This window comes from Electrona antarctica (genome assembly GCF_951216825.1).
Source record: "Electrona antarctica genome assembly, chromosome: 1".
In the NCBI taxonomy this organism is placed as follows: Eukaryota; Metazoa; Chordata; class Actinopteri; order Myctophiformes; family Myctophidae; genus Electrona; species Electrona antarctica.
Genome location: NC_136806.1, coordinates 51,724,868 through 51,796,956, shown reverse-complemented (window position 1 = coordinate 51,796,956; position 72,089 = coordinate 51,724,868). Strand labels below are relative to the sequence as shown.

Genomic DNA, 72,089 nt, shown 5'->3' with positions numbered 1-72,089 from the left:
TTCAACATTTCTTGTTCGAATGTGATGTGGTCTAGAGAAGTATGGGTCAACATGGAAGGAATTGGCCTTAATATAATATTGAAATAATTAATAAGTCATGCCAGGTATGGTATATTCAGAGAAAAAACTTGAGGAGAAACATGATTTGCTTTGGTGTGTGTTGTTTTGGCCAAACTCTGATGAACAAGATGCAAAATGTCATTATGTCAAGTTCTAACAATTCCCAGTAATGTACTATTTAACCAGACACGTCTTGAAAGGGCTCGCACTCTGGATAAGGTTTAGAAGAAAAGAAACACCCTGGCATCTTATACATTTGTAACATATTAGCATAGCATAGCATACCATAGCTTTGTATGGTATTTTTGTTAGGTTTGTTGTTATTTTCTTCTCCCCCTTGTGAAGTAGCCGAGCAATGTATGAGAGTGTTAAAATATGCTAGGAAGCTTTGCATTGTCTGCCTGAAAATAATTTGTAATAAAGAAATATACAATACATAAAAAATACTCCATACTGTACTACTCTGTAGTGTACTGTATTGTACTCCTCCCTCGCCTGTGTGTGTGTCTGCTCAACAGTGCCATCCAGTGGTATTAGCGAGGTGTTTCAGCTGTCCGTGCTCAGACACAGGGACAGACAGACACATACGTACATACATACGGACACACATAGCTGCGTATAGGAGTGGCTATAGCACCACTCAAAAAACAGTGCAGCGCATTCAGATGCCCTTTACACAAATGAGGAACCACTCCCCTTCCTAGTACTGTGTAAAAAAAAGGCTTGATGCATTTGTAGTATTATATTATAGGATATACAAGTATGATCGTACCCTACAAACCCTCCCGCGCACTCAGATCAGCCAACGAAGGGAAGCGCCACACGCTCCACACGTCCTAAACTCTTCTCCCTTCTGGCTCCAAAACTATGGAATGCACTTCCCATCACAATCAGAACTGCAGCCTCACTCCCAGTCCCAATCTTCTGCCGTAGTCTGAAAACCCACCTCTTCAGTCTCCCCCATGGCCCATAGCACTAGCCCCTTAGATAGCACTTTATGTAGACTTAGATAGTATTTTAAACAGACTTATAGCATGTTAGGTAGACAGCACTAGAATTGCATTTTATGTAGTCATAGCACTTTATAGTACACATGTATAATATAGTATGTATAGTTTACATAGATACTCCACTGTTACGTTCTTAGCTTACGCATGTTTCATACTTTATATATGTGATGTATGCCATGCTTTTTGTTATTGCTTAATGTAAGTCGTTCTGGATTTAGAGCGTCTGCTAAATGCCTAAATTGTAAATTGTAGGATATAGTGGTATATGGAAGAGACCTACATTATGACCTACATGGTAGAGAGGGGAGCAACGGGAAGACTTAAACACCTCACTGTCTCCGGTGCCTCGGTGGGAGTGTCAGGCCCTCCTTCTCCAACACACTTAAAACAAACCCATTTAACAGGGACTTTGGTGTGTGTGTGTGTGTGCGTGCGCGTGCGTGCAACGGTGCAAGACAGCGTTAATCCCATCTCCCCTGCCACCATCCTGCCTGCCGAAAGTCACACTGGGCCCATCCAGAGAGCACGCTCATTAACATCATCCAACATTGAGAAGCTGTGTTTCGGGACAAGAGCAGAGCAGGGTTTAATGGGCGATTGCCTGTGCCATTTAAAGCCTCCTGCAGCCGATACAGTGCCTTCAATTTAGCCTTTTTTTTTTGTGGAAATGCACTGAAATGAATGGCTTTCTTTGCCTGGCTAATAATGGTGGCCTGTGTTGAGCTTTAACTGGGCTGAGAAACGGGGCTATACACTGAGCCGGTCTAAATTGGGCCGGGCTGTTCCGGGGCCTGTCTGTTGACTGTCCTCTCCGCTCAGCTCTGCCAGCCTGCGCCCACAGGGCTCTGTTATTTTGGGAGCTCATGCAGCTGAGTGAAGATGACAACATCGCCATCTTCTTAAGTTGCTTACATTTCCTCGAGCGATGTGCCCATGCTTGACGGCCATGACTAACGCTCTGCATACTGTATGTGCGTATTTTGGCGTTTAGACACGCATGTGCATAAAGAGACGACAGTCCTTAAATATTTGGAATCACCGGTAGAGCCGCCGCCATCACTCCAAGATGGTGGCAACGCTTTGTCTGTGTAATACCTCAAACGCGCACGTAAACATGCACGGTCGCGCGCGCACGGTCGCGCGCGCACTTGCGTACATGCATGCGCATACATGCATGCACCCGGTTTGACTGACTGACCTTCTGAATGAATACGTTACTAATTTCTACTTTGATCCATTCATAAATATGATACATAAATGAGTACATCAATATATGAGTAGAGTAGAATGGGATTAAAACAAGTTTTTGTTTTGTACAGCGTGACTTTTTAAATTATGTTTTTTAAAGTAACGGGAAGTTACGTCATCACTCCAATATGGCGGAGGCACTATGGGCGCTGGTTGTTACTACGGGACTTAACCCATTTTGGGCGGGAGGGAACCCCTTTTGGTGTTTTAAGCATTATGTTTTACTTTAGCTATTGAAAAATAACAGATCTACAAGCTCATAGCGCGGCACTGAGTGCCACACTACGAGCTTGTAAGTCTGCTATTTTTGAAAAATCGTGAAAATGTGGCGCAAATCTTTAAATATATATTCTTTCAGAGCGAAGGTTTTTAACTCAAATCTTTGCTTCTGTGAGGTCCCTGGAACATCATATTTTCAGATGGGGGTCGGGGGACATTTACATATATTTTTGGGGGTCCTTGACATACACAAACAGTGTCTTCAAATGCAGTAATCAACTTTTATTTAGGGAAACAGCAACGTTTTGGCCTATGCGGCCTTCATCAGGCTATCTTTATGAACACAAATGAGAAAGCATCCTTTTTGTAGGCTGTCTGACCCAATGGTAAGCCTATCGGGACAAACCAAGAAATGACATCACTCACTTAAGGTGACAGGTACTCTCATGTGGTTAAATGAGAACAAACATACAGTCATAACAAACAGTCATATAAAAGCACAATACACCAGTGCAAAGCAAAAAGAAAAAACATAATAATCCATATTAATAATCATGACAGTATATAATTGGTAATATTATTAAATAGGGTATACAAAATTCATGATCATGATGATAAATCAAACATTTTGCAGGTTGAAGCTTCATGAAAAACTTTCCCTGTGAAAATGTTTGAGAACCACTGATATAGAAACATTTCTCAGAAAACCGTCAGGATTTAGAAGGCATTTGTAGAATCGATCTCAGGTCTAAAATGGCTTAATGGGAGTGTCGTCTCTGTATATAGAATCTCTCTGGTTAGAGTGCCCGAGGTCAGGCAGGGTGCGTCGCACGGGGGAGGCGATGAGAGCAGCATGGAGGAGGGAGAGGGGGGGCAGGATGAGGTCTATAGGGGAATGGATGACAGGTAATAGACGCTCGGGTCTCGCATGAATGAGGGCCCACTTGATCTGGCCTCTGGAAAGGCAACTATACCGAGTCGTGCACACACACACACACACACACAGAAATGGTCAATGAAATCATTTTGGTCCATTGTTCTCGTGCTGCGTGTCTAGGCTATTTGAAAGAGAATTGGGCGGCAGAAATAATTATTGTAGAACCAGTGGCAGGAGTGTTATCGGTTTGCAGCATGCACCGCTTCGTCATGGCATCTGATAGTTGGACAGCGGCCTTAAAGGAGCATTCAGTGATTTGGGTGATTTGGAAAACCACCCAGTCCGCCCCGGTAACAAAATGTGCACATGCACACGCTCTACAGTGGGGGGAAGTGCAACAGCATGTGCACCAAGGCCCGCCCCCACACATGATTGGAGGAAGGCCCCTCTCATCCTGATTGGATGAGGGCTTTGCCACCCGCCACCAAAACTGAAACTAGGGTTTTTTGACCCCAGGGGCTCACTGGGGACAGGGAGGAACTCCTTATAGCACACAAAAAGCACACTCTATAGTAGGGAGGATTATCCAAATAAAAAGAAAATATAAGTGATATTTGAATGAAGCGAAATCACTGAATATACCTTTAATGCCTGCTTTAGCCCATTTAGGTCTGACATTAAAAAAATGTCTTCTAAATCCTGAGTTTTCTGAATTACCCATGTTTCTATATCAGTGGTGATGTAATTCGCCGCCGACCTCCATCTGAAAATATGTTATTCCAGGAACCCCTCTGAAGCAAAGATTTTAGTTAAAAACGCCCACTCTGAATGTGTATCTATATATACAAGTGAGAAGTTGTACCCAACCCAGGCAAAGGGACCCAAAGTCACACACTGCATACATCACTGACACGTCACTGACACACTGCAACACACTACACTCACACAGCAGTCACGTCACACACTTACCCTCCGCGTCGTTCGGCCGCTATCTCCTCATATCGCGCCGAACGCCGCCCCTCAACACCAACCGAGGAACATCACTCATTGCACTGACACCAACGTTGCCTCCCTTCCACACCCACGCCGGCATTGTATCTCTTCACAACAAACAATATCTCCCCAAGCACCCACACCCCCGCACGCACACACTCACATGTTGCCAGGTCTATGAAAACAAGCCCAGAAAAAATGCCATTCAACACGCTACTTACAACTCGCTTACAATTCGCGGACCTGGCAACACTGCATCCCGTCATTCCCCTCTTTTCATTGGCTGCACCGCCAACATTGCTGCCACGTCTATGTAAACAAGACCGCAAACCCTGACTTCTTACAGCCTACAGCCTATACTTACACACACTACCACTCGCTTACAATACGTGGACCTGGCAACACTACATCACCCCTTCCCAATGGCTCACAACCCCACCACGTGACCCAGTGGCGGCCGGTCCATAGGGGGCGCTGGTGCGCCGCACCACCATGCACAACCCCTGAATCAAACGTGAATAAGAATGACGGAGAAACGACATCTGCAGCCTGTAATTTATTTCAAATTAGCAATCCAGAAACGTCAATATTATATAATATAAGGAACCACTAACCAAAGGCAGTGATTAAAAGTTGTATTATGCTGCCACGTTGTATTATGCTGCCATGAAATGTCACATGTTGTTTACGTTGTGTGACGTTTCTGATTGGTTACTGAGTGTCACATGTTGCTGCGCGTTCATCCACATGTCTTCAATACAAACGATAGCAAGCCACTGGGTCGACAAATGTGTGCGATCAATGTTATTCACACCACAAACCACTTGGGGGCAGCATAAACATCACAACACAGTTTGACATATAGTTTAACACACAGTCAACACAGACGCTAGAAAAACATGAATGATGAGCCACATGGAGCCAGGTAAAGATAATAATTCATTTTCATAATGGAACAACAAGACAATGAAAAAAAAAAACCTGTAGCCTCAATCTACATGGAAAATGCAGTGAAATTAGCCATGTTTGGCAATGCCATGTTTAATTTGTATTTTTAAAAGCCTTCCATTGAATGTGATGATACCTATAGTGCATGTTTTCTTGATATTTTCATAGCGCCCTCTCTAGGACAAAAGTCACCAGCCGCCACTGACGTGACCCACGTGTTTTTCGTGATACCTTTCACACTTCCGGAAACACTACCGGAAGTTACACAGTACACACACACGCGTGCACACACACACACAGTGTACAGCCTGCCGGAAACCAAACGTAGAAGAAGAACAACAACAACACAGGTTCTACACTGATTCTAACTTGACGGAGAGCACCGCGATTACATACACAGTTACAATAATGCAAACACGACCGTGTCGACACCTGACGTCGTACAATCAGGACGAACCGAGGCGCATATATGGATAAGAACAACAACACTACACGCGCGCGCACGCGCTGCAGCACAAAACAGCTACATACAACGCGTGTCACTGTGGACTTCTGTATCTGTGGACTTCTGTATCGCAACGCGGGGCAACGCAACTCTGGGATGAGCGGGCCGAAGGCCCGCGAAATTCTAGTATATATATATATATATATATATATATAAATAAAGAATTGCACCACATTTTCAAGATTATTATCACCGTTATGCGATGCTCAGCCAATCAGAATGTGTCTGAGGACGCATTCTGTCCAGGCATTCTGAGGACGCAATCTCTAGAATTAGCAGTTAGATTGAATTTTACTTAATTGAGTGAATGCGTCGCACACTGAAAATAGACCTACAATGTGACAATCTATCTTCGAAGCTTGTAGATCTGCCATCTGTGGTGCGCACCACCCGCGTGCAAACAAGTATAACTCAAGACTTTATGGCTCACCCACCACTCCAACCATGCACATAAGTACACAGCCACAGGCCATCGTACAACCTCTGGCCCGGGATACTACTCCCTAACACATACATTGGCTGGAGGAGAATCATAAAATGTGAGAAGCTGGGGTACCTCCTAGGTGCATGCTCGTTAGCCTGAATCCAAAGTGTGAGTGTGGAGTGGATTCAAAGGGAGACTGAAGCCTCGGGTTATAACTATAGTTACATGCCCGTGTCGTGCACCTACAATAGCTGATCTACAAGCTTGTAGATCTGTTATTTTGGGTTGAGGGGAGAGAGGGGGCCGGGTGGTCTAAAACAGAACCGCTGAGGAGAAGTGGTTTGAGGGAAGAGAGCGAGGAATAAGAGCTTAACGGTGAGAGGAAGTGGGCAGGGCCTATAGGTAAGAGCAGTAAGCTGGCGACTGACTGCAAGGTGAAATCCAGAGTGTCCATTTAGGGGAGGTTAGGGCTGGGTAATTAACCAAAAATCACACCTGTGTGAAGTGAGGGGAGCTAATATATTAAAGTCTAACTCATGTTGATCAACATAATGTCAGAACCTGACATATGTTGATGCTTCCCCATCCATCCTTCCTCTTCGATGTCTCCCTTTTGACTTATACCTGACCATTAAAATTTCAAACTCTAGACGTGCCTGCTGCCCCAAAGTTATTAGTGCAGCCGCGCCCGGCAGCCGGTGAAAACTACAGTTCTCAACAGGCACGAAAATTAAGGCCCGGCCCTACCTGGGCCCTCATCAAACCCTGTACACTCGAGGGAATGTCCCCGCTAACACCCTTAGATCTCCATATACCGTATGGAGCTGACCTGTTCCGACATTCCATATGTTGATCTGACCTCATCAAACCCTCCCCCATCAAACTTACTGGTATACCAATTGGTATTCGAATAAGATTTTTTTTTTATCGATTAGTCTGATTGGCCAATTTCACTGTAAGAAAATGATCGTTCATTAATCTTGATTCATCATTGATTGTAACAAAGAATTGTGATTGATTTGAAGTCATATAGCCCAGCCCTATAGGCCTGAGGGTAGAGTAACACTTGAAGTCATATAGCCCAGCCCTATAGGCCAGAGGGTAGAGTAACACTTGAAGTCATATATCCCAGCCCTATAGGCCAGAGGGTAGAGTAACACTTGAAGTCATATAGCCCAGCCCTATAGGCCAGAGGGTAGAGTAACACTTGAAGTCATATAGCCCAGCCCTATAGGCCTGAGGGTAGAACACTTGAAGTCATATAGGCCAGCCCTATAGGCCTGAGGGTAGAGTAACACTTGAAGTCATATAGCCCAGCCCTATAGGCCTGAGGGTAGAGTAACACTTGAAGTCATATAGCCCAGCCCTATAGGCCTGAGGGTAGAGTAACACTTGCGGAGTGAAATCCAGAATGTTGGAATCTACAGTGTGGAAGGTTGCTGTGGAAATCTGGGGGGGGGGGGGGGGGGGGGGGGGTACAGTAAGTTAAAACTCTACTCCCCCGCCTGGGCTGTGGCTCAGCGGTCCAGGCACCTTGGCTGGTAATCCAGTCTGGCAGTGTGCCGCGGGTTCAACTCCCGATCTCGACGGCCTTTACTGCATGTCTCCCCATTTCCTGTCAGCCTACTGTCTGTCCCTCCATAAAAAAAATATATAAAATAAAAGGCGAAAGCCAAAAAAAATAACTACTCTCCCTCAATTAAGAATTAGCAAAGCAGTGCGTGCAGCTGTGGGGCTGCTCAGTCGTGGGTAATTATAATTACTAATTAATTAACCCCATTATTATCATCACCCCCTCAACTATACTGCTACTATACTGTATCGCGACGCATTGCAATTCAGCTCCCCGAGTGAAATAAGGGTTAAGGTTTTAGGGAGTGAGAGTCAGCGAGCGACAGCAGTCTCAGGTTATCTGTGCAGACAGCCATCAGCGTCCAGACTGCTACTGGCTCAGACAGGCATCCCATCCGCAGCACGCTCCACAGAGCGACAAGACAGAGAGGAGAGGAGAGAGAGAGCACAGACAAACCTTGGAGCCAGAAGAGTCACATGAAATAACCTTGTCAGATGAATCGCACGTATGGGCCTGTCCCATGCAAGCGGCACGCACGCACGCACGTACACACGACAGCACCCCCCCCCCCCCCCCCCCCCCCCCCACACACACACACACACACACACTTAATTAGCTTCACACACGGCATGGTAATCTTAGCATGCACGGTGGCTGGGCACTACTCATGGGTGAAATAGTTGATAATAGATCTGGTGAGGGGAAAACATGGTTTGCCCTTAAGTACCTTTTTCTCCTTCATGACCCCCCTTGTCATTTACGTATGAAATGCAGTGCTGCGTTCACTTTGCATTTCAATTTGCTTTCGTCGACTAATACTATGAAGAAAAATGTCCGTCGTCCACCTGTTTTCACTGAGGAATACGACATGGAAATGAAATGAAAACTAAGCTATGATGACTAAGACTAAATATATTGACAATGTCATCAACAAATTAGACTAAAAATGTTAGGAAGGGACTAGGAAGAGATCCAGTATAAGTAAAAGACACAAGTCATTTTACCCTTGGTTGCATGCTGAAAATAGCAATAACAGTCTTTCTGCGACGCGTTGTGAGCTTGTAGATCGGCTATTTTCAGCAAGTGTAAAATTAGTCATTACGACGGCATCAAGGCCCGCCAAAATACATTTTAGTCGACTACATCAACTGTAGAGTTAGTAGACTAAAATCTTATGATATTTAGTCGACTAAAACTAGACTAACAAACATTCCAGGTGAGTAGAACTAAATGAAAACTATACATTAAATATAGTAGATCGAATATAATTAAATATTCTTAAAAAAAAATAATCACAGAAACAAATGTTTTGTGGTCATGATTCACTGGGATCCTGGATGGCTTGATTCTAGGCTTAAAATAATTGATATCAATATTTTTTGGAAATCTCCATGTGAAAAATGAATGGGGTCTGGATCGATCGAACCAGAAAATGGCCTCCACTGCTATTCCCTATAGTATCTAGTACAGAGCTATATCGGTTATGAGCCAGAAGCCACGGCTTGGCGCCTCACATATGTATAAATTAGGCTGAATTGGTCCAAAAACGTGTTGATTGGAGCATTCTAGCCCAATCCTGCAGCCTCGTGTTGATTGGAGCATTCAACAGATCCCAACCCTGCAGCCTTGTGTTGATTGGAGCATTCAACAGATCCCAACCATGCAGCCTTATGTTGATTGGAGTGTGAGTTGATTGGAGTGTGAGTTGATTGGAGCCTTATGTTGATGCCTCTGTCCAGTATTGATTTCGTCGACTAAAACGAAGACGAAAAATGTTCGTCGACTACCTTTTTCCACTGACGAAAACTAAATAAAAACTAAGCTATGATGAGTCTAAAACTAAGAATAAATATACTGACAATTTCGTCAACAAATAAAAACTAGACTAAAATGTTAGGAAGGGACTAGTGGGGGAGAGATCCAGTATAAGTCATTTTACAATTAGTTGCATGCTGAAAATATCCGAACTACAAGCTCACAACGCGTCTTGTTGTGACTTGTGGTGGGCTTGTAGATAAGTGAAAAAAAACAGTCAGCATCAACAGCATCAAGGCCCGACAAAATACATTTTGTTCGACTAAATCAACTGTAGATTTAGTCCACTAAAATCTTATGATATTTAGTCGACTAAAACTAGACTAACACTAGGTGACAAAAATGTGACTAAAACTAAATGAAAACTATTCACGAGACTATGACTAAAACTAAAATGTGCTGCCAAAAACAACACTGCCTCTGTCCCAGAACACTGGAGTTCCACACAGTCCAATGTGCACATTGTGCACATTGAGCTTAGGCCTCACTCAGACCTTTACTGCATTGCTGTATGCTTGTTGGATGAATGTTGTGTAGTGTCATGGCCGCCCCAATGCATTTCCAATGGAGGTCACATGGTTTGACACAACATTTGTGTTGTGTGAGGGGGAGGGGGCAGTCGAAACACAGCTGAAAGCCATACAACATGTGACCTCCATTGGAAATGCATTGGGGCGGCCATGACACTCACAACATTCATACAACGCTGTAAAGGTCTGAGTGAGGCCTTACTGTGTGCGACACCACTGTGCTGTGACTTTGGGTACCCATGCATGCACATGGACACGCATGGCTACACACTCTCACGCACGCATCCACCCACCTCCTCCACATCATTGTGATCATTGACTCACACACACTTTACTGCACCGACAGAAATAGGCTCAACATGAATGACTCAGTCATAACTGCCAGATGCAGCAAGCTCTCGTTTGTGAATATGAACTATAATATATAATCAGTTTGTGTGTTGCAGCCTCTGCCTCAGCTCACGTTGTGGCGTTCAGAGTATGGGTTTTATGCCGTTCAGACTATGGGTTTTATGGGCAAGTCTCCCATTGGCTTAGAGGCAGCCAATACAGGCGTTTTTAAAGCACCTGTCCAAAATAATACCGTCTGGTGTCCCCGCTCTGCCCAACCCATGATGTGGATTCCGATTCACATATCTTGGTAGATCGATTAAAAGGAGAATTTCATACTAGAAGGCTTTCTTACCTTTATTTGTTACTTCCCCACCAATAATGCGCTTTGCAAAAGCGCATTATTGTTTATTTCCCCTACCATAAGCCCTCAATGAATTGAATGGGGCATTGGGGTGTTGTGCTAATTCGCTTATTTCCATCGCTCAAAAATCTTCTTTTTTTATACTGTATATCCTCTCTTCATAATGTAAATACTATCCCAAGCGGCACACTTTACTACTTATTTCGATGGAAATAAGTGAATTAGCACAAAAACCCAACCCCCATGGAGTGGAAATAGCCAATAATGCACTTTTGCACAAAATGACACCTGGACCTCTTTGGTGGGGACGTAACAACTACAAATAAAAGGTAAAGAAAGCCTTCTAGTATGAAATTCTCCTTTAATAATAGTTGAATTTGAACTCCAACACAGAGATGCTGTGCAAAAGTGGCCAATGGCGAGACTGACTTTGTAAAATCCCATTTATACAAATGTTACTGTATTAACACTCTGTAATCTGCGGGTATATGGTCTCGGAGTCAAGGCTAGAATGTCTTTCTAAATGTGAAAGTCTAGGCATCCAGCAGCATAGTACTAGTAAACCACACTGATGTGTATACTGTATACTGTATACCAGACAGTTAGTGTGGAATGGAAGGCTAAATCCATCCCGTCAGTCAGCCCCCACCCAACCATCAGTCAGCCCCCACCCAACCATCAGTCAGCCCCCACCCACCCACCCACCCATCAGTCAGCCCCCACCCACCCACCCACTTCACTGAGTTTGGGATCCTGCCTTCTTCTGGCTGCCGCATCGGTTCACATTTCCCTCCGTAAGGAGCAATAGATACAAGCACTCAGTCCCAATCACCGTGCCCTGCTCTGGGCTCAGGCCAGAGGGAGGTGGATAGTAGTGATGATTTGTAGCCTATATGGATGTGTAAATGTTTCACGACGCTGCCAACCTTGGGCAACATTTTGTTTTGTTTACGATGACATTGTCGTCTGTGTTTGCTTATAGCAGTGGTGGAAAAAAGTACTCAATTGTTTTACGTAAAAGTACCAATACTGAGAACTACTTCGTTACAAGTAAAAGTACGGAATTGAGAATGTAAGCTCACAATGCGTCGCGTTGCGAGCTTGTAGATCTTCTATTTTCAAATGGCCGAAATGTATAGGGTTGAAGTGGTTAATGTATGTTTTCTAATCATCAAAATTCAAAATCGCCAAAGTAACTAAAGTTTTCAAATAATTATACTGAAGTAAAAGTACAAATTTTGCCTCTGAGATGTAGTGGAGTAGAAGTAAAAGTACTGGAAATTGGAAATACTCAAGTAAAGTACAAATACCTCAAAATTGTACTTAAGTACAGTACTTAAGTAAAAGTACTTTTCCACCACTGGCTTATAGCAGTGGTTCTCAACCTGTGGGTCAGGACCCCCGGGGGGGGGGGGGTCCTCACATGATTTTTGTGAGGATCCCCCCCCCCCCCCCCCGGTTGACGGTGAAGTGACAATTTCAGAACTTATGGCCTGTTAAACGAGAGGCGGTCTTCTTCTACAACAAAATAGAATGGTTGTGAACGGTGGCGGGAGCTGAACTATCGCTATTGGTTGAGTTAATACCATAAAAAAAACATTCTAAATTGTCAAATAATAATAATAATAATAATAATAATAAAGAAATAGGCAAAACTTCCGCCGATCCACAAGTTCACAGCTATTTTCACATGCATCTGTGGAACCGAGTTTGCAGCCTAAAATGGTCGAGAGGCTTATAGGATAGAAATGTATTTACATGACAGTAGCTGTACAGTATGTGTACACATACAATACCTTGTGTCGACATGTCGACCGTGTAACTCGAAACTCTGCTCTTCAATTTTCAGTCACTTTATTTGTATGCATGTTTTTTTATCCTTTTATTTTGTAGCAGATTCTAAGACCGAAAAGTTTTTTTTTGAAAAAACAAAAAGACAAAAGGTGAAAGGTGATGGTTGGATTAGATAACATTAGTCTTTAGGTCACTCCACAGCGTCACACCGGCCTAGACACAGCAGATGGGAAAGTCATTGGGTCCATGTTAGTTCACAGACACACACACACACACACACACACACCTGCCTCTGAGGGCGTTTCATGAACACAGCCTGAGATAACAGCCCAAATACCGTTATTTTACAGTGAGGGCCAGCCAGGGCACAATGTTCCAGAGTTTAAATAATACAAATCTCCACTGGCCCTATAGTGTTATCTGACTCAGGAAAAAAAAAAGATTTATTTCAGTTTATTTTTTTCCAGGTTGTATTTTTGGTGGTAGCATGTGGAAACATGTAGCTTTGTTTACAACCTTAGTAAAAAAAGAGAAAAAAGAATAAAAGAACAAAAGAAAAAACAATGAAAACACTGGCACTGGTGGATAAATTAAGATTTAACTTTCAAAAAAACTTTGTCATTTCATCATCTACTCAGGCTTTGTGAACACCCCAGACAAGTGTTTAAGTTGCTCGATTCAGTATTTAGATATTTGATATTCGTTTTAGCTGCCCCGACCCCTTCTTATACAAACCCATTGTAACATCAAAAACACCTTTTTTTCTGGTGACTCATACTGCCCCTCCTAATATGTGAGGTGCCCGTGTGTGTTTTTTTTAGAATTCCTTTGGATGAAAAGCATCAGGGAAAGAACAATAAAATCTGAAAAGAATTATTAAAAATAAATTAATAAAGTAATTAATAAAGTAAAGTAATAAAAAAAAAGACACAGACACCTCACAAATTAGGGGGGCAATATCGGTAGTGCTGTTGCCCCCCCAGCTAGAAGGTCCTGGGTTCAATTCCCGCTGGGTGGGGACACTGTGGGTGCTGTGGGCGTGTTCCGCGTCATCAGTGCCCATACCCGAGGCGGGGTTGGTGAAAGGTCCTTTCTGTGTGGAGTTTGCATGTTCTCCGCGTTTCCCCTAGGGTAGGTACCCTCACAAAAAACATGCAGTAATCTCTAAACTACCTCCCCCTGGCCAGCCGGGGCGCCAGATGGAGGGGAAAGGAACTGGTCGGAATAACGTGTTCCTTCCACGAGCTACGTTCGGTTGGAGGAACTCCCCCCTGTCAGGTGAAAAGAAGCAGCTTGGACTCCTCATGCATAGGAGGCATGAGGTCAGTCCGCTGCCCCCCCAGGTTGGCAGAGGAAGTGTAGCTCCCAGGATTACATTAGATAATTGACACTGGGTGGAAAAAATGGGTTGCAAAAAAATGGTTTTTTTTAAAAAAAAAGGAAAAAAAAGGAGGGCAGTATCAGTCACCAGAAAAAAGGACGGCTATGATAAAATGACCAAAAGTTATTTTGTAAGATCCCTTTAAATAATGAATACCTGCCACTCAAAGAGTTTAATGTTAATGCTGATGTGAGATTCCATTACAGAATATCACAGCAGCCCAATGTCATTGTCACCTCAAACTTTTTCACAGCAGCCTTCGGAACACCAACATAACCGGCCCGCCCATGCATGAATGTGTACCGGTACTTTACAGTACGCTTCGAGTGCCTGTGGTGTGAGCGTGTGGCCTTATAGGTCCTGTTAGAAAGGTCGTCTGCATCGGACTGTGTCTTTTCCTGCTTCCAGGCATCTCCCCTCCCAGCAGGGTGCCGTGATGCAAGGAGTTATTGCAACCGCTAGGTCACACTTAGTATGAAAACGAGCAGTAACGCATCACGCTCAACACATCACGCTCTTCATGTAATCACACACATGCACACACGCGCACGCACGCACGCACGCACGCACGCACGCACGCACGCACGCACGCACGCACGCACGCACGCACGCACGCACGCACGCACAAGAAAGTGTGAGCTCCGGAGAAACAGCGGAGCCATTAAACCAAAATGCACGATTTTGCTTATTCCTTCTAAATCTCTGTATATAAAATATAGCTAACTCGTCGAATCTCTTAGTTACATCAATATTGTTCTTGTAAAATAGTTGGTTTGTGCCTAAGTATTAAGACTATAAAGATCGCTTTAGTCATTTTGACTGCCAGGGACTTTCTCATCCATTTCCCATGATCACGGTGGTTTGACTCATATGTGACCAGCTATTGAAAAATAGCAGATCTACAAGCTCATAGCGCGCCACCGAGTGGCACGCTACAAGCTTGTAGGTCTGCTATTTTTGAAAAATCGAAGAACGACTGACATAGAAACATAGCTTTTTCAGAAAACTGTCAGGATGTAGAAGACATTTTTAGAATCTGATCGAAGGTCAAAATGGGTTAATAGCACAGGCAGACACATACTAGAGCATGTCTGAAATAAATGTCAGAGCTCAAATTACATGTAAATATGAAATAAATGCTTAAACATGTAGCTAGGTGTAATGTTAGAGACCACAGAAGTGAACCTTTCAAGCCTGTTTTCTCAACTCGCTGTTTTCTGCAAGACATTACTCTATAAGCCACATCTCCAAAACTGGTGGGTAAAACTGAACAACCAATATGTCAATTTGAAGCTATGATTCCCTGCTTTCATATGACATGAAAAATCCAATGACAGTCCCTTAGTCAAATTTGGTCACATATGGATATAAAGAATCGACTGACTTAGACTCTGTGACGACACAGAGACAACTCCCTGACAATATCGCTGAGACGGTTTATTTATTTTTGGACCACAATGCTTAGATGAGACAATTTAAAATGAAACTTCCGTGCTTTAATGAAGTGACATTATTCCGGTAGAGTGTGCCAACCCTGCGGTCGCTCGTCGCCTATATTAAGGCGTCTTACTGGTTATAGTATGGGGCAGCGGGCGGAGATCACTTTACAAACAAAATACTTAAAGGGGCATTCCACTCATTTTCAACATTTTACTATGTCATTAATATACCTTAGAGCTGTTGTGTGGAAATAATAAAAAAAGTCCCCCCATTCTGTGTTTCCTAGAACTGGAGGTCTGAAACAAATCATTAACATGGTGAATCACATCTTGATGATGTCATCAAGATGTGTTTCACCATGTTAATGATTTTTTTGTTAATGATTTTTCTAGGAAACACAGAACAGATGGACTTTTTTATTATTTCCACACAACACCTCTAAGGTATATTAATGACATAGTAAAATGTTGAAAATGAGTGGTATTCCCCTTTAATTAGCGGTGGCACTGCCTCAATAAGTTCAGCTCAGTATGGTTCGGAAAAAAACGGTTATTATATCAGCCCATCTATAATTATGCCCAGAGTTAGAGTTGCTAGAGTTGCTTTTTTTTTTTAACGAGGGCATTGTTGAAGCTCACTGCAGGAGAAGATGGCATGATCAGTAACACCTGCATCCTACGCACATGATGTAAACGCAAGCAGGTACGTATGTGTGCACAAATACATACACCTTTCCTTTCCTACGCACATGATAAAAACGCAAGCAGGTATGTGTGCACAAATACATACACCTTTCCTTTCCTACGCACATGATGTAAACGCAAGCAGGTACGTATGTGTGCACATACACCTTTCCTTTCCTACGCACATGAAGAACTTATGTCCAAATGTGTAGTGAATGGTGTAGCCATTGTGAACAGGTGACTCATTAGAGGTAAGCACCTGGTGCGTGCGTGCGTGCGTTTCAGTGCATGTACGGAAACAGTAATATGTGCATGTGTATCTTCTAAAGACTGATACATACAGCATACATAATTATGTAAGCCTTGCTGAGCCATGAGAGTGAGTGTGTGTGTGTGTGTGTGTGTGTGTGTGTGTGTGTGTGTGTGTACGGTAATAAGTGCATGTGTATCTTCTAAAGCCTGATACATACAGCATACATGAGTATGTAAGCCTTGCTGAGCCATGAGGCCCATAGGGCAGGAGCCCATCTCTTGTTTCTGTAGCCTGGACATGGCGCTGGTATGTCGCAGCAGGGACTATGGGGTACTATGAGTCTTTCGTATGACACGGCCCGGGATCGAACCTCCACCATCCCAGTCTCAACCACCACAAGGCCAATGAGCTGGTTATATAAATATACAACGCGTCAAAAATAGATTATCTAGAAGTTCACAATGAGTACGTCGTTCACTGCGTCACACGCGGGGAGCAGGAGCACACGCGAGCACGCCAGTGTTGATTTCGTTCGTTGGTCGACTACCTTTTTTCACTGACGAAAACTAAATGGAAACTAAATAAAAACGAAGCTATGATGACTAAATATACTGACAATTTCGTCAACAAATAAAAACTAGACTAAAATGTTAGGAGATCCAGTATAAGTCATTTTACAATTAGTTGCATGCTGAAAATAGACGATCTACAAGTGGGCTTGTAGATCGGCTATTTTCAGCAAGTGAAAAAAACAAACATTTTGTTCGACTAAATCAACTGTAGATTTAGTCGACTAAAATCTTGTGACATTTACTCGACTAAAACTAGACCAACACTAGAACACTCCAGGTGACTAAAATGTGACTAAAACTAAATGGAAACTATTCAAGAGACTATGACTGAAACTAAAATCAAAACTTGCTGCCAAAAAACAACAACACTGGAGCACGCACCCATTGTCTGATCAGTCTCTACAAGGCTTCGTACACACATAAAGAACAACTGTGCTGTGTGCTCTGCCTGTGTTTGATGGCCGCCTCAATGCTTGTCCAATGGAAGTCACGTGGTTTGACCAAACACTTGTTTGATTGCCCCCCCCCCCCCCTCCCACCATCACACACAACTGTTTGGTCAAACCACGTGACTTCCATTGGAAAAGCATTGAGGCGGCCATGAAACACGGACAGCACAGAGCATGTTCGTCTGATATGTGTGTACGAAGCCCGAGACTTCTACAGTACAGAACAATGAGAACCTATTGAACCCAACATGGCACCCAGAGAGACCACAGAACAGAGCTGCATGCATGCTGCAGCCTCTCTATCCCACCCGCATACACACAGATATACTGTGCACACATTAGAACACACACACACACACACAATCCACCCAGAGCGGGGGGTTTAATTCAGAGCATCGCGCGCGGAGCTCCAGACGGGAGTCATCAATTCAACCACAGGCTGAGTATATAACCTTTCTCTTCTCTTTCAACAGCGTGAATAAATCATAAGTCCCCCAGTCTCTGCATAAGTGATTCCTTATTGCCTCTGTATCTCTATGTCTGACACACACACACACACACACACACACACACACACACACACACACACACACACACACACACACACACACACACACACACACACACACACACACACACACACACACACACACACACACACACACACACACACACACACACACACACACACACACACACACACTAAATGAGAAATGGCTCGGTGGCTATTACAGGCAGGAGTTCTAGGGCTAGATAACACACTTTACAGTGGCCTTATTAGAGTGCATTGACCTGTGTAATAACATGCCGGAGATTGCAAGCGCACAATAATGCCCTATAATGACTCTCATTAATACATGCTTGTAATTTAACCCATTTTGGGCGGGAAACCCCTTTTGGTGTTTTAAGCATTATGTTATGCTTTAGCTATTGAAAAATAGCTGCCGCGCTACGAGCTTGTAGGTCTGCTATTTTTGAAAAATTGTGAAAATGTGGTGCACATCTTTGAATATATTCTTTCGGAGTGAACGTTTTCAACTCAATCTTTGCTTCTGGGGGGGGGGGGGGGGTCCCTGGAACTACATATTTTCAGATGGGGGTCCGCAGCCAAATACAGATAATTCTGGGGCTCCTTGACATGAAATTGTTGAGCACCACTGACACAGAAACATTTTTCAGATAAGACATTTTTTTAAATTTCAACGTCAGGCCTTAATGGGTTAAAAGTGTCATATATTTAAAAGTGTGTAACATAGCCAGTGTATGCGTCTTGTCTGATGGCCAGTGTATACTCTGTGTTGTTTTTGGTTGGGTTGGTTTAGTTGATGGCTGTCGGAATCTCCAGCCGAGGCAGGATGAAGGCCGTGAGCCAAAGACTAGGAAAGAACTCACAATGGGGCGGTGACGCCATCTGTCCCTTTACAGCATAGAACAGTACGCACGCACGCACGCACGCACGCACGCACGCACGCACGCACGCTTTTGTGGACGGAATCTAATCGAACAATACAAAAATATAACTTTGTGTCTGCGAGGCAAGATCTCGTCAAATGGTGTTCCGTGGCTCAAATGGCAAAAATGAATAATGGGCCTCGATATGAAAAAGGTTGAAAAACCAACTCCTCTAAAGGGTTAATAATGGATTTAGACCTTCAAAGTCTGCTGTTGAGAAGAACGACACTATACTGTGACCAGTGGTTCACGGAGTAGTATAGCCTACATCAGTGGTTCCCAAAGTGGGGTCCGGGGACCCCCAGGGGTACTTGAGGGAGTTCCAGGGGGTACCCATGCAGCTAAATGATCATTTGGAACCAAATGGACCCTTATGGGTCTGTAACTCTGAGAGTGTACAAATGGAACCAAATGGACCCGTTAGGGTCCATTTGGTTCCATTTGTACGCTCCGAGTTAAATTAGCATTTATTTTACAATATAAATCGGGGGTCCCAGAGATAGAAATGCAATTCAATGGGAGTCCGTAGACTATTGCATGTCAAACTGGGGGTCCTTGAAATTAAACGGGTTGAAAATCACTGCTAGAGACATACAAATCTTATTGTATTGGGATCCCAGGCATATCTTTTCAAATGCGGGTCCGCGGGGTAATTAGTGTCAATTTGGGGGTCCTTGACATAAAAAAAGTTTGGGAACCCCTGGCCTACATGAAACTCCATTCTCGGGGTATAACGTCACACATGCACGCAAATACAGCACATTGCCTGCAGACAGCCTCCGATTGGACTACAGACCAGTGCCAGCTGCCCTCTGTGTCAGAATTCCATGCAGGAAGTACATGGAACTAACATTCTGAAACGTTACAGCTGAGACAGATCCCTGAGGACGTTCTGCTAAGCACCGGGACATGCGTGTGTGCGTGCACCGGGCCGCGCGTGTGTGCGTGCACCGGGCCGTGTGTGCGTGCACCGGGCCGTGCGTGTGTGTGTGCGTGCACCGGGCCGTGCGTGTGTGCGTGCACGCACGCACGCACGCGTCTGTGAAGTGCATAAAAACTGTTCGGACGTGTAAACCTAGTCTTTAAAAGAGCAACTTTGTTTTTTTTCAACCAAGGTTCATGTTTTAGGTTGTTATTAGAGAAAGTAAACGATGAGTGTTAAAAAAAAAAGAGAAAAGTGCTGCTTTCTTTCGTTTTAACGATTTTAGCTATTTTTTACAGGGGGCGGGGGCATTCGAACAAGTGACTAAATATGTATATTTTTACAACATTTTACGGCGATTTCTTTATTATAATTTTCTATAGTCCTACTAGACCCCAGGAAATTACATCTGGCCACAGTAGTTGTTTTCGGTGTGTCTGAACAAACAAACGGACTACTAGGTGGCTGTCATACGGTGTCTCATTCAGTCATAGGCTCAATATGTCAGTTTGTCACATCTTCCTTTACATTCAATAGATCCCGTGATCTTTTGTGGCCAGATGTCATTTCCTTGGGACTATAGTAAATAATAAACAAGAATTGATTAAATCAATAAATTACCAGCTGCATTAGTATTAACTGCATCCCTGTCAGTTTATGCACACACGCTCGCACGCACGCACGCACGCACGCACGCACGCACGCACGCACGCACGCACGCACAGAAACAGCGCATCGCGGTTTAGCCAATGAGAAAGCCAACTGGACTAGCACAGTGATGTCAGCCAATGGGAGAGTAAGCTAGACTACTAGACTAGTGGACTAGCTTGGACATCTATGATGACTATAGGAGCTGGTAAAAAGAAATCGCTATAAAACAAGACGTATTTAGCCACTTGTTCGAATGCCCCCGCCGCCGCCAAAAATAGATAAAATCGTTAAAACAAAAGAAAACAGCAAATGGAGAAAAATAAATTACACTCATCTTTTATTTTCTCTAATAAAGTAAAGCCTAAAACATGAACCTTGGTTGAAAAAAAAACTGAAGTTGTCCTTTAAGCCGGAAAAAAGTGTTACAATTATGTGTCAAGGTGAAGCAACACATTTATTTTTTATTAAGACGCCTTACTAGGCAATCTAGCTTTCATGAGGCCCTGCTACAGCACCCGGTTCTCTCTGCACTCCATTTATGTGATTATTACTTGACTATAGGGTTCAATAAACACTTGTAAGTCGATCTGGATAACAGTGTCTGCTAAATGCCTTAATTGTAGTGTATAGCCAATCATTTTGGCAGACTTGGCAACCCGACTGTAGAAAGTAACAGTACAGTAAAGAACTTGGGGGTCATTATTGATTCTGAACTGAATTTTAATTCACACATTAATCATGTTACCACGATGCAAAAACGCTGATCCACGCCTTTGTTTTTTCTCGGCTTGATCACTGCAATGCACTTTTTTCTGGACTGCCAAAGAAAACAACTGACAGATTACAACTTGTCCAAAATGCAGCAGCCAGAGTTTTAACTAAAACTAAGATGAGAACATATTACTCCAGTTTTAGCTTCACTGCATTGGCTTCCGGTTGTTTTTAGGATTGATTTTAAAATTATTTTACTTGTTTATAAAGCTCTCAATGGTGTCGCACCTTCCTACCTACATGACTGCCTGCCTAAATATGTCCCAAACCGCCCTCTAAGGTCTTCCACTGCTGGCCTGCTTGCTTTGCCTAAAAAAATGGCAACTAAAAAATACGGGGAAGCAGCTTTTTGCTTCTACGGGCCGACGGCGGGGAACAAACTCCCACTGTACCTTCGACAGGCAGCCTCTGTAGACATTTTTAAAGCACAGCTCAAGACCCACTTCTACACTCTTGCTTTTAATTGATCTTTTAATTGTGTTATTCATGTCCTCACTGTATTGCATTACTGCTACTATTTTTTTATGTTTATGCCTTGCTTTTCTTTCTTTCTCCATTGCTCTGTAAAGCACTTTGAGCTGCATTTCATGTCATGAAAGGTGCTATACAAATAAGTCTTATTATTATTATTTTGACCACCTTTTTCCTCATAATTTAGTCAATATGCCAATTAAATTCCTCCCCAGTCATTTCTGTGTTGCCAATGCATGTTGTACTGTACCCCCACCGGGAGGACTTACAGTAGCGCCTCCGTCCTAACACCCCCCCACTGACAGGTGCCACGCCAACCCGTAGGAGTATGTGCCTGGCTTCCCTCCCTGCACAAACACGGCCAGTTGTGTAAACCTGATGCAATGTGGTGGTATAAAGCCCTAGACTCCAGAGTGTACTTTACCTTCTGCGTCACGGTTGCCAGAACAGCCAGGAATAAGTTGTGAAAATTACATCACTTTGCTGTAATGCAGCCTTTACCTCGAAGAAAAGACACTTGTGCCAAAATAGCAATATATTATGTTATGATATTATGATATCAATATTATATTCATATATTGCCCAGCCCTCATTAATTACAATACTGTAGTCATTGGTAATGATGTGCTGTACATTTATACTTGGGCCTACAGTACATGTACTGATAAGACATACTATAGTCATTCAACGACCCAGTAACTATTTTATATTGTATCCATTTGATTTATCTTTCTTTTTGTTTTCTTGGCCCACTATTACCTCTTCCAGTGTTTCATTCCGACTACTGTTGCTACTATGACACTAAATGTTGGGGCATGCAGTTAACAGACATCTTTCACTGCAGTGATAAAAACGCCATCCTATCCCAGCCCTAGCCTTTAGGTAGTCTCACTGTCTGTCAGGCAGGCAGTATATGTTTCTTCTTGTGTTTGCACTCTTTCCTAACCGCAAGAAGGCAATACCTTGCAAGATGAATAAAGTGAATTTGAATGTTAAACTATTAACGCATTTAGGCCTGACGTCAATTAAAAAAAATATCTTCTAAATGATGAAAGTTTTCTGAAAAAAAACTCATGTTTCTCTATCAGTGGTGCTCAATATTTCATGTCAAGGACCCCAAAAATGATATGTAATCGGCCACCGACCCCCATCCCATCTGAAAATATGTTGTTCCAGGAACCCCTCAGAAACAAAGATTTGAGTTAAAACGTTCGCTCTGAAAGAATATATATTCAAAGATGTGAGCCACATTTTCAAGATTTAAAAAAAATAGCAGATCTACAAGCTCGTAGCACGGCACTCGGTGCCGCGCTATGAGCTTGTAGATCTGCTATTTTTCAATAGCTAAAGTAACATAATTCTTGAAACACCAAAAGGGGTTCCCGGAACTTCCCGCTCAGAATGGCTTAATTAGAGACAAGAGACCATGCAAATATTCTACTCAGTTGCCACAAGCGTATGAGTGTCGATTTCAAAATGTTTTCCACTCTCATAAGAGTTAAATCAGTGCGGGTATTGCATTATTTTTCTTGGATGCACACGAAGGCTGCACCACCACAAGCGAAACAGCAGCCTATAGCTGTTACTAATTCTGCTCAGTGCAGGTGAAATGACTCATGGACTCAAGGAGACTTCGATGAACTCCAAGACAGAGCAGACAGATCGGAGAGAGAGTGGGTGGCACACAGTGTAGTTTTTGGCAGAACATTTTGATTTTAGTTTTAGTCGTAGTCTCTTGAACAATTTATTTAGTTTTAGTCACATTTTAGTCACCTGGAATGTCTTAGTGTTAATCTAGTTTTAGTCGACTAAATATCATAAGATTTTAGTCGACTAAATCTACAGTTGATTTAGTCGACTAAAATGTGTTTTGGCGGGCCTTGATGCCGTCGTAATGACATGTTATTACACACTGTTATTACACTTGAAAATAGCCGATCTACAAGCTCGCAACGCGTCGCAGCGCGACGCATTGTGAGCTTGTAGATCAGCATGCAAGATCTGGATCAACACAGGTATCCTCCAGATCTGTTGGAAGAGGGGCGCAACAACGCAAGCGTAAAAAAAAAAGAAGCTAAACAGAATCCAGGTCTGGTGAGTCGCGTAACGAGCACACGCGCAACAAATTCACGGGACCACGCTCACGTAAATACGCTTGCGTTGTCGCACCACGACTTCTCTGAGCAAAAACACAGGTCTCATTAAAAATGAACTATAGGCGCGTTTTATCGCTCCCCGTTTGCAAGGCCCTATAGGCTGCCAACCGAGCCCGACGGCCTTTGCTGCGTGTCACTCCCCATCTCTCTCCCCCATTCCTGTCTGTCCACTGTTCACTATCAATAAATAATAATAATAATATATATATATATATATATATATATATATATATATATATATATATATATATATATTTGAAGCTTGTTTCACTAAAGCACACTTGTTGGGTTTCTCCTAGCTTATTCAACAACAGAACACTCGTTGGGTCCCTCTTATCTTATTTCCAAACGGCACAGCCGTATAGGGTCTCTCTGATATAACACAAGTAAGTGGTTTTCAGATATTTACAGCTAGTTTCACAAACGGTGCAACCGTAGGGTCTTTCCTAATCCCATTGTATATCATGCTGTACAGCCGTACAACCAAAGTTTTTGGTGAGGGCATTTTTAAACCGTGAGTAATCGCAGAGGCCAGTGGCTGTGGGCCGGGCCACAGTATATTTCTCGCAGTTTCAGAGATGCTCTACACAGATTGCCGATACGCATCTCTGTCCTCTGAATAATAAAATGGTGAGTACTGTGCACACACTGGAACTCACACGTATACACTGTATTAAAGTTGGTTACGTTGGAAGTAATCATACATGACATTTACGCAGGAGCTGCAGTATATAGAACGGTTCAGCGAGTTCAAGTTCCTCGGCGTATACACAACATCAAGGAGGAGCTCAGATGGAAGACGCACCACGCACCGCGTGAGGAGGAGCTCAGATGGGAGACACACCACACACGCTGCGTGAGGAGGAGCTCAGATGGAAGACACACCACACACGCTGCGTGAGGAGGAGCTCAGATGGAAGACACACCACACACACCGCGTGAGGAGGAGCTCAGATGGAAGACACACCACACACACCGCGTGAGGAGGAGCTCAGATGGAAGACACACCACACACGCTGCGTGAGGAGGAGCTCAGATGGAAGACACACCACACACACCGCGTGAGGAGGAGCTCAGATGGAAGACACACCACACACACCGCGTGAGGAGGAGCTCAGATGGAAGACACACCACACACACTGCGTGAGGAGGAGCTCAGATGGGAGACACACCACACACGCTGCGTGAGGAAAAAGGCTCGGCAGCGACTGTACTGCCAGTCTACTCTTCTTGTGGATTACACCGGTGTCAGTCTAGTTTAACCCATTTAGACCCGACACTAGATTCTACTAAATGTCTTCCGAATCCTGACAGTTTCATGAAAATCCTATGTTTCTATGTCAGTGGTTTTTCACGCCAAGGAACCACAGAATTATCTGTAATTGGCCGCCGACCCCATCTGAAAATGAGCAGTTCCAGGGAACCCCCAGAAGCAAAGTTTAGAGTTGAAAACGTTTGCTCTGAAATAATATATTCGAAAGATTTTTCAAAAATAGCAGACCTACAAGCTCGTAGCGCGCCACTCGGTGGCGCGCTACGAGCTTGTAGATCTGCTATTTTTCAATAGCTAAAGTATAACACCAAAAGGGGTTCCCGCCCAAAATGGGTTAAGTGGATTATGTGGTCGTCACGTACTGACATTTTGCACCTAATCCTATTAAACGCACTGACGTGTTTTGTTTTTGTAGCCAATGTTCATGTAAATTATGTAGATATTTTGTATTTAGTTTTTCTTGTTTGACCTCCCCCTTGCCCCCTTCTTCTTCTTCCCTTTCTCTCTTCTATGGAAAATAACGATGGGAACGATTTCACCCACTTCTTTAATTACTTCGGTAAAACCTGCGATGTGACAATAAAGCTATAGCCTGATTTATACTCGGCAGTGGCGTGCACAGATAGACACTAGGGGGTGCCCTTGCCCTCTGAATAGCAATGTGCCCTTAAAAAAAATAATTATTTTTGTACAGTATGTGGACCATGGTGACATTGATCAATTATTGATTAAACAAGGTGCCCTTGTTTCACTTGAGCACCTGCCCCTCTAAATGTATGTGCACGCCACTGATATTCGGCAGTCTTGCACATTGCCAATCTACAAGCTCACAACGCGTTGCTATGATCATCTGTTCAAACCGTCTGTTTGCGGTGCTGCGTGCCGGTATAAATACCAGTATATAAGTTAAATAATAAAGTCTAAAGGGTGTGTGTGTGAGCTATTATGTTAATGCATGACTCTGTGAATTTGGCTTTGACAAGCTGAGGCCTGCACTGCCACACAGCTATCCAGTTCAGCTGTGTGTTTAGCACAATTCTACATACTGTAGAATTGTGTTCATAAGATAGATAGCACTATCATCGTTTTTATTTTCTCCAGGTTTGCGTAACCCGCGTTCCCTGCTACTTAATCCATGTGTCGGTGCTGCGTAATACGCTAAACCCGCCATTTGTTTAATGTGTTTAATTCGCCGTTTTTTAATAATGAAAAAGAAAGAGCGGATTTGTCGCGGACCTGGTGACGAGGCCGTCGCGTTATGATGACGAAAACTGAAATCAAGCCATGCTCTGGGCTGCTAGGGCTTCTGGGAAAATGAGTTCAATGCAAGTGAACGGGGGGGGGGGGGGGGGGGGGGGGGGGGGCTTGTTTGGACTACAACATGCTGTGCAGGGTGGTTTCGTTTCGCATCGTAATGGCGGCATGTTTTTCTGTCAACAACAAACCACGGGACTATTTTCCGCCGGATTTTCGTGAATCAAAGCTGCAAATACTTCGGCGTATATATGCTCCAAAGGTAATAGATCGATCCCGGCAGCCTAGGTGGTCTGATGATTATATTAACCCATTTTGACCTGAGATCAAAATCTAAAAATGTCTTCTACATCCTGACAGTTTTCTGAAAAAGCTATGTTTCTATGGCAGTCGTTAAAAACGTTCACTCCGAAAGAATATATTCAAAGATTTGCACCACATTTTCACCATTTTTCAAAAATAGCAGACCTACAAGCTCGTATGAGCTTGTAGATCTGCTATTTTTCAATAGCTAAAGCACAACATAATGCTAACACCAAAAGGGGTTCCCGCCCAAAATGGGTTAATCTAAAGCCCTTAAAGTGTTAGCTAATAGGTCAATTTGAAGTTTTTCTCCGCACGAAACCTCTTTGCCAACTGCTCCCAACAGAATAGGAATACTCTAGGTTTCAAGTGTGAATATAAAATCAACACTGAGGACTCCTGGCCTACAGAATGGGCTCTGCCATGACCCAAACACTGAGGACTCCTGGCCTTCAGAATGGGCTCTGCCATGACCCAAACACTGAGGACTCCTGGCCTTCAGAATGGGCTCTGCCATGACCCAAACACTGAGGACTCCTGGCCTTCAGAATGGGCTCTGCCATGACCCAAACACTGAGGACTCCTGGCCTTCAGAATGGGCTCTGCCATGACCCAAACACTGAGGACTCCTGGCCTTCAGAATGGGCTCTGCCATGACCCAAACACTGAGGACTCCTGTCCTTCAGAATGGGCTCTGCCATGACCCAAACACTGAGGACTCCTGGCCTACAGAATGGGCTCTGCCATGACCCAAACACTGAGGACTCCTGGCCTACAGAATGGGCTCTGCCATGACCCAAACACTGAGGACTCCTGGCCTACAGAATGGGCTCTGCCATGACCCAAACACTGAGGACTCCTGGCCTACAGAATGGGCTCTGCCATGACCCAAACACTGAGGACTCCTGGCCTTCAGAATGGGCTCTGCCATGACCCAAACACTGAGGACTCCTGGCCTACAGAATGGGCTCTGCCATGACCCAAACACTGAGGACTCCTGGCCTACAGAATGGGCTCTGCCATGACCCAAACACTGAGGACTCCTGGCCTACAGAATGGGCTCTGCCATGACCCAAACACTGCTGACGGGCTGTATTCAAATGAAATGAAAGAGGCCGCTTCCCAAAGAACATAATAAAAATCCACTGGGGGGGAATTGAAGATGAAACCGCACTGACGTGTAAAGAAGTTATTACTCAAGGAAGGAAGCGCAAGCAGTGAGAGAGAGAGAGGGAATTGGAGCAATTTAACACTGTCCTCGTCCTAATTTCTCCGCCGTAACCTTTAAGCCAAAGCTGAGGCGTTTTGTCTTCATTGCACATAACCTTTTCATTTCACCCGCAGCGCTGGTTGTCTCCTTTATCCCATTCTGGGCGGGAACCCGTTGGTGTTTTAAGCATTATGTTATACTACTAAAAACAGTAGATCTGCCATTTTTTGAAAAATGTGGCGCAAAACTTTGAATATATATTCTTTCAGAGCGAAAGGTTTTTAACTCAAATCTTTGCTTCTGGGGGGGGGGGGGGTCCCTGGAACAATATGTTTTCTGATGGGGATCTGCGGACATGAAAAAGGTTGAGCACCACCGACATAGAAACATAAGTTATTCAGAAAACTGTTGAAAACTGATTTAGAAGACATTTGTAGAATGGAGCTCAGGTCTAAATGGGTTATGGAAGCCGGTTCAACCGTCATGGATTATAGTGAGATCACTGCCTGCCATCTCCGTCTCTCTCTCCCCCTCTTTGTCCTGCAGTGTAGGCAGTGACTTGTCTCTTCTAATAACAGTGCAAATGATATGTGACTGGAAATCTCTGGGGGACGAATGACAAAACACCAAGTAAAGTTAGCCAAGTAGGCTATAGTGGAATCACACTGTACTTCAGGTAATCATTATTGTATACAGAGCTATCCTAAACCCAAGGTCTCTACGGACAGTTTGTCACAGCTTGCATGTAAACGGGCCACTGGGTCTCTCTCCACACACACACACACACACACACACACACACACACACACACACACACACACACACACACACACACACACACACACACACACACACACACACACACACACACACACACACACACACACACACACACACACACACACACACACACACACACACACACACACACACCATCTTTCAGACTATATATGTGGACTCACTCTCTCTTTTATCTAAAATGTGAGTGCGTGTGTGCATGCGTTTCTGTAAGGATGGGTACGAGTGTGTGTGCTGTGTGTGTTTTCAAAGCACTGTGCCCCCCCCCCCCCCCCCCCCCAGTGGAGCCAGGGTGTGCCCCCCCCCCCCTCCCAGTGGAGCCAGGGTGTGCGGTTGATAGCCAGCTGTGTCACCTTCTGACTAACGAGTCCTGTGCTTATTGGAGCTTTGTTGCGGTGGCAGCGTCTCATTATGTAAATGACATCTCCCCTATGGTGTGTGTGTGAGAGAGAGAGACACAGACAGACAGACAGACAGACAGACAGACAGACAGAGAGACAGAGACAGAGACAGAGACAGAGACAGAGACAGAGACAGACAGACAGACAGACACCATGTTCACCGCTGCAGTGTATATCAAAGTTGGCTTCAGGGTCCAGTGAAGGAACGCTGCTATATTTAGCTACTCCTCTTAACAATGGATTTTTTTTCCCTCCTTCTGAAAATAGGTGTCCTCATGAACTGTACACTTCAGCGATGGGCGGCAAGTAGGCTATAACTGTACACAAATGCAGGCCAAGCTAGCATTTCACCAATTAGGGAATCGTACACTGTGTATATCTCTCGCCCCCTCTCCACCATATGCTTTGTGGTTTGTTTTGTCAGTTTTCCCTGTTAACCCTTAGAAGAGCAAAGACGCCAATTGGCGTCATTGCTTATATTCTGTAAATGAGCAATGACGCCAATTGGCGTCTTTCTCTTTTTTGATTAATCTAAACATATTAATATGCTCCGAAGCGCTGTTTAAATTCCTGAGCTTATATTCCAACTACATTACCCAGAAAACCCGTGTCACGTGACACACGTGTACGTGTTGCCATTGGAAGCTGGTCCCACCCCCTGTAAACAGTGGGGGCAGAGGGAGTCTTCATAGTTTTCATTGTTTTGCCTGTTTTGCCGTCTCGCCCGAGCGATTTTCTAGCAGAAAAAGTTGAAAGCAGTACTATTTATTTGAGCGAGTTTTGTGGTAGTAGTATTGATCCATACGCGTCCCAGTCGCCTTCTCCAGGCGGAGTAGCCCTGGTCCAGTGCTTACAGCGAGACTCGCTGCTCCCTCCCTCCTTTTTTCATTGTCTCCCCATCGTCGTCCGATGAGCTATACCGGGAAACCATTGAAGAAGACGATCAACCCGGAATGTTTTGAGGTAATCTTATTGTAGAAAATGCCCTTCTATAGTGATCAGAAATCACAAGATGATCGCTACAAATAGATGCTTGGATAATTACTACTACTAGTCAGATCATGACGCCAGAATGACTCACCACGATGCCCCCCAGCCATTAGCCAGCACCTTTGGTGCTGGCTAATGGGGGGGTTGGTGCATTGGTGCTGGCTAATGGCTGGAGGGGGGGTTTGGTGTCGATCGGTTGGTCGGTGCAGTACAAATGTATCGTAGCAGGCATGCACGCATGGCAGTACAATTATTTTATATTGTAGCGTGCCTTATAGGCTATCTGATCTTTAGAGTAATGTTCGCTCCTTTTATTTACTGTCTACAAAGACGGAGAACAAACATGCATCGTTTACTGAAGCAACGCGTGGTTTTATGATGACCTTGCTACAAGGATCGGAGGGGGGACGGGGAGTGAAGCTAACAGTAGCGTATTATATAAGATCTGTATGACGTTTCATTGACGTCTGAGCTTGCATGATAATCGCATTCATTGTATATTGTATACAATCATGATTGTACATTGTTTAGTGTGTCTCCGTGTGATGATGATGATGACGATGATGTCAGATAGCCTACGCCCCCCCCCCCCCCAACTGGCTATTGGCCGGGCTGACTACAGCTAAATGTTTATTTTTATATATTTAGAACTGGCATCAGATGAGGAGGAGGAGGATGATGATGATGATGATGATGATGATGATGATGATGAAGACGAAGAGTCAAGACTGCGATGGAGTTCTCCGACACTGAACCGGATGCATTCATTCATTTCAGTTGTTGTTTTTTTTAAATTTAGCCTACACACACACACACCGTCAAGAACAACTGGAATGCAGTGGTTTGGGGACACTGGGTAGTTTGGGGACAACTGTTTTGTATGTAGGCCTATTTATTTTCTGTAATATTTATTATAATTGTATTATGTTAGTAGTCATAAAAAATAAAAGACGCTTTTACAATGAGTTAGACCTGTCATGGCTATTTTGTTCACTATTCTGAGGTTTATGGTTTGACTAAGCGAGTTTCAACTGTGATTTACTCTGTAACGGTAGATGGTAAGAACCCAATTTTTTGTTATAATACAGTATACATTCAAGTCTATATTTTGATACATATCATGGGCACCAAGTCATATCAAAACAATGTCCTTGGATGTGTTTTTTATCAAAACTGTGTTTCTTCGTAACAGGTTTTTGAGATTCATGCATGAATATACAAGGTACTGGTAAGACTATGTAGACATGGTATATATCAAAATGTGCGTTAGAATGTATACATTTACCCAAAAAAGAATTTGAGTTTCTATCACGTTCCAATGCAGAGCTATGGGAACTTTTAGCTGGATAGGTCAGATTGGTCCTGACTGACCATGCTATTTATAGATGGCAAAATATCTACAGTGGTACATGTGAGAAACTTTTTTCTTTTTCTTTTTTTAACTAGACAACTCACCCTTTAAAATGAGATATGGCATGGGTGTGTACGCCCAGCAGAAAAAAAGTTCTTTAGAAAATAAAACTTCAACTGGTCATAACTTTTTTTGGTTGTCCTAGAAACAGAAAACAGTGTAAATGCAGGCTCTTTTAAATGGCTTCCAACACAAGAACTAAACATTTTATCAACTCAGTTCATTTTTTTCCTGGAAGCAGACAAGTCAAGCTTTCTCTGAAGGTCTTTCGTTGTCACACATTCACAACAGAGAATTTTCAATAAATCATTCAAAAACGCCATTCTGCCATAGAGAAGTCTACAAACTATATAGAAATCCTTGAAACTCTCAAAGAGTTAAGTATACTTGCCTTGGATTGCATCCACCACCGCTATAAAGCTGAATGAATAGGCTTTCTCTGAGGAATAGCATACGAATGGCATCGACTACCGTTATGTGTATGTATACATCATCTTTCATCCAGTGAAAACAGACGTCAATACCTTGTGGCTAGTCGTTCAAAAACCTTAAGTGAGCCTAAAGAAGTATGGATTCATCAAAAACATACCTACTACTTTTGACATTATATTCTTGTTTTCTATTCACTCGTGCGGGTAAGTAGATCTTGTAGCTGTTGCGTGCGCACGCACGCACGCACGCACGCACGCACGCACGCACGCACTTTCCATGTCTATAATGGTCTTGACCAGTGACCACTGCACTGTACCATACAGGTGCCAACCTTTACCCTGTGCAGACCACCTAACATACAGTACGTGAGCCAAGCACACATACTGTACTGTGCCGTGCACAAATACGGTGCACTTCTCCGCATCCTCAGCCAGTCCACATCTTATTCCTGATGAAACTGCTGTTTTGAGTGAGTGTGCGCATGCATTCATGCACGCACGCACGCACAGATCAATGTGATCAAAAGTAATAGTGTGAGCCAACATGCCTGACCTGTAGTTATACTTGGGTTGTGTCCGTGCCGCGCATCGAAAATGTGCAGATCTACAAGCTCATATGGCGTGGCGGTGTGACACAGCGTGAGCTGTTACATCTGCTATTTCTGGTGCACGACGGACAACCGCGGACAGCTAAGTATAACTCAGGCCCTTAACCCATTCAGGCCTGACGTCGAAATTAAAAAAAAAAAAAGTTTTCTAAATCATGACAATTTTCGGAAAGATTTGAGGCACATTTTAACGATTTTTCAAAAATAGCAGACCTACAAGTTCATAGCGCGCCACTCGGTGGCGCGCTATGAGCTTGTAGATCTGCTATTTTTCAATAGCTAAATTATAACAATGTTTAAAACACCAAAAGGGGTTCCCGCCCCATAAACGCTAACGTGACATGGATGCGTTCCAGGTCTCAATGGATTAAGAGCAGCAAGGAGGGGGGAAGACGAGACTTTATGAATGACCGGCATCTGAAAGGTTTCCCAGCTGCCGCTGCTGTGAAAAGGACTCCTGGCGTTCCCTCAAAAGTCTCCCCCAGCCGCCCGCGCAGCTATCCGTCAACACACACAGGGGGGTGTCCGTCCGTGGATGAGGACAGTTCATTTGCCTCGATCGTCTTTAGGACAATGTCGTGGAGGTTGTGCCAGATAATGGCGTACATGACATTCGGGGATGTCTCCTCCTGGGCAGTGAGCACCTTGTGGCGCTTAGGCGAGGGTGCTGATGGGTGCCGAGGTGAGGCTGTGGACATAACTGTGGCTGGCTAATTTAGCTGCTGGACGGAGAATAATGCCTTGGTAACATCACTCATCTGTGCATGCGTGTGTGTGCGCGCGCGTGCGTGCGTGCGTGCATGGGCAGGCACTCCAAGACCGTCAATCTGGTGTCCACCCGGCTAATGTCCTGCAGGGCCTCGCAGCGAGGCCAATGCAAATCACTTATCTCGGCTCCGCCTGGAGCCATTCGTCCACTCCAGCCTGCACAACCTCATCGTGAGCCAACGATATAGCCCGCTAGCTATAGCTAGTGCGCTGCGCCTCCCCGATATCTGTTCCGGCCCGCGGCCACTGTTTATTCCCAGAGGACCCCCGAGCCTTATCGCCTCCCTTTCTTACCTCGCCTTAACCCATTTAGACCCGAGGACGATTCTATGAATGTCTTCTAAAATCCTGACAGTTTTCTGAAAAACCCTATGTCAGTGGTTCTCATACATTTATGTCCAAGGACCCCCACAATTATATGTACTTGGCCACCGACCCCCCCCCCCCCCCCCCCCCTTATCTGAAGATATGTTGTTCCAGGGACCTCCCCAGAAGCAAAGATTTGAGTTGAAAATATTCGGAAAGAATATATTATATTCAAAGATTTGCGCCACATTTTCACGATTTTTCTAAAATAGCAGATCTACAAGCTCATAGCACGGCACTCGGTGCAGATTGTAGATCTGCTATTTTTCAATAGCTAAAGCATAGCATAATGCTTGAAAACACCAAAAGGGGTTCCCGCCCAGAATGGATTAATCCCCTTTATAATGTTCACTAACTTTAATTAGTTCATGTCGAGGGGAACTATTAATCCCGAGCATGATTTAAAAAAACAGCCATCTACTGTACTAGGGGATGGAAAAGCTTTGCACACTACATAGGACTCGAAGACCTTGACTTCGCCATGGACGACGTTCATCACTTGTTGTGAGGAAGTAAAGGCGGGATGTAAGTCGAGTGCGGGGCGGTGTCGCGCGACAAACATGGCCATTCTTCAAGCGCACAACGTTCGCAGCGCTGTGAGCTTGTGTATAGGTCTCTATTCATGTGCATGACACAGAGTGCAACAAAGCATATCAAAGCCCTTAACCCATTCTGGACGGGAACCCCTTTTGGTGTTTTAAACATTGTTATAATTTAGCTATTGAAAAATAGCAAATCTACAAGCTCGTAGCGCGCCACCGAGTGGCGCGCTACAAGCTTGTAGATCTGCTATTTTTGAAAAATCGTGAAAATATTTATTTCAGAAAACTGGAGGATTTAGAAGATTTTTTTTTTATTTCGAGGTCAGGCCAAAATGGATTAAACGCCCCCCTTCCTCCAAATCCCAACACATAGTGATGTTAAATGAGCATGTTTCAACACCCTGCTGGCACGCTCTGTAGGTTGTTTTCATTAAAAATGACTGCTTGTGGCTTCTGACCTTGGGATAATTGCTTTTGTGACCTCATCCATGCCCTCAGAACTTTACAATAGCTTTCAGCACCATCAGCGGTTTGGTTTCCTCCCACCAATCCCGCTTTTTCCTGATTCAATAACGTTACGGTGTCGTAATGCACAAGACAATTCAAAATAGGGGACCACTAGGGACTATGTTAATCATTAATACAGCCTTTCAGTGGCTCATGGCCCATCCCAGAAAGCCATACGAGGATGCATCACCAATATACCACCACTCAGGAAATCCATATCTCACAAAAAGTCTAATAATACCCAAATACACTAGAATGAATTATCGTTATAGATCGTTTTTTGTTTGCTACACATGACACATAGCTTGCAGAGTTCGTTCAGTCAGTCACACTCGAGGGAGTTCATGCCGTGCTCAAAGGCGCATTCTATACTCAAGGGGTTAACATGCTGAATTTCTATGTGGGTGTATAAGTGTGTGCAAGTCCCACACGTCATTCGCCGATGTGGCAGTCAGCTGACCAACTGGGCGGGCTACTTAAGCTCACTAGTCTGCATGCTCTTCCTGCCTTCCCTCTGCTATGGTTCCCGGTTGTTATGTGATGTTTGCTCCCACCACCACCCCAGCACCACCGGTGGGCTCTGTTATTTATGTTCCCCATGGGGGGGTTCATTGTATCTATCTCCCTGCTCTTAATGTTTATGATGGTTAATCGTGCCGAGCAGGGAGTAAATGCAGCAGAGCCGAACGCCAAGATAAATATCATATGCACATATTCTCATTCTATAATAAATATTGGTTAAATCCATTCCGTGAGTTGTCTGACTGAACTACTGTAGTACAGTTGTTGAAACTCAACTTGCTAAATCTGTGTCTTCTTTTAAATCTCCTCCTTTTAGAATACAATAAAGCACACCGTCTACACATAAGGACAACGTCATTTAAGCAACATTTCAGTCAATAGACCTTCAGGCATTAAAAACATCCATCATTTAAAATTGTATGTATGAAAGCACTTTGTAACTTTGTTTTTATGGTATATATATATATTACGGTATATAAATAAACCTTTGTCTTCATTATTATTACATTTGTCCATTTGTAGATAAACAATGTAGATATCTGTGGTCTTCAGCAGCCACAAATCTCTGTTTGACACATGCACGCCTTCGTACACACGTGCACATTACACACAGAGCGAGTTCGTGTGTATGCGCAGCAGTGGTGTGAAAGGTCGCAGACAAAATGAGGGAGTGTGGCCGCATGCCCAACAGATGAGCCGTTTCCTCCAACTGAGACATCCTCAAAGCGTTTGAGCCAGGCTGATCCCATGGGGCCCTTTAGCTTTCAGATTTGGGAGAGTGAGTCTCGCCCATCTGGCCAAAGTATTACAGCATAATATGAGGAGAAATGAGGACTCTCTCATTCCGTGTCCTTTTTTTTTTGGTATCTCCGCTTCTGTGCAAGGAGAGTTCAACAATGGCGCTAGACTCTAGTTTCTAAAAGGGAGGCAGCCCTGCTGAGAAACACTTCACTTAAGTTCACTAGAGCGTTCTTTCAACACGGTCTTAGATGTGGTACCCTGGGTACACACCAGTGACACCACAAACCATTATGGCAATACAAAATGTCACGATCCATCACAGACAAAAAACTATTGTCATCTGGGCTATTTGATGCACATAACGACAATTATGGATATCTTCTGATGGGTTTAACAACAAGAGCATTTATGAAAGTTATCCAAAATCCACACCTGAATCACACCTACAGTATACCCTTATCCTGTTAATTATAATTATTACTTTGATGAGGGAAGTCTCTCCTGCAGGGATAATCATTCAGTGTGTGTTCCCATACTGCATAAGGACGTTAACATGCATCATCCTTAGAGTATATATGAATAGAGACGGCACCCGGAGGAAACCCTGAGGCGAAATGGACATAGTGGCCGAATTTGGTATTGCAGCGCTGGGCCAAACTCATGAACGCGCTTGTCCGTTGACTATCATTGTGCATGATGACACGTGAACGCCGCTGTTTCATACGTGAACGCCGCTGTTTCATACGTGAACTCGTGCAATGATAGTCAACGGCCAGCGCGTTCATGAGTTTGGGGCAAATCCATCCCAGAATGCACAGTGAAATTGCCTCATGCGCTTTTGAGCAACTTAATGCAAGTGGATGGGAGGAGATATCCGGTGCCGTCTCTATTCATATATACTCTAAGGTATCATCTCACTATAATCCTCATAAGTAGCTCATCTATAGAAGAGACATTCCATTTCCAACACATTTGCATACAGTACATTCAAGGATCTCTCTCTTCAAACGTCAAATTTCAGAAAAGCACAAACATCTAGGTAATTTACAAAGTACTAAAAAAGCTACAGTACACAAAAGTCAAAGTCTTACTATTTGTCACACAGGTTACCACAGCGAAATTTGTTCTCCGCATTTGACCCATCTCTTGGAGCGGTGAGCCGCAGCCAAGGAGTGGTGAGCTGTAGCCGCGCCGCGCTCGGGAATCATTTGATTAGTTGATTTACCGTCACTAAGACTATGAAGAAACCAGCTTGACGGACAACCACATATTGTTGTAGTAACAGCCATTTACCACTGTGTTGATTTCTCATTGAAGGAAGCATGGCAGGGAGCCGAGGGCTTAGTTCATGCCGAGGCCGATTAGTCAACTCCTGTTTACTTCGAAAATTAGGCATTTATTCTCGTTTCATGGGAAATGGAAAGCTTCCAAATGACGTTGCCACTATAGGGGAGCATTGCCACAATATGAAGACAAAAGGTTGTGGTTTCATTGGGGGGACGATAAGGGCAGGGGGACAGCATAGCACAGAGAAGAAGGGTTTTATTGGGGGGGGACGATAAGGGCAGGGGGACAGCATAGCACAGAGAAGAAGGGTTTTATTGGGGGGAAGATAAGGGCAGGGGGACAGCATAGCACAGAGAAGAAGGGTTTTATTGAGGGGACGATAAGGGCAGGGGGACAGCATAGCACAGAGAAGAAGGGTTTTATTGGGGGGACGATAAGGGCAGGGGGACAGCATAGCACAGAGAAGAAGGGTTTTATTGGGGGGACGATAAGGGCAGGGGGACAGCATAGCACAGAGAAGAAGGGTTTTATTGGGGGGACGATAAGGGCAGGGGGACAGCATAGCACAGAAAGGATGAAAGACCCAGCAGCACAGGGTTAACATTATACTGTGGCCCAACATGTGTCAATCATTGTCGTGATCTAAGATCCACAGAGGGAGCAGCTTAAAAAGATGCACAGCCCTGTGAACTTTAATACCAGCAGCTGGTTTACTAATTAATGCATCATAACAATCAGCTTTTCAGAGATTGAGGATAGAACACGATATACCTTCTGACAAGTGTGAGAGTCAGCCAACCACATTTTAGTGCCAATATTGTTAAAAGAGCCACAGGCAAACAATCTTGCAGTTGATATAGCTTAGCTATACTGCCTTCACATTTATAATTAATTCACAATAAAAATGATAAATCAGGCATTACATTTAAGGTAGAAGCTTAACCCATTCAAACCGGGAAAGCATCTGTGACAATTTTGATTATTATTTTGCATTGGCTATTCAAAATATCACACCCGTGTGAACTAGTACTTCTCATACTGTACTGTACTCTGTACTCTAATGTACTGTGCTGTACTCGTACTGTACTGTACTCGTACATACTGTACGAGTATGTACTCATACTGTACTCTAATGTACTGTGCTGTACTCTACTCGTACATGCTGTACTCGTATGTACTCATACTGTACTCACTGTACTACTATGTACTCGTACTGTACTTGTGCTGTACTCGTACTGCACAAGTATTTATTCATACTGTACTCGTACTGTACTCGTACTGCACTTGTGCTGTACTCGTACTGCACAAGTATGTATTCATACTGTACTCGTACTGTACTCGTACTGCACTTGTGCTGTACTCGTACTGCACAAGTATGTATTCATACTGTACTCGTACTGTACTCGTATGTACTCATACTGTACTTGTATGTACTCGTACTTTACTCTGTACTGTGCATTACTGTACGAGTATGTACACGTACTGTATACCGTGTAGACATTCGTGTTGAAACAGACAGAGATACAGACACACAAAGCTGTTCCTTGGAGTGGCTGCACCGCTCAAAAACAGCACATATACAAGCTCACAGCACGTCACTTTGTGTGGTCATTTTGTGTGGTCATTTTGTGTGGTCACTTTGTGTGGTCATTTTGTGTGGTCATTTTGTGTGGTCATTTTGAAAGTCTGAGAACTACTGATTTACTGTATAATGCATTTGTGACCAAATTTGACTGAGGGACTGCCATTTGAATTTTCGTTTTTTTCATGTCATATGAAAGCAGGGAATCATAGCTTCAAATTGACATATTGGTTGTTCAGTTTGACCCACCACTTTTGGAGATATGGCTTATCTTCTAATGTCTTTCAGAAAACAGCGAGTTGAGAAAACTCGAATGGTTCACTTCTGTGGTCTCTCCAACATTACACGTAGGTACATGTTTAAGCATTTATTTCATATTTACAGCTCTGACACTTTTGTTCTAGTATGTGAAGCGTCTGCCTGTGCTATGAACTCATTTTTGGGAGAAAAAAAAAACGTTTTTCTGCTCTGGTGAAAAGCTTGAATTTGCGCGATGGCAGGCTCTCAGTCAAATCTGGTCACATTTGTAGAATCGGTCTCAGGTCTTAATGGATTAAAGCTGAATAAAGACAAGAATAAAACGTTCCTCTGACAACTGCCACGTAGTTACACGGAGTGGCAGGTCCATGACACGAGGCAAGCCAACTCCCTCTGGGCAGTGTTAGCCATACCTGCGTCAGCACCAAGGGAATGACCGCTTCCTGGCCCACCGGCGTCATTGCTTTATTGTATGAGGGCAATCGTCGACGGAAATGTGTTGCGTCTGGATGTTGGATTATGTATCTGATCTTAGACACAATTTTTTTTAAATTTCTCAGCAGTGACGTTGACCTATTTTGGCCTGACGTCGAAATATAAAAAATGTCTTCAAAATCCTGACAGTTCTCTGAAAAACCTTATGTTTCTGTATCAGTGGTGCTCAATATTTCATGTCAAGAACCCCAAAAATGATATGCAATATGTCTCCGCCCCACCCCCCATCTGAAAATATGTAGTTCCAGGGACCTCCCCAGAAGCAAAGATTTGAGTTAAAATGTTCACTCTGTAATAATATATATTCAAAGATTTGAGGCACATTTTCCCGATTTTTCAAAAATAGCAGACCAACAAGTTCATAGCAGGGCACTCGGTGTCGTGCTATGAGCTTGTAGATCTGCTATTTTTCAATAGATAAAGCATGACATAATGCTTAAACACTAACAGGGGTTTCCGCCGAATGGGTTAAGGCAACTACGCTTCTAGCATATAACAATCTGCAAAACAAAACGCATCATATGGTCCAAACTCAGTTATTGCACGCGTTTGTCCTGACCACCACATGCTATTCAAGGTGGCTTCTGGGGGGGGGCAGCTAGTAACTAGATAAAAATCACACCCGTGTGAACTGAGTGGTGCAAGGTCTTATATAGCCTGATCAGCTGTGCTCTGACGTGATGTCGGTGATGTCAGTGACGTCACATACTAACCATAGCAACCATGCTCACCCGTACAGGCACAAACACACACGGGTACTAACAAAGCCAGTTGTTGGAGTGGTTTGCACCACTCAAAAAAGAATCACACCCGTGTGAACTGAGTGACCGTAGCAACCATGCTCATTTTTTGAGCACAGACAGACAGACACGTAAACTAACAAAGCCAGTCGTAGGAGTGGTTTACACCACTCAAAAAACATATATTGTAATGATAATGGAGACAGCGTGTTGTTGCCACTGCGATTCAGCGCGGAGAGCAGGAGAGAGAGAGCCTATAGCCTTCTGTGTGATTAATGAAGTGACTCCAAACTTGTCTCTGGGAATCTATTGATTCAGCTGTGTGGCTGCTGGCCTTGGCCCGAATTAATCTGCCAGCAAAATATGCAAGACGTATGCCTTCTGCTGGACACACGGCTCTGCAATCCCAGAGAGACATGAATCCACTTGGCTGACAGTGACGCTCGCTCACTACCCAAGAGGCTGGCTATAGGGAAGACTAGACTAGCAATGTCCTAGTCTGGAATGAAGCCTTGAGCTCAGCAGAGTGAAAAAAACTGCTGTTAAATGTTACATTCAAATGGCATTTATGAGGCGAGGTGTTCGCATGGAAATTATACTCTGTATGGGCCCAGTGATTGCAGAATACAAGGAACTAAATGTCATCTATTTGATGTACATTTTTGGGTGGGAAACATGGAATTTGTATTTTCTTTAACATAGTTATAATGGGAATGATTTAATAGCTACTTAACTGATGATGGCTTCTTGTTTACCTATACTACTTTACTATTTCTATGCATTTAATGTATTATTTGTGTTGTCCTTTGCTTACTGTAAATCGCTCTGGATTAAGGGAGCGTCTGCTGAATGCCTGAATTGGAAATTGTATAGCTGCTTTGTTATCAAAGAGATATGGGCAAAAGTGTCAGGCCTATACGATTTAATGTAAATGCCCTTTCAATCCAGTTGAGTGAGGCACTGGGACAGCGCCTGGGAGAATGGTTACAGTAGCCTGTGTCACAGGAGCTTTGAGGCACCGTCTTGACTGGACAACACAGCTTCACAAGGGCACAGGGAAAGCCAACACAATCTGGTTTACTCGTGTGGCTATTGCAGCTCCCACATGGCCCACAAAACCTCCTCCTCCTCCTCCTCCTCCTCCTCCTCCCTCTCTAATGTCTCTGCTCAATAAGAGTAATAAAAGGATAGAGACCCCCCCGCGCTATTCATTTCGATGGAAGTTGCTCAGTGGCGTTTTGAAGCACCCGGAAGACATGCCGGAAGTACAATTATAACTCAATGGCTCGAGTGAGCGGAAGTTAAGCCCGGACCTCACATTTGAGGCACCGCGTTGTGAGCTTGTAGATCGGCAATTTTCACTACTTCTTAAACATTTTTGTTTTCTTATTTTATAGGCTATAGCGTTCTTTGATTTTTCTTTGATTTATTCCTGAAATTACTTTGAAAAAAATAATTGAATTCGTTTTTAAATTCATGAAAAACGAAGTCCCAAATCTGGGGTGTTGAAGTCAGAGTCGAATTAACATGATACTGTACGTGTGAAATTAATCTAACACAAAATGATCACAGTGTGCATACTGTACAGCAGTGGTTCCCAAAAAAAATTCGTGTCAAGGACCCCCAAATCAACATTTATTAGGCCACGGACCCCCCCATTTGAAAACATATGCCAGTGACCCCGATAAGGGAGGATTTTTACGGCTCTAGCAGTGATTCCGAAACATTCATTTCATGGACCCCCAGTTTCACACGCATTATGCTACGGACCCCCGATTTAATGGCATTCTCTGGTACCCCACTTTATATTGTAAAACCACTGTTAATTTAACTCTGAGAGTGTACAAATGGAACCAAATGGACCCTATGGTTCCATTTGTACACTCTCTGAGTTACAGGGGTCCCCGGACCCCACTTTGGGAACCCATGCTGTATAGTATAGGTGCGGTGATTGGTTGTCAGTGAGGTTCTGGGTAAGGGGTCGTGTCAGAAGGACCGGAAAAAAAGAAGCTTTTGTGGTGGCAGCTTGGTTCAGGCTATAATGGAACGTTTCTCTGAAAATAATTTCTGGAACAGGCGGTTTGCCTGAACCGGCCGTGATCTCATTTCCCTGCTCACGTCCTTGCTCCGGCACCATTCGGGTTCTTGATGGAGTGCAGCTAGCAGCAGGTTCCCTGCTCAGTGATGCACATGCAGGACAACCTGAAGGTTTTTATTGTGGGACACAAAACAAAGTGTCCCACTGTGTTCAGGGGTCTGCACCGATAACTTTAGATCAGGATCTGTTGTGTTTTTTGGGGGGTGAACTAAGTGATGGTTACAGAGACGCTACAATGATGATAACCTGCCACTGTGAATCAAATGAGTCCTACAAACCTACAAATTGCAGTAAGGTTGCTGGAGACATCATTGTACATCAAAATCATCATCATACATACATACTAATTAACTCAATGTCTCAATGTCTGTCAGAAACACCGCCGTATCTCACCGCCTGCACCAATCGCTCCCACTTTTCACACAGGCATTGACCATAATAATATGGAGGTCTTAACGAAGCCCTTTTTCCAATTTAACAAATTATAAATTAATGAATTTATTAGTGAATTAAAAATGCGAAAACACACCCAGGGCACAGTACCCCCGCGGCCACAAGGCGGCAAGTATTTTGCTTAATGAACGGCAATTAAAGATAATTATGGGGGGGGGGGGGGGGGCAATATCTCACAACGGGTAAGGGCTAGTATATTAAATATATATACGGATATAACTTGATGAAGACAATACATGCCTGTGAACTGAGTGAAGAGCAAACAAAAAAAAATCACACCCATGTGAACTGAGTGGTGTAAATGAATGATTTCATTGTCTGACGTAAACAAAGCCACGTAATGAAATCACACCCGGGTGAACAGGGTGAACATAGCAACCATGCTCATTTTTTCTGCACAAAAAAGCCAGTTGTAGGAGTGGTTCACACCACTCAAAAACAATGAAGCAATGAATAAACAAAGTATGGATCTCCAAAATTAGAATAAATATCTATACTGTATCTATAAATACACCAAGTCTCTCTGTGTGTGTATATACGTATGTCTGTAAATCCACGTAACTCGAGAACCGTTCGCCCCACAGACTTCAAATTCGACACACGCGTTCCACACCCACACATGGAGAGCAGTGCCCGGGCGGACCCACAGTTGTACAGAACCGCCTCTGCCCGGGCTCTGGACCTGATCATCCCTGTATCTCCATATATGGAGCTGGCCTGTTCTGACTTCATATTTGGGCATGCCTGACACATGCCTTAGAGCAACAGAGAGATAGAGAGGAGTGTGTGTGTGTGTGTGTGTGTGTGTGTGTGTGTGTGTGTGTGTGTGTGTGTGTGTGTGTGTGTGTGTGTGTGTGTGTGTGTGTGTGTGTGTGTGTGTGTGTGTGTGTGTGTGTGTGTGTGTGTGTGTGTGTGTGCGCGCGCGCGCGCGTCAATTTAACAAAGGTGCAGACGATCAGAAACTAGAAAAAGTGCCCTTCTGGGAACAGGTCTCCACCAGGAGGATAGGAGTGTGAGTGTGATGTTTGGCAAAATGTTTAGGAGCAATATAAACTTGTGTGTGCATGTGCATGTGCGCGTGCGTACATGCGTGCGTGTGTGTGACGTGGCTTGGCCTGTTGTAGCGCCACCATGAGGCTGATTTGAAAACTGTCAAGTGGCATTTCTTCCAAAGCCTAGTGGGAATATGCATGCACAGTTTCACCACAATCGGACGCTGCGTTGAGTAGTTGTGGCGATTTGTACAAAACGGGTACAAAGCAGGCTACTCCTGAAAAGTTTAGAAGCCAATCGTAGCCAATGAGGGTGGATTATGAGAAATCAAACAAACCCGTCTTGATCACATGACTATGGAGAGCATGTGTACCGATTTGCGTGAAATTTGGATAAAATCTGAAGGAGTAATATTAGAAAATGTGTTTTACATATGTCGGCCTCCTGGTGGCGCTATAAAGAGTAGATGTGAAAAATTCCAGGCAAAGGTTTTTCCTTGGCCTCTAGGGAGTTGGCATACAAAGTTATCCACAGATCCGTGCAGTTAGAGGTAAAAACACTTTTGCCAGTTATAGCGCCACCATGAGGCTGAGTTGAAAATGTTCATGTGGCATTTCTTCCTCGGCCTAGTGGGAATGTGTGTGCACAATTTCACGGAAATCACACGATGTGTTCATGATTTGCAGCATTTTGTTTGAAACTGAGCACTCCTGCTTGCTTTGGAAGCCAATCTTAGCCAATCAGGATGGAGTCTGAGAAATCTGAAAGACCCGTTTCGTTGAATGGCTCTAGAGAGACTGTGTACCAATTTGCGTGATGTTTGGACAAAATCTGTAGGTGTACTGTCCAAAAACTTGTTTTGCACAAAGCGGCCTCCTGGTGGCGCTATAACAGGCCGTTCTGGAAATTTTGGGGCAGAGGTTCATCGTTGGCATCCAGGGAGTGTGTGTGCAAAATTTGGCATCGACCGGGTTAACGGTGCCGGAGATTAGCTGATCACAGACGGACGGACGGACGGACGGACGGAGTGCAAAACATACTCTCTCCCCATGCCTTCGGCCTGGTGGAGACAATCAGCAGAGAGTGAGTGACGTTTGCGCTACCGAAATGAAGTGGACTCGGCCCCAGACTTTTTTTTTCTACCTGGAAATAAAAACGTCTGGGTTTCCGAGGTTACAATATTTGAGACAAAACACATACCTCATATAACATAGTTAAAATGCCATTTAGACCATTTTGTCATTTGATGTAGCTTGTTTGATTAGTTAATACAGACAACCAAAAAAAAGAGAAAACTAAATATGCACAACAGCGCACGCATGCACTCAAACCTAAGATCTCAGCACCATGGACAGCGACTGTCATTTTTTTGAGCCCACTTCAAGTAATGAGCAATGCCAGGAGGCCGGCATGTCAGACAATAAAATTCAATTTGATGGTCCCCAGGAGTCCCGTGCCATGCCCAGGTCCATCTGGCCCCCTAAAGCCCCTCCTGAAGCTCCGTCCACTGCTAGGACTAAAGTGGCAGACACACATTTCAATGACACACATTTCAACGACGAGATACATGTTCAATTAAGATAACGTACGTGTAAACCATCTGGAGCCAGTTTCTCAGTGACTGCAGGGTGAAAGCTTTTACAGCACGGCGCACACTCAATAATATTTAATGAGTATGGTTCGTTACTTAATTACATTTGGTTTTGGTTTGGTTATTTCAGAATGCCACACCACTAGGTGCTGTGCAGTGCAAAGCAGTGATGTTTTCGTCGACTAAAAACTATGACGAAAAATGTTCGTCGACTACCCTTTTCCACTGACGAAAACGAAATGGAAACTAAATTAAAACTAAGCTATGATAACTAAAACGACTAAAGACTAACAAGACAACAAATAAAACTAGACTAAAATATTAGGAAGGGACTAGTGGACAAGAGATCCAGTATAAGTCATTTTACAATTAGTTGTATGCTGAAAATAGAGACGATCTATAAGCTCACAACGCGTCGCAGCGGGACGCGTTGTGAGCTTATAGATGGTCTATTTTCAGCAAGTGAAAAAATCAACTGTAGATTTAGTCGACTAAAGTCCTATGATATTCGACTAAAACTAGACGAACACTAAGACATTCCAGGTGACTAAAATGTGACTAAAACTAAATGAAAACTATTCAAGAGACTATGACTAAAACTAAAATTTGCTGCCATAAACAACAGTGGTGCTTTAAGTCTAATTCTTGTAGTCTATGTGACATTTCCCCTCTCCCTCTCTGCTGATATGGCCAATAAGGCAGATGGCCGCCCACCCTGGAGCTTGGGTTTGCCTGACATTTCTTCCAGTTAAGGGGGAGTTTTTTGTGTCACAGAAAATGCTTGCTTGGGTGGGACATTGTCAGGTCTCTGCTCTATATATATATAAAGTGTCTTGAGACAACTTGCTGTGATTTGGCACTATAGCAGAATTGAATTGAAAGGGCCAACTGAAATTTCTGAATTGTGTGTGTTAGGAAATAAGTATAAATGTAGATGTATTAAAGTACGGTAAGTATTTTGAGTTGTATGCTGCTGTTTTATTATGTATTTCTATGTTGAACTGTGAAAACCAAATAATCCTCTGTGACAATAAAGTCTATTTTTGAAAAATCGAAGAATGACTGACAGAAACATAGCTTTTTCAGAAAACTGTCAGGATGTACATTTTTAGAATCTGATCTCAGGTCAAAATGGGTTAACTCCATACACCAACTTTGTGCTTTTTTTTGTTAATTTACACCCTACTTGATCATACTACATCGTCACACAAAAGTTTCAAAAATAGCAGATCCACAAACTCAACACGCAGCACGTTTTGAGCTTGTCGGTCTGCTCCTTTTGCCGCTTTGGATTTGAATCCTGAAAACTACCAGTTTTGGACATATGAGGTTTCGACCTGACAGCAACGATATGTATGGAATGATGATTTTGAAGGAATTTAATGAACAAACATGTTTTGTGAGGTCACAGTGACCTTGACCTTTGACCTTTCAAGGTCATGAAATTCCCTCAGGTTGCTCCTGAGATATATATGACAGACAAAACTCCAGAAACATTCATTCTTCCCGTTATGGTGGTCTGCCAGCGAGTAGAGGCATACAAGAATGTGTTAGCCGCGAAGACAAAAGGTTTGTACACTAGTGTAGCTATATATATTTTTTTTTTTCTGCAGGCTACTCATCTTCATGGCTTCATGTCTTCTGCAAATAACGTGGATTTCATTAAACTGCCCATATACCAATGCTTATCAGGTCCATGCAGCAGTGCCAACGTAAACCTGTTAGCTACAGTATAATATCGATCTGTTGTGGGTGAACATCAGATCAAGCCACACACAAAACAAGGCAGGGAACCTAATACCTTAAGACGGCATCCATGAAATTCTGTGATATGCTGTTCAGGGGTATATGCATTTGCCATGCATGGGGGGAAAGAGACATTATAAAAATAAACACGCCAGGTTTTCTGAGATTACAGTAGCCTAATTAAATCCCCCACCATTCTCAAATGACCACTATTTATAGGCTCCCGTTGAATTTGAACATAGTATAGCCTAAAACAATAGATCCTCAGACTCAAACTAGAATGAAAATGCTGACTCTTCAGAGAATTATATATATATATATATATATATATATATATATATGGAGCAAATCTGACAATAATCTGGTGAAAATAAGCCTTTATATAAAATATAAGATGTTTCTCATGCAGAGAAGAACTATAGGCCCACGTGTTGGGGTTTTATTGTTCTCTGGTTTATTTACAAAATGTAAAATTAGACCGCACAAACAAATAGGTGCACAATAAAGTGCTTACAGTGTCGTGTCGTTTGTAGCCTAAGCCTTTATGTGCGTCCATGTGTGTATAGATGGAGCATTTCGCATTGATTTGCAGGTTTCTCTGGCAACCCCGTCTCGCTCTGTCTCCATGGCAATGGGGGGCGCTTTGCTTGCAGCATGCAACGCTAATTCTTTTACGCATTAGGTCATTAAACCCGGGAGTCTGCTCTAGAACAAAAAGGTGGACGCTGTTGTACACGTTGTGACCACTGACTGAACAACAACAAAGTGATACCATGCAGGCAAGGATCAGGATCATAAATATAATAATAGGCTATACACAGTAAACAGAAGAATGCCTATAGTGGGCAATATGTGTTTCACTATCATTCTTCATCGTCGCGTTAAAGCGACAGCACGTTTTTAGGCTAGAAAATCAATTCATAACACACAGCTTGCGAAAGCATCCTCCTACCTATAGACTACTGATTTACAATTTACATTATGCTTCTTTTTTTTTCTTCTTCTTAATTGAATCGCATGTTTCCACAGTCAGTATAGGCTATAGGCTATAGCTGACCACCAATGAAATAGCCTATTTGATCAGACGGACTATAGGTTGTAGCCTATAGTAGGCCTGGTATCATCAATAACCTTGGACTGCAACAAGCAAGTGTTAGTGGAAAAAAAAACATTGGCATGTTTTGTGGTGAGAAAGAATGGCTCGTGAGCTACTAGGCTACTGTGGTGGTGCATGGGTGCTGCTCATGCAGAAGATGAATGGACGCACGGTCGCTTTAAAAAAGAAAAAGAAAACCCCCAGTGCTTTTCGGGGTGCTTTAAGGCTCGCCTCTCTTACCCTTGGAAGCATCCTTATCTTCTTTAGGCTTCGCCACTTTGCCGCTCATAGATCCCAGTTTGGATGTGTAATTCCCGAGTTAGGCAAGAATCGAAATCCTTGTAATAATCGCTCGCTGTCCTCAGTGGAATCGTTTTCAGGGGTGCCAGGTGCCGAGATAAGGGTTCTGTGGGGGAAAAAAAGATAATTGCAATTAGTCTTCGAATGATATAGGCTACTTTATTTTATATCAAGCAAAGCAACAGTATAGCCTACCGCCACAGGACTTCCCCCGGATTCCATTTTTCCCATACCCCAGTCTACCAATTAAAGCATCCAGCAAGCAATTGATATTCGCTCTCTCTACACACACACGACAATTAACCTAGATATTGAGTCCACAAAAGACCCAACAGCCTGGAAAAACATCCTACTGTATAGCCTATACAAACGACTCTCCATCCTACATGGTTTTTCCTCATTTCTATAAACGAGCATAATAAAGCCTACCTTATCTCCTCCACGTTTCCCGCTACATCAATGCACATTGATGAAACAAAGCGCTCCCACCATGAATCCTATATTCTGTTCTGTGGCGAAATCACGACCTGCTCTGGCGTGACAAAGGAACGGGGGATAAAGCAAAGAAAGAAAGACAAAAGGATGCTCCAAAAAAACGAGCGCAGCTTAAGACTCACACGAACGTCAAAAAAAAACACGTCCGTCAAAAAAAAGAAGCACAACAGGCTGAAATAAATGAAAGATTGTGTCCAAAAACAAAGTGCCCTCTTTCTGGTTTCACGCGGTAGATGCGCACGCTGCTATGAATGCCCTCCGTTTGGCCAGAATGATGCTTTAATATTATTGTAGTCTATTATTATTATTTTCAGCCTCACGCGTGGCTCTCCTCTCCTCGGAATCAACAGGATCTACAAACAAAGTGAGTATATAGAAGACGCTCTGCAAAGTGTAGTAGACCTCCAGGACTATAGTCTGGGTTCTATGATCATGGAGTTCTGATGAACGTACGGCGATCGGGACTGTCTGGCAAACGAAAACATTAGCATCGGTTCTGCTCTGCTCTCTGTGATGAATGAAATGTTGTCATGTGTGAAGGCAACGTGTGACGCGCAGCCTCACAACATGCTCCGGAGGGGAGGACGTGTCTTGCCTACGCAGCTGTTGCCCTGGTTCAATTATCCATGATTCCTCTAACCTGGCCCTGCTGTGTATGGTTAAGTGCAGTGGTTGTGGTTCCCAAACTTTTTCGTATCAAGGACCCCCAAATCAACATTTATTAGGCCACGGACCCCCCAAAACATATGCTAGTGACCCCGAAAATGGAGAATTTTTTTACGGCTCTCTATAGCAGTGATTCCGAAACATATTCATTTCATGGACCCCCCCAGTTTCACACGCATTTATGCTACGGACCCCCGATTTAATGGCATTTCTATCTCCGGTACCCCAATTTATATTGTAAAACCGCTGTTAATTTAACTCTGAGAGTGTACAAATGGAACCAAATGGACCGTTATGGGTCCATTTGGTTCCATTTGTACACTCTCAGAGTTACAGATCCATAAGGGTCCATTTGGTTCCTAACTATCTCTAATTGAGCTAGGTACCCCCTCAAGTACCCTATAGGGGTCCCCGGACCCCACTTCGGGAACAAAATAACCAATGGTGTACCGTCCGTATACTGCTGCATGCATGATCTATTCTATAGTCTAGAAAATATCTACTATAGCCTATATATACCAGACAAGTTGACCTATACTCGTGCACAATGTGCATGGTCGATATAATGGGTCACGATCATATTATATATAATTTAGCTGGCTATAATAAACTCACCTTGGTGATTAAGCAAAACACTTTAATACATGTTTGTGCCTAATGAGTATAAAGGTCTATATGACAACTTGACTTATAAATAAAAACATAGCCTATACTCCACAGAGTCCACACACGCACGTATATATGCTCCCTCCTCTTGTGTGTCTTCCTCCTGTCCCGCGTGATGTTATAGTTCGTCGTTGTGGCACCTTGTAAAAAAAACTAACAAACAAATAAAATACAATATAAAAACCCAAAAAAGTTTGGTCCTCTCTGACTCCTCTGTCGTCGCCCGCGTGTTGTTCAGTCGCCTGTCCTCGAGTATAGGCTACTTGAATGACAGATATACGCACTGGAGTCCAAACAGCTGTGAGCGTGTGTGCGTGTATGCGTGCGTGCGACGTGCGTGTGTGTGTGTGTGTGTGTGTGACACCACCACGGTCAGCAGCACGGCGTCCCAAATGACGAGGCAGGGAGCCCATGTGCGTGCGGCCGTGCGCGCGCTGTGCGTAATTCTACCGGAGCAACACTCATCCCGCTCACTGCGCTCTGCAGCCTCCAGGGAATGCAGCGTCTGAGACCAATCAATTTGGCACACAGCAGAGAGAGCAGCATATATCCCTTATTAGCCTAATATACCACTGCTGGTGCCCCATTACTTTGAGTCTTTAAATTCAGGTATAGCCTAAAAACCTTAAAGCAAAACTGTGTCCAACAACACCTGCCACAGGTGCACCAGTTGCAGGTCTGCAGTTCGAAGTCGTGCAAAGTATGTCATCTTGATGTGATGTTGAAGTTATTGCAGTCCTATAGTTTTTAAAGTTTTCGTCTCTTTTGCATTGTGATTGATTGATTTGTTTTCCTCACAGAAATGCAGAAAGGTACATTCCAAACGAAAGCACAAATCAATACAAATACTTACTTTGTGGACGTCCATGATAAAGCATTAGACTTATTTACAACAGGGTCCACCATTTTCAATTCATCAGAACATTTAGAGACAAATATACACTTCTATAAAAAAAACATGTACATTATACATGGGGAGAAAGGTGTGTGTGTGTGTGTGTGTGTGTGTGTGGGGGGGGGGGGGGTACTGGGAAGTGGGAACTCAGACAGGGACCAGTTCTGAATTGCAGCCATCCGTATTAGGTGCTCTGTGAGAGCGGTATTAGGTGCTCTGTGAGAGCGGTATTAGGTGCTCTGTGAGAGCGGTATTAGGTGCTCTGTGAGAGCGGTATTAGGTGCTCTGTGAGAGCGGTATTAGGTGCTCTGTGAGAGCGGTATTAGGTGCTCTGTGAGAGCGGTTTTGAAGGAGTCAAGGCATTCACATGTCTTAATGGCTGTTGTTGTTAGGGCATTCCACAATTGTAGTGGCATAGGAGCGACATGAATTAAATCCCTTGTTTGAGCCGAATCTGGGTTGCACGTGGTTTGTTGAACTCCCTCTGGTGCTGTGAGCGTGGACTTCGTTGACATTAAGGAAGTATTTAGACAGGTACATGGGTATCTTGGTGAAGTATTTAGACAGGTACATGGGTATCTTGGTGGTGTAGCGAATCTTGTGGACCAGACCCATTTCAAGATGCTATACTTGGTATAACCCATGTCCCTAAGCCATTCCAGCCTATCAAAATGGGCAGGGGTGAGGTGGGTTCGGGGAGTGAGGACAAGTAGTCGCCCGACCAGTTTGTTTTGGGAAGTCTGGAGCCTTGTTTTATCGGTTTCAAACTACAGGGGTGTCGTCGTATTGATTCATTTTGCAGCCTTTAACTTCAGCTCATAGCTTAAACCGATCCCAACTACAACCAGTTGGTTGGTGGTTGACAGCGTGTATAGGTATCCAGATGAGATTTTGTTAGCTGGTACCGTAGATGTGCCCATATAAGACCTTATAGTATTTGGCTTTTGTTATTTTTCTTTCATTCTGAAGAGCAGACAAAAAAGTGGGGTCCGGGGACCCCTAGGGGTACTTGAGGGAGGTTAAATTAACAGCGGTTTTACAATATAAATTGGGGTACCGGAGATAGAAATGCCATTAAATCGGGGGTCCATAGCATAAATGCTATGTTTCGGAATGTGTGTGTGAATTAGTCAGATTTGCTCCATATATATATATATATATATATATATATATATATATATATATATATAAATATATATATATATATATAATTATATGTTTCGGAATCACTGCTAGAGCCATAAAAATCCTCCCTTTTCAGGGTCACTGGCACCCAGACCTAATGCGTGATGTCACATTTCTTGGCCCCTGTGTGTGTTAAGTGGCTCGCAGGGACAGCGGGGGGGAAAAATCTGCAGTGATGGTTACCAGATCTACACATACTATTTTTAGCAGAAACTGGAAACCTTTCAAACCCGGGTCTTCCTGCAGGGAAGTCTGTGGAAGATCACAGTACGGCCAGAAACATTAGGGTAAAACTCTGGTGTAGACAAATCCAATGCACATAAAGATCCCCTTTTGGTGTTTTAAACATTGTTATAATTTAGCTATTGAAAAATAGCAGATCTACAAGCTCATAGCGCTTGTAGGTCTGCTATTTTTGAAAAATCGTGAGAATATGGCACAAATTTGGAATATATATTTTTTTTCAGAACGAACGTTTTTAACTCAAATCTTTGCCTCTGGGAGGGGGGGGGGGTCCCTGGAACAACATATTTTCAGATGGGGACCGGGTGCATATTACATCGACGTCAGGCCTAAATGGGTTAAGGATCATAACCAAAAATAGCAGTCTGTTTCAGTGGCACACAAACATTTCTCTACTGCTTTAGACCAGGGGTTCTCAACCCGTGGGTCGCGACCCTTCGGGGGGTCGCCAAATTATTTTAGGGGGTCCCCAAAATATTTTAAAAAAAAAAGAAAAAAGATTTTTTTTGTAAATTTTATTTTCACGATTTTTCAAAAATAGCAGACCTACAAGTTCATAGCGCGCCACTCGGTGGCGCGCTATGAGCTTGTAGATCTGCTATTTTTCAATAGCTAAATTATAACAATGCTTAAAACATCAAAAGGGGTTCCCGCCCAAAATGGTTTAAGGTTATTGTAGCAGTCAATTTATATTGGGGGTCGGGAGGGGGCGGGGCGGGGCGGGGGTCCCGAGACATTGCCAAAGCATTTCCGGGGGTCCCCGGCCAAAAACGTTGAGAACCCCTGCTTTAGACCCGTTGTTGACCTGTCTGTCTAGCATCAAATGCTGGATGAGTGAGAACCTTCTCAAGCTATATGATAAATTATCATGATAATAATAAGCGGACTTGGCAACCTGACTGTAGAAAGTAACAGTACAGTAAAGAACTTGGGGGTCATTATTGATTCTGAACTGAATTTTAATTCACACATTAATCATGTTACCAAGATTGCCTTTTTTCACCTTAGAAATATTGCACGAATCAGAGCCTATTTGACATTGGACGATGCAAAAACGCTGATCCACGCCTTTGTTTTTTCTCGGCTTGATTACTGCAATGCTGGACTGCCAAAGAAATAACTGACAGATGACAACTTGTCCAAAATGCGGCAGCCAGAGTTTTAACTAAAACTAAGATGAGAGAACATATTACTCCAGTTTTAGCTTCACTGCATTGGCTTCCGGTTGTTTTTAGGATTGATTTTAAAATAATTTTACTTGTTTATAAAGCTCTCAATGGTCTCGCACCTTCCTACCTACATGACTGCCTGCCTAAATATGTCCCAAACCGCCCCCATAGGTCTTCCACTGCTGGCCTGCTCGCTGTGCCTAAAAAAATGGCAACTAAAAAAACACGGTGAAGCAGCTTTCTGCTTCTACGGGCCGACTGCATGGAACAAACTCCCACTGTACCTTCGACAGGCAGCCTCTGTAGACATGTTTTAAGCACAGCTCAATACCTACTTCTACACTCTTGCTTTTAATTGATCTTTTAAATTCCGTGTTATTCATGTTGTCCTCACTGTATTGCATTACTGCTATTATTTTAATGTTTTATGCCTTGCTTTTCTTTTTTTCTCCATTGCTCTGTAAAGCACTTTGAGCTGCATTTCATGTCATGAAAGGTGCTATACAAATAAAGTATTTTTATTATTATTATTATTATTATTATTAATAATCTTTGCATCAACAGGCTGTGGAGACTAGGGCCTCATTCACACGTACCAAACACCAATCAAGCAATGTTTGGTCGTTTTTTTGGGTCACCACAATGCTTTTCCAATGGGAGTCACATGGTTTGACCAAACATTTGTGTTTGATTGCTGATTGCTCCCCCCTCAAACAAAAATGTTTGGTCAAACCATGTGACTCCCATTGAAAATGAATTGGAGCAGCAATCAAACAGCAATCAGACATCACACACGGACCGAACATTTGTTGTGTAGGTGTGTACGAAGCCTAGAGATCAATAGAAGCAGACATAGTGAGCAGTCAGCAAGGTTACACTGGGCCTGATCAATCACAGATAGAGGGGAGTCAATGACTGGAGGTTTCCATTCCAGGGGAAATGTTACACCTTACACAGTAACCTACAGCAGTTGTTCTCAACCTGTGGGTCGGGACTCGGGACCCCCGGGGGTGGGGGAGCACATGATTTTGGGTGGGGGCGTGAGGTGGGGGGAGGAGGGGCATCAGATGACATTGTGAAGTCACTTCAGTGAAGTGACTATGAGGACTTAAAGACCTTGGTACATGAAATTAAATGGAAAAAGACCATTGCTGCATCAAAAGTAATCAAGAAACTATAAAAACTGTTCAAAGATTGGCAAAATTGTTAAATTGCAAAGCTTGTATAGATCAGCTGCCTATTTTCACAACAATATGTATAGGCCTATCTGTGGAACAGAGTCAAACATTTAATGCCTCAACTCCTGCAGGGCGATCGAGGGCTCCACAGTTCAAATATGATTCTCGGTCTGAAAATGTTAAGAACCATTGACCTACATACAGTGCCTAATATGAGCATGTACAGTACAGTACAGTACAGCACATCGTCTCTCACAACAAAACGGTTTCATGTGCCAGGGCCTGGGGTCTTGCAAATTAGCCGTGGCTATAAACAACGCAACGGTTTCATGTTTTTACAACTTGATGCATTGTTTTTTGTATTGTCCCTGTTACATAAACATATAAAAAAGGGGGGGAAGCACCTGCATGCATTGCACATGCACTCAACTGCCATCGTAGGGCGCGTATAGCCACAAGTTTAGATTTATTTTGTAACATCTGGTTGAATGTTTATGGTAGTGCTGTCCAGGTAGACAGACAGACAGACAGACAGACAGACAGACAGGATTATTTTAATGCTATAATGTTATAAATCTATAACCTGTTGTATTTCCCACTGAACTGCATTGTTCTATATATTTGGCCTTTACCAATTACCGTATGTCAAACACTGTGATTAGGATTAGTGGAGAGTTATTGATCCACATTAGTAATGCTGCAGGATCAGTTAACGTGCATGCATTACGTGTCAAATGATCAAATATGTCCCTTTGTGATGAATTACGATTCATTATCGTCACCCCCCGCGTGTAAAGGCTCATTACACGCGCATCCAAACAAGTGCATAGAAATAGTCTAGATGCCATCAACCCAGAAATGAGAAACAATGTTCTAGGAAGGCTGACCCTCTGGTCATTTCAGTAATTTGGAGGCTGGAGATACAGTAAATGAGGCAGAACTCTGACTCAACAAGATGCCGTGTGTGTGTGTGTGTGTGTGTGTGTGTGTGTGGTAGAGAGGGAGAAAGAGAGAGTGAAATTAAATGTCAGTGAGTGACGAGCTGTTCTTGCTGTGGCCTGCACAGCCCCCTTTGACCTTTCCAGCAGACCTTACACTCACACGCCCCTCCCCGCCTGCTCAGAATGCAGCCTGCTGCACGCTAAGTCTCGCGTAGCCACTAGCCAGACAACTATTCCACAGTCTCCGAGTTTCTTTTTTTTTCTTATCAACTAGTACCAACGCGGTCAACTAGTGGTCCTGAATTTACTAGTCGACTAGTTGCTTAAAGCCTTAGTCCACTGGTTATTATATATTTCTGAGTGGTGCAACCATAGATATATATATAAACTCTAGATAGCTCACCCGCGCTGTTGGCCAATGGAGAGCGACGTCGTTACGTGGCGGCCATCTTACCTCGGGACACATAACATTGTGTCTATGGGGCATGTACTCTTAAATGACCATAACTTGCTCAATTTTCAACCGATTTTCAAACGGTTTGGTTTGTTATAAACGTCAGAGACGTCCGCATACTTATATGCTTTTATACGACGTTCATATAAAAAACATAAATTAAGCAGATAAGCGTCCTGAATCATAGCCACGTTGACAACGTTTGTAATAAACCAACCCGTTTGTAAATCCGTCAAGATTTGAGCGAGTTATGACTTTTTTCTGTTTGAGCTGCCATTGAACATACTGTACTGTAGCCCCGAAGTAAGATGGCTGCCGGGTGAACGACGTCAGAAACTCCGCCTTGAGCCATCTAGTGTTTATATATATCTATGGGTGCAACCACTCCAAGGAACAGCAATTATGTCCGTCCCAACCTTTGTGACTATGTGACTATGTTTAGAGTACCAGTAGGGGCAAAAGTGGCACTGTTGTGCCAGAAACAGAGAGAGAGAGAGATAGTGTTGCACTGTTGCCTGCTAATGAGAGAGAGAGAGAGAGAGAGAGAGAGAGAGAGAGAGAGAGAGAGAGAGGAGTTGCACCACTCAGTTCACACGGGTGAACTGAGTGGTGCAAGACAAGAAAACAAATAAAATAAAGTGTATGGGAGAGATAGAAGATGTGTGCATAAATGCTAAAGTCATCGTGTCTTTTTAAAAGTTACATAACTAGTGTCTCATTGTCCATGTGTGGATCGCACCAAACATTACTGCTTTTGTTTGTGCGACCACCTTCCATATGCTGTCCATAGCAAACATTTCCTCCTATGCTGCAAGGACTATTAAAAGAGGACAGGAAGCGAAGACCGTACGGTGGACTCCATGTTGCTCCCTGGAAGGAAAGAAACATGCGCAGTTGAGACCAAGGAAGCTGAACGCGGAAGTGTTGGCTGCATATAGCCCATATTATGTTTCTTTCCTTCCAGGGAGCAACATGCATGAGTCCACCGTACGGTCTTCGCTGCCTGTCCTCTTGTACTAGTCCTTGCCATGCTGTCACTGAGCCAGACTTAAATAGCCCTCTTGTGGCAGCAGGAACAACCTGCCTTCCGCTTCCGGCTATACCCTTCAAAATAAAGGTTTCATCGTCTCGGGGTCCGTTACACGCTGTGCTGAGTCAGCTGATCAGTACAGGAAGTGACCCAGCTGTCACCCATAGCAATAATACCAGCAATTATGCGGCACAATGCCCATCATGAAATTGACCATAGTTGAATAGCCTACCTAGTTTACACAATGAACATATCAACATACAACGTGAACATCACCTATTTTTGAAGGTCATACATACATACATACATACATACATACCGGTACATGGACCCACAGACACATGTTAAATGCACATTTGTTAAGTAACGTGTTCAAAGTGCAGAGGGACTGCGAGCAGAGTGAAGACTATACCTAATAGCTAGGTAGTGGCTTAATTAGACCCATTTAGGGACTAAAATCAAAACAACAATGTAAAGGCTGACCCAGCACAAAACAGACAGGCACTCTATACAGGAAAGGCTGCAAATCAAGTCCTCATTTAGACCGGACCCTTAGGGGCCAATGTATCTTAGTCTTAAGATAGACCGGACCCTTAGGGGCCAATGTATCTTAGTCTTAAGTGTGAATCCAAAGCTTCTCGTTTAAGCAGAGATGTATTTATGTCACTTCACCACCACGTCTGGGAAGTATGTTCAATGACCCAAATCACCAATATCTGAGTGTTGAAACATTGTGAGATGCTGCTGTAAAGTGTAAAGCTTTTTATGTCAACACACACACACACACACACACACACACACACACACACACACACACACACACACACACACACACACACACACACACACACACACACACACACACACACACACACACACACACACACACACACACACACACACACACACACACACACACACACACACACTTTGGGTGGTAGGCTACACATTAATTTGACCAGTTCACTACACTCACTCTTTCTCTGTCATGTCCCAATACATAGTAATGTAGATGCTCCGTTAGGGGATGAGGAGTCTTACAGACCACCATGCTATTTGAATGGTTATTCCCATGACTGTGTGTGTGTGTGTGTGTGTCCTTGTAGCCTACAGTGGTCCTTTAATTAGTGCAAAGATGGACGGACAATCACTCAAGTGTTGATAGAAATCAATTCCGGTCTGACACCAGTGTTGCCATGTCCGCTTATTATAAGCGACTTTGAGCTTCTTTTTCTGTGAAGTCACTTGTAAATATTGGTTGTTGCGGGTTGCATTTTTTTATGTTTCTTAAGTGCAAATTTGGGCGGTTCTCAAATATCTATCATGTAATTTGTCCGCTTACCCCCATCTGAAAATGTTTTGTGCCAGGGAGCCCCGTACCAGATTTCTGTTTCCCAATCCTCTTCAACCACTTATCTGGAATTGGGTCGTGGGGTTAACAGTTCCAACAGAGAGCTCCAGACTTCACTTTCCAGGGCAACATTAGCAACTTCCTCCTGGGAGATCCAGAGGCATTCCAAGGCCAGTATGGAGATATAATCCCCCCCCATCTGGTCCTTGGTCTGCCAGGGGGGCCTCCTCCCAGTGGAACGTGCAGCGAGGACCTCCTTAGGGAGATACTCGGGAGGCATCCATACTAAATGCAGCATCTGCCTTTTATAGTTAAGGTAATTATTTCAAAACATTAAAAAAAACAACCAAAAAAGCAAATATTTTCATGAATTCAAAACAAATTCAAAGAGTTTTTCTCCAGTAATTTTTAAATTTTAATAAAGAAATTGTTTTAATCAAATAAATTCCATGAATTAGTAAACAAAGCCACCCATCTGAGAAAACACATTTCGTCCGCTTGTATCCCCTTCCTGAATATTCCATATTTTATTTCAATATTTTTATGAAAATAGACGATCTACAAGCTCGCGACATGCTTGTACCTTGTAGACCGGCTATTTTCAATGCAGGTTTAAAGTGCTCATGTGGCCTCTACAAGTATTAGGTATATAGTCGCTCCTTTAGAGCTTGTTTTCATAGACATGGTTGCTTATTTCTGGCAACACTGGGCCTGACACACATTTCCCAACCTCTCCACTCGCCCGCCCACACTGACCCGTACAGCAGCTAACAGTTATGTCACACGACAACACACAAACTCCACAAACACTGCTTAGTCACACTTTAAGCTCGGTTGTATTCTTATACGGTCTGTTTTTTTTCTCTCTCTCTCCATCCATGGCATAACAAAATTGATGTACATTCTCAATATCAGAGCAGATTATTGTTGAAACCTGACGTTGAAGAATGAAGAGTGCTCCCATCATCAGCCCCATGCAGCGGTGCATATTCACCGTGGCAATCAATTCGGAATCAATTTCCCATTGCATGGACAATGTGGCCACACACACTCTTCACCACACGCGAGCATAAATCAGTTGGGATACAGGATATAATGCATCGGAGCAGAACCAGGACATGCAGCCACCATGGTGGCCGGGGGTGGTGGGCCGGGGGTCAAGGTGCAAGCTGGAGGGGAGGGTTTGGGATGGCTTCACTGTGTTTAGGTATAGGCTTATAAGTGATGACAAGTACTTCTATCTCACGCTCTCCCAAAAATAATATTCAACATTTATGTTATCAGATAATGTCTGATTCATTAAATCTATACCTCTATAGCATCTGTCTGTAGCGTGGTACAGGTTTGCTCCAGGTTTAAGTTAATTCGTTATTTTTGTTGCACTTCAGTGCGTGCGCGCGCACAGACCGCGCACACACCTTATACACTCGTCCATATCTTACACCCCTGACAATAGGCCTACTGACTTCCACGCTCCACAACACGTTTCTGTTCATTTTGTTTTCTTTTAAGTAAAAGAAAAGAAAACCTTGAACCATTTTACCCCAATTATATTTTATGTGGCCACTGGCCAAAGAGTCAGGGCAGATACGCACACGAACCAGGTTTTCAAACATAAACATCAAATTGAACGACACTCTCATCACTGACAAGCTTGATGTGGCCAACTACTTGAACATCTTCTTTACAAACATAGCAACAACTCTGGTTAACAAACTGCCCTCCCACTCTGGGCTCTTTGGTGTAGAGCACATTAAAACCTTCTACAGAAACCTAGGTGTAAAGATGATTTTAAACTAGTTATGGTAACAACTGATGAGGTAATTAAGAAAATGAGTGCCCTCCAACCCCACAAGGCCACTGGCCATGACAATATTCCCTCCAAATGTCTCAGAGACTCAGCCATCTTTATAGCTCCAATTATCACCCACATACTGTAGTAAACCTCTCCATCAAACAGGGACAGGTCCCCTAAGATTTCAAACTGGCCAAAGTAACCGTCCAGGCTATGTGCAGCCAAGGGTGAGTATGCCAGTATGGCCATACTGGCCCTATTGAAAGGTGTGATAACGGCCATACTGGCCCTATTGAAAGGTGTGATAACGGCCATACTGGCCCTATTGAAAGGTGTGGAGTTATAATGATGATCATATATAATGACTACACAAGCCTATGAAATGCCCAAAACAGGGAGGCCAGCATTAAGGTGGCCCTCATGTGAAAGTATTTCAACTGAGTGAGGGAAAAGTTTAATATTGATTTCTGTTTTGACAGTTGAATAGTAGGCTACAGTCCAACTAGCCTAGAACATTGCTGTCCACATAGAACACTATATATCCGTGTTAGAATAGTCTGACAGGCTGTGTGGGCCACCTGATTAACCAGAAAGGTACGCTGTCACAGTCAGTATCTGTGCCCCTACCTCCGTTGTTGTGTCTGTGTGGTGCTTGCAATGCCATTGTTTTTGCATTGTGTTTATTAAAAGGCACTGTGCTATGTGGGGAAATGCTATCATCGTTTAATGCCTTGTGTCAGTTTATGTTCGTACAGGGCTAGACTGTGAACACAAATCAGGCCTGCAATGTAAATGACAGGCAGCAGCCCCTATGTCTGTCCAAACCGACATAATAATGATAAAGTTGTAGTTAAGGTTTAGGTCCAGGTTGGTAGATCACAAATTTGTGGGTTGTACTGTAAATATCATAAGGCCTAACACATAGACATAGACCATTGGAGGTACATTGAATGTTGTCAAAGTCTAAGGAAGTCTTTGATGTTTATAATAAAGCACGGGGCTCATTTTGGCCATTATTCACCTTGCCAGAAGCCTGGCAGGTGAATGACTGATCATCGCCAGAAGTAAATGGGAGACTGTCGGCATGCTGTGATTTCTCCACACCACCTGCCTGTACATCATTTACCACACTGCTAAAATATACCCTGACCCTGTGATATGGGTTGTATGAAAATGGAGTCCGGGAGACATACCGAGTCTATTATGTATGACATCGTGCTACGGCCTTTTGACCCCGGCTGCTGGATTAGAAACAACGGGCTGACCCCATGCGTGACCTGAGGTCAGAAAGCCTCCTTGACCTCTGTGGGGTCAGAGATAAACGGGCAGGTGTGAAACTCTGAACTAATATTAGGCTACAAAGAACGGAAATGTGCGTGTGCACGTGCGTGTGCACGTGCGTGCGTTTGTGTGTGATGTTTAAAGTTAAGCACCGTTAGGATTCAACGGAGGGCTTTCAGAACTCTTAAAAGCCTTTCCGTTATACCGATGCCGTCAAGCTGAATATCCACTGCCTTAAGAGAATACTACAGTAGTAAGTTAGTAACTGCAGGGATGCAAGTCTTGTCTACATGAATTAGCTGCAGTGTTCTTGTTTATGGTACATTCACAGTTTTCCATCTTGGACACGAGGGAAACAAATCTGAACCATCCCTTAAAATAAAATCTCCTGACGAACAAACCGTTGCGTTCTTCCTAATATGTTGGGAAGTAGAATTCCTTGTCAACTGTCATGTTGAATATTTGATGGCCATGCCTATGCAAGTATAGCCATACAGCTATTTGTAGCACACAAGAGAATGTGTGTGTGTGTGTGTGTGTGTGTGTGTGTGTTGATTGATTTAAATATTTATTAATTACAGTACATTTCAAGCACAAACTCGATACAAAGGCTGTTAACTGTGAGTGGATGACCCAATTAAGCATTACACTTGTTTACAAGAGGGTCCACCATGTTCAATTCATCAAAACATTTAGAGACGTACAAATAGACACTTCTATATAGACAAAGAACAGAACAGGAATTCATCATAATGGAGGTAAAAATGGAAAAGAAACATATACAGTGAGGGGAAAAGGGGGGGAGGGGTGGGGGGATTCAGATTTTACGGGGGCCAGTTTCGAATTGCAGCCATCCGTAGGTGCCCTTTGAGAGCGGTTTTGAAGGAGTCAAGGGATTTGCATGTCTTAATGACTGTTGGTAGGGCGTTCCACATTTTGGTGGCATAGGAGCGAAAATAATTTAGTCCCTTGTTTTTTCCGAATCTGGGTTGTACATGATTCGTTGCACTCCCTCTGGTGTTGTGGGTGTGGACTTCGTTAACATTAAGGAAGTATCTAGACAGGTACATGGGTATCTTGGTGGTGTATCGAATCTTGTGGACCAGACCCATTGCAAGATGCTGTATTCTGTCGTCAACCCTAAGCCATTCCAGCCTGTCAAAGTGGGCAGGGGTGAGGTGGGTTCGGGGGGTGAGGCCAAGTAGGAGCCTGACCAGTTTGTTTTGGGAAGTCTGGAGCCTAGTTTTAAGGGACTTTGAGGTGCTGTGGTACCAGGAGGTGCATGCGTAGTCAAAGAAACCTTGTACGAGGGCTCCTGTTAAGGTCTTCAAGGTGTTTTTGTTGACCAGTGAGGAGATCCTGTAAAGGAATCTTGTTCTTTGGTTGACTTTTTTGATTACGTTGGTGGCCATTTTATCACCGGAAAGATTAGCCTCCAGGATGGAACCTAGGTAGGTAATTTCATCTTTACGTGTGATAACATTGTCACCCACTCTAACCAAGAATCCATTTGCCTTACTGAGATTACTATTAGAGCCAAAGAGAATGGATTCAGTTTTTCCCAGGTGTAAAGATAGCTTGTTATCAGCGAGCCAGGTGCAGATTCTACCGAGTTCAGAGCCGAGGGCCTTTTCAACCTGCAGTTTGTTCCTGTCCGAGACTAGCAGTGTCGAGTCATCTGCGAACAGGAACAAGTTGCAGTCACAAGCTGAAGTCATGTCGTTAACATATATTAGGAACAGTAAAGCCCCTAGTATGCTTCCTTGTGGAACGCCACAGCTCACTGGGAGGGGGGGGGGGGGGGGGGGGGGACAGTGTTCCATTCACCTCCACCATCTGTTCTCTCCCCTCCAGGTAGGATTGCATCCAGCTCACTGATGTGCTATCAAAACCAATTGCTTTAAGCTTGTTAACCAGTATGGAGTGGTTCACGGTGTCAAAAGCCTTTTGGAGGTCCAGCATGACCATGCCGCAGTATTTGCCAGCATCCACCTCATGTTTGATGTGGTCGCTCAAATAGAGAAGGCATGTGTCAGTGGAGTGGGATGTTCTGAAGCCAGATTGGAACTCGTACATTAATTTATTAGTGGCAAGATACTTTTCAACCTGTTCATAGACTATTTTTTCCATCACTTTGGAGATGGAGCTTAGAATAGAAATAGGGCGGTAGTTGCCGGGGTCTAATTTACTCCCTTTCTTGTGCAAGGGGGTTCAGTTTTTCCCCCAGGAAAATGCCTTGGCATGGAGCAAGGCATGGCGACCACACCCGGCGGCCGCGCGGCGAATTTTTTTGACTAATTAATTAATTAATTCGGCTAATTAATTAATTTATTTTGATTAATTAATTTGATTAATTAATTAATTAATTTGATTAATAAATTAAGATTAATTTGTATTATTGCTCTTGTATTGCTATTGGAGACACTGGGGAGGCACTGGGGAGACACTGGGGAGGCACTCAGGGAGGCATGGCACGATTTATTTGGCGCAGCGCCATGCCAACAACATTGTGGGGGAAACCCTGTACATTATACCACCAACCACTCAGAAAAGTAAATATACATACATATATACATATATACACATAATATATGTGTTAAATATATGTACCAGTGCCAGGGTATAGTTGACGGTGACGTAACGATGACGTGTTCCAGCTTCACACGTTTACCATTTACCATTTCCCACCTGACGTTGTGTGGGAGTTCAGACTGATCCAGACCGTACTGAATAATTGCCAGCTTGCTTAATGTCTTCAGACTCGGACTAAAGTCTAAGATGAACAGGTCATTGGCGAGTATGATCAGTCGATCTCCCACCATGCAAGCGTTCATATTCCCCAGCCTCCAGCCTTTTCCCTTCGTATTCACCTTCATCACCTTCTTCCAGGAGAAGGTCTCTGGAGTGAACTTCCACAAATCTTTGAAGTTTTGGTTCCCATCGCAACCACCAAACATGTGCAGCTCTCCGTCGTAGGTGAAGGCTGAATGCCACATGCGTCCTTCTGGAAGAGGCTGTGCAGAAGGTTTGTTCATCATCCACTGGTTGGTCTCTGTGTCAAACACGCTGGTGGTGTTGGAGTACTGTATTTGGGGGCCACAACACTGGCCCCCAAATACAACCATCTTCGTCCCGATGATGGTGGCAGAAGGACCGTATGTAGCAGGAGGTGGAGTTCCTCTGGGGTTAATTAAAGACCAGACCATGGTGCTGGTGTCCAACCTGTAGATGTCATGGCTTCCCTTTCCCATTCCTCCATGGATAAACATGACCTTCCCCAAGACGCAGGCCGAGTGGTTCCACCTGGCCTCCGGGACGGACCCGGTAACCCCGGGTTTGGACCACCAGTGGGCGTCGACATTGAATCCATGAAGCACGTCGTGGAACGGCGTCCCTCCCCAGACCAGGACGGTTCCTTCCACCAGCACGGCGGTGAAGCCCCAGCGCCTGGACGGACCCTTGCGCTGATGTTTTCCTCTCCCGGGGGTCACCGGGGTCAACCTCCTCCAGCGTAAGGTCAACGTGTTGAGGACGAGGACGTAACAACGGACGTCCTTCACGTCGCTGTACCCGCCGAAGGAATACACGTCGGTTCCCACGGCAACCACAGCGACGGGACACCCTTTAGACAAGTCTTTGAGATGCAGGCAGCAGTAAGACATCCTCCACGTCAAACACACTCTGTGGGGGAACGGACGGGGCGGTCTGTGGGCGGCCACCACTTTTATTGGTACAGGGGCACAGACGTCATGGCACGCTTGGCCAATCCATGAAGCCGATGCTTGTTGGTCTACCATATATAGTCATTTGATCGCCCGCCTCGAATGTTATCCACCGATAATCACCAGTAGGATACTTAATAATCACGACGATGCAATCGACCCACTGCGTGCTGGAGCGTACTGTCTGCCATGAGGAAACAACGTGGCCGGTTAAGACTGATATGAGGTCAGGGGACTTACGGTTAAGACTGATATGAGGTTAGGGGACTTACGGTTAAGACTGATATGAGGTTAGGGGACTTACGGTTAAGACTGATATGAGGTTAGGGGACTTACGGTTAAGACTGATATGAGGTTAGGGGACTTACGGTTAAGACTGATATGAGGTTAGGGGACTTACGGTTAAGACTGATATGAGGTCAGGGGACTTATGGTTAAGACTGATATGAGGTTAGGGGACTTACGGTTAAGACTGATATGAGGTCAGGGGACTTATGGTTAAGACTGATATGAGGTCAGGGGACTTATGGTTAAGACTGATATGAGGTTAGGGGACTTACGGTTAAGACTGATATGAGGTCAGGGGACTTATGGTTAAGACTGATATGAGGTCAGGGGACTTATGGTTAAGACTGATATGAGGTTAGGGGACTTATGGTTAAGACTGATATGAGGTTAGGGGACTTACGGTTAAGACTGATATGAGGTTAGGGGACTTACGGTTAAGACTGATATGAGGTTAGGGGACTTACGGTTAAGACTGATATGAGGTTAGGGGACTTACGGTTAAGACTGATATGAGGTTAGGGGACTTATGGTTAAGACTGATATGAGGTCAGGGGACTTATGGTTAAGACTGATATGAGGTTAGGGGACTTACGGTTAAGACTGATATGAGGTTAGGGGACTTACGGTTAAGACTGATATGAGGTCAGGGGACTTATGGTTAAGACTGATATGAGGTTAGGGGACTTATGGTTAAGACTGATATGAGGTCAGGGGACTTATGGTTAAGACTGATATGAGGTCAGGGGACTTATGGTTAAGACTGATATGAGGTCAGGGGACTTACGGTTAAGACTGATATGAGGTTAGGGGACTTACGGTTAAGACTGATATGAGGTTAGGGGACTTACGGTTAAGACTGATATGAGGTTAGGGGACTTACGGTTAAGACTGATATGAGGTTAGGGGACTTACGTGACCGGTTAAGACTGATATGAGGTCAGGGGACTTACGGTTAAGACTGATATGAGGTCAGGGGACTTACGGTTAAGACTCATATGAGGTTAAGACTGAGGTTAGGGTTAAAATCATAAGATTTTAGAAAATGTATTTTGTAGGGCCTTGGTGCCGTCGTAATGACTGATCTTACACTCGCGCTGCGACCTTAGAGTATATATGAAATGTGTGTGTGTTATTTACCTGCCATAGTGTCAACCCCTTACCCCTGTGTGGGATCGGTGGTTAGACTGGCATAGTGTCAACCCCTTACCCCTGTGTGGGATCACTGGTTAGACTGGCATAGTGTCAACCCCTTACCCCTGTGTGAGATCACTGGTTAGACTGGCATAGTGTCGACCCCTTACCCCTGTGTGGGAGCACTGGTTAGACTGGCATAGTGTCAACCCCTTACCCCTGTGTGGGATCACTGGTTAGACTGGCATAGTGTCGACCCCTTACCCCTGTGTGGGATCACTGGTTAGACTGGCATAGTGTCAACCCCTTACCCCTGTGTGGGATCGGTGGTTAGACTGGCATAGTGTCAACCCCTTACCCCTGTGTGGGATCGGTGGTTAGACTGGCATAGTGTCAACCCCTTACCCCTGTGTGGGATCACTGGTTAGACTGGCATAGTGTCAACCCCTTACCCCTGTGTGGGATCACTGGTTAGACTGGCATAGTGTCAACCCCTTACCATTCATTGTCAATGGGAATTTAATGTTTGTGTAGGACACAGTTTGTGCACAAACACTAAAACCTGGATATAGGAGGGCCTAGCGCCCCTCAAAAACCTTCAAGATCACAACACATCTAGATTGGCTATTTTATCCAAAATTGGGCTTAAGATAACGTTTTTTTATTCATTTTTTTAAATTACTGGAGAAAAACTCTTTGAATTTGTTTTGAATTCATGAAAATATTAGCTTTTTGGGGAATTTTTCTTTTTAATGTTTTGAAATAATACCGCAACTATAAAAGGCATGTGAAAAATGCAGGGCAAAGGTTTTTCCTTGGTCTCTAGGGAGTGTGCATTCAACGTTTTACGCGGATCGGTGTAGTTATAGGTAAAAATGTGAAAATGTGCCTCATGGTGGCGCTATAACAGGCCGCTCTGGAGAATTTGGGGCAGAGGTTCGTCGTTGGCATCCAGGAAGTTTGCGCAAAGTTTGGAATCGACCGGGTTAAAACCAATTTTGGGCGGGAACCCCTTTTGGTGTTTCAAGCATTACGTTATACTTTAGCTATTGAAAAATAGCAGATCTACAAGCTCATAGTGCCGCGCGGCACCGAGTGCCGCTCTACGAGCTTGTAGGTCTGCTATTTTTGAAAAATCGTGAAAATGTGGCACAAATCTTTGAATATATATATTCTTTCAGAGCGAACGTTTTTAAACTCAAATCTTTGCTTCTGGGGGCGGGTCCCTGGAACTACATATTTTCAGATGGGGGTCGGCGGCCAATTACATATAATCTTGGGGGTCCTCGACATGAAAATGTTTGAGAACCACTGATATGGAAACATAGGGTTTTTCAGAAAACTGTCCGAATTTAGAAGGCATTTGTAGAATGGTCTAAATGGGTTAACGGTGCCGGAGATTAGCTGGTAATGGACGGACGGACGGAAGGACGGACGGACGGACGGACGGACGGACGGACGGACGGACGGACGGACGGACGGCAAAACATACTCTCTCCCAATGCCTTCGGCCTGGTGGAGACAATAATAAAACATACACCAGTGAGAGCCTCTAGTCTAGAGGGTCCTAGTCCCCAATAATAAAAGGGACCCATACACCAGTGAGAGCCTCTAGACTAGGGTCCTAGTCCCCAATAATAAAAGGGACCCATACACCAGTGAGAGCCTCTAGACTAGGGTCCTAGTCCCCAATAATAAAAAGGGACCCATACACCAGTGAGAGCCTCTAGTCTAGAGGGTCCTAGTCCCCAATAATAAAAGGGACCCATACACCAGTGAGAGCCTCTAGACTAGGGTCCTAGTCCCCAATAATAAAAGGGACCCATACACCAGTGAGAGCCTCTCGAGGGTCCTAGTCCACACACTCTGTGCACTGCAGCGTTCAGCCGACTCGTGTTTGACATGTAGTAGGAAAACGGTGATCTTTACGGGCAGTTTCTGTCCAGGAGGGATATGGGAGGGATCAGCTCCACTTTTCAGTTAACGGTGGCTGAACATCTCGGAGCCGCCAGCGGTCGCATCACGGCACACACACACACCACCAGGATCAGTGGAGGGACGGGAGGGCAACAGAACATTGGGCTTAAAGTTGTTACAGTATATCCTATATGTGTTCATTAAATTATTATACAGTGCCATGTTTATGGGTCATCCTATAGACAACGGTAGGCACGGATAAATTCAGTATTGCAACTTCACATGAGTTCTTGCAAGGGAACATTCTTTTTTTTTTTGAGTGGTGCAACCACTCCTATAGACAACTGTGTGTCCCTGTGTCTGTCTGTCCGAGCACGAGAGTGTACAGTACAGTACAGTACAGTACAGTACAGTACAGTACAGTACAGTACCACTCACTTTTATTCAGACGGGTCTGATATTTCCTTTGTTCAAGAAGTTTAACCAATAGCTATTAATGTGTGAAATAGTGAACCTGTATTGGTGCTGCACTTCCAGGGCACACTGTAGTATGTACATCTACTTCAGTTCCAGTTGATCCTACTTAAGAACACATGAAGTAGGCTATAGCTACTTGATTCACTACACTATGCACTATGCACTCACTACACTTTCCCCGAACAATCAGATACATGAACGAACTTTTAAAAACCAAAGCGTATCAGGGAAAAGGAAAACGCTAGCACCCCCCCGACCCCCACCCCCACCCCCCCCCCAACCTTTGCCCCGCACCTTTGCCCTCGCCCCGCACTATTAAGCTCGAATTGCACCTCTCTAAAACTTTTTTGTTGTATATTTATTGAACATAGTCTACTGTGAAGTAAAAAAAATAATAATAATAATAAAATAATACTATAATAATAATAATTGTCCTACTACAAGGAAAACATGCACATGTACATATGATACTCTTTTTCTACTCTTGTTTGCTCTTTTTTGCACTCTATATTCTATTTTGTTTGCTGTGTTTTGCTGTTTTGATGTCGTATTATATTTTTGCTGCTGCATTGTCTGAAGGAAGCCAAACAAAAATAAGTTTTACTCTTATGTACCTGTACACAAGATGTAACAATAAAGCACAACCTTCAACCTTGAACTATGCAAGGGTTTCTACTTTCTACTGGACCAGTGGACTGAAGGATTTGTGCCTTGAATCAAAAGGACACGCTATAATGTAACAGTAATGCGTTGGGTCATTTATTATAGCACTGCTCCCGGAATTAACACAAATATACGATGGATTCTAAACAGCAACCCTGTTGCCTGTTTACATTGGCTGGATTTCATCTGATCGGTCTCCAACAGCTCCATTTGGACCGCGACCAGCGATGTGAGGCAGTTCAAAAGCAAAGTGTTCCCTTTTGCCGTCTTTGGCAACATACCAAGACGATTGTTGAAATGTCAGGGTGTTTGGTTCGGTGGGTGGGATGCATGCAATGGAAGGAGTGAGGGGGTGGGGTGGGTGCAGAACATTAGCCTTTCAGATGGCAGGAATGACTGGAGCAGTAATTAACAGTGGGAGTCGCTCTCTTTCAAATATCACTTTAATGTCAATGACAATATCTAGAGACGAGGTGGTGGTGTTGGAGGAGCAAGGTGCTTGCTTTGAAGCCTGCATTGCTTCTTTTTAGACTAGTCTGTACCATCTATGTCGCTGGGAAACAGCATACATCCAAAACTCTTACTTTCCAGGATTCAAATTAACCCATTTAGGCCTGAGATCAGATTCTAAAAATGTCTTCTACATCCTGGCAGTTTTCTGAAAAAGCTACCTTTCTATGTCCGTCGTTCTTCGATTTTTCAAAAATAGCAGATTCTAAAAATGTCTTCTACATCCTGACAGTTTTCTGAAAAAGCTACGTTTATGTCCGTCGTTCTTTGATTTTTCAAAAATAGCAGACCTACAAGTTCATAGCGCGCCACCGAGTGGCTTTTTCAATAGCTAAAGCATAACACAAAAGGGGTTCCCGCCCCAAAATGGGTTAAAAAAGTAGCAAATCTACAAGTTCAAGACGCTGTGTGTGACGTTGTCGTATGATCAAGTAGGGCGTCAATTTACCAAAACACAAAGTTAGAATATAGAGAATAGGAGTTTTCTGGCCGACAGTAACGATATACTGTATCAGAAGAGAATCCCTGTTGATATTACACGCTCACAACGGGTCTGGTGAAATGGGTCCGGTCGCCATTATTACGGTCTTCATAAAGAGAAAACATGACCATCTCTCATAGTTTACCGTCTTTTTTTGAGTGGTGTAAACCACTCCTACAACTGGCTTTGTTAGTTTACGTGTCTGTCTGTCTGTCTGTTCGTACCAAAAAATTAGCATGGTTGCTATGGTCACCCAGTTCACACGGGTGTGATTTCATTACGTCAGACATTACGTCAGACCACAGTTGATCAGTCTATATAAGACCTTACACCACTCAGTTCACACGGGTGTGATTTTTTAATCAACCACAGCACTTCTGATTCCTAAGGTCTCAGACTGACTGAAATAGACCAAATCACCCACACACACTGTCATGTGTGCCTTGAAGAAAAACATTCAGTGGGCCTGCTCAAAATGGCTGCTTCTTCCGTCACTGCCGGAAAGTAACTAGGTACATTTACGCAAGTACTGTACTTAATGTAGTCTTAAAGGCTCACTATGTAACTGAACTTTTAATGAATAAATTGACAATTTGTTAACAATATAACTTATACAATTGGGGTGGTTGTATTTCGTCTCCCTGCTCTTCTATAGGAGCGCCGAAGTCCTGACGTCACTCGCTCATCCCCTGGTTCTGCCTGGTTCACGGAAGTCATTTCTCTATGGAGAACAACATGGGGTCCTCTTAAAATCGTCTCGTATAAGCATTGTGGTCCAAAAATAAACAAGCTGTCTCGGCGTTATTGTTGGGGAGGTGTCTCTGTGTCGGTCAGTCAGTCGGTCATATTTGATACCGTCGGTCTCTAGCGAAAATTTTACTAATTCAGCAGCAGTA

The 72,089-nt window shown here is 43.8% G+C and overlaps 1 protein-coding gene across 1 annotated transcript; it reads right to left on the bottom strand.

The window, feature by feature from the left end:
• Window positions 1-41,420: 41,420 nt before the first annotated feature.
• Window positions 41,421-65,666, bottom strand: LOC306920503 (kelch domain-containing protein 3-like; the record flags this gene model as incomplete). Its single annotated transcript, XM_079497297.1, has 3 exons — window positions 41,421-41,541; window positions 64,732-65,087; window positions 65,208-65,666. 3 exons carry the CDS (start codon window positions 65,664-65,666, stop codon window positions 41,421-41,423), a joined length of 936 nt encoding a protein of 311 aa, XP_079353423.1.
• Window positions 65,667-72,089: the final 6,423 nt, after the last annotated feature.